Below are 72089 nucleotides of genomic sequence, written 5' to 3'. Positions count from 1 at the left end.
GTACCTTACATACGTCTTATGAGGACAGTGTCTCTCAACGAACTCAACCTAACCTAACCTAACCTAACCTAACCGCACTACGACGACCCTCCGGGAACCGCTTCCGCATAACTTCCAGAGGGTCGTCTCGCGTCTGTACGTAATAACGCACCAGTACTTTGAATTTAACCAACTATACAGGGTGTCCGGTAATGGTCGCCTCAACCGTCGTGTGCAGGTAGAGTAAGTTAAACCGAATAGGAAAGTCCTCTACCGTTTTGCGATTTTCGCAATAATTATTGTGTTATTAAATAAAAAAGATCGGCCAATCTAAGCGCGCGACGAGATGAGACGGCCCCCTGTCACACGATACACGGCGCGCGGCAAAGCGGAGGGAGGAGCGAACGCGATGGCTACGAACGGCGCGTAACGCTAAAGCTCCGCGACAATTATTTTCTCTCTTTCCCTTTTCATCTCACTTTCTTTACTAAAAACGAATCTTTTTATTTTCAAAATGGCATCTTGATTAATTATTGTAAAGTACAGTTTTGAAAAATTAATAATCGCATTGACATCATTTTCGACGATGTATCTCATTAAAATTTAACATGCATACAAAGCAAAATAAGAGTCTGATGCAAATCACACCATACACGGAGAGAATTTTCTCTTATTAGAATTTATCCTGAAAATCATGGTAATCGTGGGATAATATGGTGTAGGAAAAATTTTATAAGAGTTTCTCTGATTAATATTTACTACATTAAAAATTATTAATATGAACATAGTAAAATTAATCGAGTACATTTTTTATTTTATTGTGGTAGATATTAATATTTTTATTGTGGTAAATATTAATCAGAAAAATTCTTATAAAATTCTTCCAGTACCTTACTGTCCCACGATTACCATGATTTTCAGGGTAAATTTTAAGAGAAAATTTTTTATGTGTAGTATTCGGATCCGTTTTATCAAAATTTACGTTTTTAAAATAATCAATAAATGATAATAACGAGAGAGAGAGAGAGAGAGAAAGAGAGAGTGAGGAACGTTATTATCATAAATGATAACGTTCCTCACTCACTCACTCACTCTCTCTTTCTCTCTCTCTCCCTCTCTCATTATTATCATTTATTGATTATTTTAAAAAACGTAAAATTTTGATAGGATGTATTCGAATACTATACAGAGAAAATTTTTTCTTAAAATTTACTCTAAAAATGATGGTAATCGTGGGACAATGGTATTGAAAGAATTTTATAAGAATTTTTCTGATTAATATTTACTATAATAAAAATATTAATATCTATCACAATAAAATAAAAAATATACTCGATAAATTTTACTATGTTTATATTATAATAATTTTTATTTTTATCATAAATGATAATAACGTTTCTCTCTCTTTAGTTCTCTCTCTCTCTCTCTCTCTCTCTCGGCATAGAAAATATTTGTTATCCTTTCCGCACCACCTTGCGGTAGATAACACGGCGCATTTTTTTTAAAGTGGTATCCCCAGTAGGTCTAATCCACTCTCATATTTTAATTTAATAATTGTTCGAAGTGCCTTCCTCGTTCTTGCGAACAGAGTTCAGCCCTTCGAACAATATTACGCGTTGCGCGATACGCCATTTCTGGAGTAATGGTAGCAAAAGCTGCGAGAATTGCTTCCCGTACTTCAGCTTCTGTACCATCACGCCTATGCTCGACTAAATCTTTAATGTGACCCCACACGAAATAATCGAGCACATTAAGATCTGGCGATCGCGCCGGCCAGATGATCGGGCCGCCTCGACCTATCCATCTCTCTGGATAATGCGCGTTTAAAAAATCGCGCACTTGTCGAGAAAAGTGCGCAGGAGCCCCGTCTTGTTGAAAAATGAGTTCCGCTCTATCGCGAAGAGAAACATCTTCGAGAAGAGCAGGTAACTCATTTTGGAGGAAATTAAGATAGATCGCTCTATTTAAACGGGGTGGAAGAAAATATGGCCCGATCTAAAAAAATAAAATATTAAAAAAAAATGATTTGTTAAACTCGCGAAAGAAAATTTTTTTGCTTACTAACAAGTAAATTTACTACTTACTATTTGGTTCGATTTTATTCCTGCCCATACATTTATCGCCCAGCGATATTGATAAGCGCGTTCTCGAACGGCATGCGGGTTTTCTTCTGCCCATTGCAGAAAATTGTGTGAATTAAACACACCGTTCGGTGTGAACGTGGCTTCGTCAGTCCATAAAATTCGATCGGGGAAAAAATTATTTCGTCGATACTGCGCAAGAAATTCTGTGTGTTTTACCGACTATTAATATTTATTAAAAATAACGCGAAAAAATATGAAATAAAGATAATAAAAATACCTTCACAAAAATAGACGCGCTGTTCGTCATCTCTCGGTAAAAGTTGCTGTACTCGCTGATGATGATACGGATGCAATCCATTTTGACGTAGAACATGATGCACCACGTATCGCGAGAGACCGAGCATCCGAGATACACGGCGCACACTGCTCCTGGGGTTTTCTTCGAACGCTCGCAGGATTCTCTCTTCTTCTCGTACGTGATAACGTACTGGTGCCCCCACGTTTCGTCGATTTGGCATCACAACTCCTAGTGTTTCTCTGGCGCGTTGAACACAATTCAAAATTGTTTTATAATATGGATGACGCTCACGTTCGGGAAATCGCTCCGCGTAAAGACGAGCCGCAGCACGAGCTTTTTCTCCGGCTGCTCCGTATACGATAATCATGTCCGTATATTCTGCTGAAGTATAATCTGCCATTATTTAATAACTTTTTACACGCACCTTACGAGACGTACAACTCGAAAGTTGGGCAGCTACTGTGGAACAACAAATTACGAGGAAAAGAGAATCGATGATAATTTAAAGAAAATTATTTCAAACGTTTGCCGCAGTATCATCTGATATCCTTGCGCGCCGCGGCTTTATCGCTCCGCGTAAAGGCGTAAAGAAAAGCCGCGGCGCGCAAGGATATCAGATGATACTGCGGCAAACGTTTGAAATAATTTTCTTTAAATTATCATCGATTCTCTTTTCCTCGTAATTTGTTGCTCCACAGTAGCTGCCCAACTTTCGAGTTGTACGTCTCGTAAGGTGCGTGTAAAAAGTTATTAAATAATGGCAGATTATACTTCAGCAGAGTATACGGACATGATTATCGTATACGGAGCAGCCGGAGAAAATGCTCGTGCTGCGGCTCGTCTTTACGCGGAGCGATTTCCCGAACGTGAGCGTCATCCATATTATAAAACAATTTTGAATTGTGTTCAACGCGCCAGAGAAACACTAGGAGTTGTGATGCCAAATCGACGAAACGTGGGGGCACCAGTACGTTATCACGTACGAGAAGAAGAGAGAATCCTGCGAGCGTTCGAAGAAAACCCCAGGACCAGTGTGCGCCGTGTATCTCGGATGCTCGGTCTCTCGCGATACGTGGTGCATCATGTTCTACGTCAAAATGGATTGCATCCGTATCATCATCAGCGAGTACAGCAACTTTTACCGAGAGATGACGAACAGCGCGTCTATTTTTGTGAAGGTATTTTTATTATCTTTATTTCATATTTTTTCGCGTTATTTTTAATAAATATTAATAGTCGGTAAAACACACAGAATTTCTTGCGCAGTATCGACGAAATAATTTTTTCCCCGATCGAATTTTATGGACTGACGAAGCCACGTTCACACCGAACGGTGTGTTTAATTCACACAATTTTCTGCAATGGGCAGAAGAAAACCCGCATGCCGTTCGAGAACGCGCTTATCAATATCGCTGGGCGATAAATGTATGGGCAGGAATAAAAGCGAACCAAATAGTAAGTAGTAAATTTACTTGTTAGTAAGCAAAAAAATTTTCTTTCGCGAGTTTAACAAATCATTTTTTTTTAATATTTTATTTTTTTAGATCGGGCCATATTTTCTTCCACCCCGTTTAAATGGAGCGATCTATCTTAATTTCCTCCAAAATGAGTTACCTGCTCTTCTCGAAGATGTTCCTCTTCGCGATAGAGCGGAACTCATTTTTCAACAAGACGGGGCTCCTGCGCACTTTTCTCGACAAGTGCGCGATTTTTTAAACGCGCATTATCCAGAGAGATGGATAGGTCGAGGCGGCCCGATCATCTGGCCGGCGCGATCGCCAGATCTTAATGTGCTCGATTATTTCGTGTGGGGTCACATTAAAGATTTAGTCGAGCATAGGCGTGATGGTACAGAAGCTGAAGTACGGGAAGCAATTCTCGCAGCTTTTGCTACCATTACTCCAGAAATGGCGTATCGCGCAACGCGTAATATTGTTCGAAGGGCTGAACTCTGTTCGCAAGAACGAGGAAGGCACTTCGAACAATTATTAAATTAAAATATGAGAGTGGATTAGACCTACTGGGGATACCACTTTAAAAAAAATGCGCCGTGTTATCTACCGCAAGGTGGTGCGGAAAGGATAACAAATATTTTTTATGCCGAGAGAGAGAGAGAGAGAGAGAGAACTAAAGAGAGAGAAACGTTATTATCATTTATGATAAAAATAAAAATTATTATAATATAAACATAGTAAAATTTATCGAGTATATTTTTTATTTTATTGTGATAGATATTAATATTTTTATTATAGTAAATATTAATCAGAAAAATTCTTATAAAATTCTTTCAATACCATTGTCCCACGATTACCATCATTTTTAGAGTAAATTTTAAGAAAAAATTTTCTCTGTATAGTATTCGAATACATCCTATCAAAATTTTACGTTTTTTAAAATAATCAATAAATGATAATAATGAGAGAGGGAGAGAGAGAGAAAGAGAGAGTGAGTGAGTGAGTGAGGAACGTTATCATTTATGATAATAACGTTCCTCACTCTCTCTTTCTCTCTCTCTCTCTCTCGTTATTATCATTTATTGATTATTTTAAAAACGTAAATTTTGATAAAACGTATCCGAATACTACACATAAAAAATTTTCTCTTAAAATTTACCCTGAAAATCATGGTAATCGTGGGACAGTAAGGTACTGGAAGAATTTTATAAGAATTTTTCTGATTAATATTTACCACAATAAAAATATTAATATCTACCACAATAAAATAAAAAATGTACTCGATTAATTTTACTATGTTCATATTAATAATTTTTAATGTAGTAAATATTAATCAGAGAAACTCTTATAAAATTTTTCCTACACCATATTATCCCACGATTACCATGATTTTCAGGATAAATTCTAATAAGAGAAAATTCTCTCCGTGTATGGTGTGATTTGTATCAGACTCTTATTTTGCTTTGTATGCATGTTAAATTTTAATGAGATACATCGTCGAAAATGATGTCAATGCGATTATTAATTTTTCAAAACTGTACTTTACAATAATTAATCAAGATGCCATTTTGAAAATAAAAAGATTCGTTTTTAGTAAAGAAAGTGAGATGAAAAGGGAAAGAGAGAAAATAGTTGTCGCGGAGCTTTAGCGTTACGCGCCGTTCGTAGCCATCGCGTTCGCTCCTCCCTCCGCTTTGCCGCGCGCCGTGTATCGTGTGACAGGGGGCCGTCTCATCTCGTCGCGCGCTTAGATTGGCCGATCTTTTTTATTTAATAACACAATAATTATTGCGAAAATCGCAAAACGGTAGAGGACTTTCCTATTCGGTTTAACTTACTCTACCTGCACACGACGGTTGAGGCGACCATTACCGGACACCCTGTATAATCAGACTGGCAAAAGTCCAATTAACAAAACTGTAATAAAGGGAGGATGGACGGCGTGCCACAGTGCTATGCCATCCAACCCCGCCCACCGTAATCTAGACGTGCAATGAAGGCACTAGCTCCCCGCCAGTGCCCTCTATCCAGATTAGGATGGGGTATCGCTCATTGATTATTAATTATTCAGAGGATGACGATGAAGGTGATGATAAATGAAGGTTTTCTACTCGTCTCTCCTCGGCCTCCTTAATACCCATGACTTCTGAGCAAAATTCCTGAAAGGACAGCCAGAACTGTTTAGAGTTGACGATTTTGGATATTATGATTCCTAACGTCAAGACAACGTCGTGATCCAGCTCTAAATCATTCAATAATTTGAATCTTTGATCAACAAATGCAGGGCATTCCGATAACGTATGTTCAGCCGTGTCGTCATTATGTGAACAATGACCACACGACTGGGAATCCTTCTTTCCAATTCTATACAAGAAATGACCAAATGATCCATGTCCAGTCATAATTTGAGACATGTAGAAATTCATGCGTCCAAATTTCCTGTCCAGCCAATCTCTTATGAACGGCTTAATTGCCGCAATTGTACGTAGACCCCAAGCGTCAGATCTGCTCAAGACCACCTCCCACTGTCTTATCATCAATGTATTTTCCTGTCGTTTGATGTCAGTTACGTCAGTATTAGAGTAGTTCTCAGTGCTCTTTAACTCTACCAAACGATCATATATTCGACGCCTCATTGCAGCCTCGAGTACCCAAGGAGGCATTCGGGCCAACAAAGTAGCCGCGTCGAAAGATACCGTTCTATAAGAGGCAATTATTCTTATAGCAACCGCTCTCTGAACGACTCTCAAAGGTCTAATAATTCTACTAGGAGCGACTGAAAACTCCTCCGCCCAAACCGGGGAGGCGTACAAAACGATCGACGACAAGACTCTCGCGTACAGTTGTCGTTTGTTTTCTCCGGGGCCTCTCAAATTTGGCATAAGCCTATTGAGGGCCCGAGAGACTCTAGTAACCTTGTCGGATACATATTTTACATGGTCATAGAATTTAAGCCTTCTGTCTAGAATCACTCCAAGATATTTTATGGATTCGGTCGACCTGATACAGGAACCCCCAACAACTACAGAGGGCATAATGGATGGTTTCCTTCCTTTGTAGAATAAAGCGACATCGGTTTTGGACTCGGATATAGTGAGACCCAAGTCTCTTACGAAACGAACTACTCGAGCAACCTGGATATTCGCTCTCGAGACAGCATCACCAATACTATCGGACGTGGCTAACACCAAGGTATCATCAGCATAGCAGAATATTTTAACGCCTGGCTCTAAAGGCAATCTAAGGACCGAGTCAAACGCAATGTTCCACAGGAGTGGTCCAAGGACCGACCCCTGCGGAACACCAGCGACAACCCTACGTTCTCGTATCACACCTTTTATATCTTTATAGGATATGTATCTGTCCGATAAATAACTGTCGATCATTCTACGTATATAGGCTGGAAATTCTTCTCTCAGCATAGCCTGTGAAATAACGGACCATGGTAATGAATTGAATGCATTAGCTATGTCCAGACCAACAGCAATAACGAATTCATTCTTCCTAAAGGATGACAAGATGCATTTCTTCACGGCTCTAAGAGCGTCGACAGTCGAACGTTGCCTACGGAATCCATATTGTTCATCCGACAATTGGTGCAGCGGATTCTCAATCATCCACTCGTTCATCCTTCCAGCGATGATCCTTTCGAAAGACTTACCGAGTTCGTCCAACAAACAAATCGGACGAAGCTTAATGTTCGAGGAAATGTCCGCATTACCCTTGGGAATTAACACCAGGGATGAACGCTTCCAGATTTTAGGGAAGACTCCAGTTCTGAGACATTCGTTGAAGCATTCAGTTATATGTAATAAACAACTTTCCGGAACACTCTTCCAAGCCAGGATCTTAAGACCGTCTGGTCCAGGAGCCGTATTCTTAGCAGGACGCCTGACAATATATTTACGGATTTCAAAACGGCTGACATTCCAGTCATCGTTCCACTCTAGATTAGTTAAACGATCCATACAAGAAGGCCTGTTGGAAGCAATATTATTATTAGGAAAAAGTTCATTCAGTTTGTTATTAAGGACAGCCTCGTCTAATTGTTCTGAGATTGTAGGACCAGATTTCCTCAATTTGTTCAAAACAAGTTTATAGGGCAAACCCCAGGGATCCTTGTTAATTGACGATATAAGTTCCTGCCAGGCTCTATTTTTTGCTAACTTAATAGCGTTCCTCAATTTCTTTTTCGCTAATCTAAACAATATACGTCTGCTCTCAATTATTGCAACATTCATGTTTTTAGATTTGCTTCTGATCCATAATCTTCGCGCAGCAACACTGGCTCTTCTCAATGCTGATATTTCGTCCGACCACCAGTAAAGATTCCTCTTGAAGTTTCTACTTCGAATTATAGGCGCGGATGCATCGCAAGCCTCACTAACAACACGAGTTATCCATTTTGCATAATCATCCGGACGATTCTCTGCATCCGTGCTTATATCCGGACCAACCTGTATACAAAAGTCTATGACCTCTGAAAAGAATTCTTTATCTAATTTGGCAAGGTTCCATCTTTTGCCCGACGCCGATTTGTTGCAAGAAGAATTCTGTGTCTCATAAGACATAGCGATGTAGTTATGGTCGGAAAGAGATATTACATCTTCCAAGACCTTCCAGTTCCTCAGATAATTAATTATAGATGAGGAAGCCCACGTTAGATCGACTATGGATTCTCCTTGTGGTCTAACACACGTAGGAAGACTGCCAGTGTTCGCCAGACTCAGGTCATGAGAAGCTGCCCAGCGCATTACCAATTCACCTCGTCTATCGGAATAGCGAGAACCCCAATAAACGGATTTAGAATTAAAATCTCCACATATTAACATCCCAGTTCTTGTACCAGGGATCACTGGATATAAATCCTCCAAAAATTCTTCAAAATGATGAATGCCAATACTAGGAGAGATGTAGCAGCCGACCACAATTATATCGTCAAAAACAACTATCACAGATCTCCTTTTGCGATAAATTGTTTTGTATTTCAGGTTACCAGAAAATTCAGGAAACCAAAGAATGACCGATAGGCCGTTTAAACTTCTAAAGGTTTCCCGATTATCCTTCAACGACATAGGAGGTTCAGAAATGACGCATATACCTATAGAATTTTCCACGACGTATTGCTTTAATAAATTTAAAGCAGGCCAGCTTCTATTCAGGTTAGTTTGGATGATCTTAACCATAGTTATCCGAGGTAGACGGCTCTATTCCCAAGGCAGATTTCCTATTCAAATCTCCGAACCTTCTGGTAGATTGAACACCAGACCTGAAACCCTGATTGTCAATGCAAATCTGGGAACCAAGTCTGTGTTTGGGATCCTTGCCCAACACCTCACATACAACACAGTGAAACGGCTTTGAACACTTACTGGCAAGATGACCGGAGGTTCCACACTTAAAACAAGAGCCTGCCCTGTCAACCTTGGAGGTGCATGCAGTTCTGACATGCCCAAATTTCCAGCAGCGGAAGCACTGTACGGGTCTCTTGTGAAGGAGATCCACCTTGACTCTTGTCCATCCAAGAGTCAGATAACCCTCCTCAGCTATTCTAATCGCCGCGTTTATCGGACAGTTAACCCATACCGAGCCAAGACCATCTCGCATCCAATTAATAGCACTGATCTTGAAGTAATCCTTATGGCAATCAGAGAACTTAGCCAATTCTTCTTGTACTTCCTCGCGTGTGGTTGCATGATCTATTCCGCGAAGACGCAGCTCTCCCATCTCAATCGGATTGGAAACTTTTGCATCGTCCTTCAGAACATCTTCAATTTTGGTACGGAGCAAACCAGCCAGCTCATTACCACGAGGGCCCGGAACCTCAATAACAACGCTACCATTAACCGCTGTACGAATTTTAGTACTCTTAATACCGAGTTGGTCTAGCAATAGGGCCTGTCTGGCCCTGCGTAACAATTGTCCATTAGAAATTTCTTCATTATTACTCTTAATAGTGACAACCGCAGGTCTCATCAATCTCTTTTTCTTATATCTGCTATTTTTATTATTCGATTTAGTAGTTTTAATCGATGCACCTACATCAGACTCGGAAGTTACCCGCGATTGCTGTATAATTTTCCTACGCTGAATATTATAATCTTTATAAGATCTCACAGGCCTACCATTTTTACCTATTGTCTGCCATTTTTCATTCAGATTATCAGAATACTCGTTTCTAAATGAATGTTCTCTAGGCGACTCACGAGAAAGAGGAGGAACAAATTGAATGTCACTAATGACCTTGATGCTTTTTTTATTATCCAATTTAGGCATGTAGTTTGTGAATTGTTTATTAATAATTCTTTTTTCTTTTTCAGAATCCCTTTCCATCAATCCAGGCGCTTCGTTACCAGGTATCTTCCAAGATGTTGGTTCTCTTCTTCCGAGCCAGCTGTCATCATCATGTGTATCCTTCGAGGGACCCGGTAAGGACGGGTAAGTATCATATTTAAGCCTTTTTTCAGGAGAGCCATGTTTGGATCCATAAATTTTATTTTTGTTCCTCTCTTCAGAAAGATCAGGAGAATTCCTCTCCTTCTTGGAAGAATTTTTTTGGGTATCTTTCAAACCCTTTACTTCCCTTTTAAGATCGTTTACCTTCCTGTAGAGATCCTCGATTTCTTTTTTATTCCTATTTTCCCTACGCTCCATTTCTCTAAGGCGATCGTTTAGGTCTATATTCTCCTTTTTTAATTTGATCGGATCACCAGTCGCATCTATTTTCTCCATCATAGCTCTTACAATACCAGAAACCACCTTATTGTAATTTTTCATTCTGGCTTTAACAAATCCAGCTATGTTTGACGAAACCTGCCATTGTTTGTCCAATTCGTGTAAATAATCTAGACTACGAGCACCCAATTCGTTGCCAGAATATTCAAGCCAATCTTCTTTATCGTATTTAAGCTCGTTTTCTAGCTGTACCTCCGTGACTGTTATTATGTTCCTTTTTATTGCCTTAGCTGAAAGCCTTTTCTTTGATTTGATTTTGATAGGTTCGTCTTCCAATGTTTCGTCAGCGCTATATTTTCCACTAGCCAGCAAATCAACGATCCTACCAGCTGACCTAGTAGACACTCGACTAGCAATACTGTCATCGTTGCTATTAACGGGGGAGGTTTCGTCCAACGATTGTACGAAGCCAGTCTCATCCTCCGCTGCACGATCCTTTTTAACCTTTGCTTCGCGGATCTTTTTCAATTTTTCGAATTTACCAGGAGTAACCTTAGCTAGCTTAAGTCTATCACTGGTTCTTCGTATACACATGTCATCCTCTTCGGGAGAGGCACTACTTCTTGCCTTAGCCGGATCAGGTACTGGGTCTTCTTTATTCGCCTCTGTTCGAATATGTTCTATTTCCGAACGAACCCTACCACCAGCAAATCTACTCTTGGCAGGAAAGGCATCTTTTCCTTCCGGTGATCTAACCGCCTTCCTTTTTGAAACCGGAGTAGCAGCAATTCGTGAAACTTCCACAGTCCGATCCTCAGCCTCCACAGTTTCCTGGATAAAAATCGTTTCCCGGACAGTCTCAGGAACCAATCCACCTAAAGGATCCTCATCAATTGACGGATTACACGTCCCTTCAATATCTTCGGTGGTAGCCATTTCCACTCGGATGCCCACCGGAGACATCCGAGTTAGCCCCTCGTCAGATGACGACAAGGCGGTGCCGGGGACGACAACACCGCCAGGCCGATCGCTGGGGGCTCCGAATTCCCCCTGCGACGATAAGTCCATATCAAATTCCATTTTGTCTGCCATTGAGTTGTATAATGTCGGTTTGTTAAGAGGTGACCTTCCCCTGTGCTCATAATCCATAAGAATGCCTTTGTCTTCAACAGTCAATCCGTCCGGCTTATCTATAATAATTGTAGGCACAACTAGCGAACCAATTATACTGCTGAATTCATCATTCAAATTATTCAAGTGTATCCTTTTTTCCTCGATCAGGCGTCCACAGTTGTATATGGTTTCCTGCGTTCGATTAAGATCTTTTGCTGTATCAATGTTTAAAGCTTGTTCTTTTAGGGTGCTATCAATGGTCAATTGCAATCCTAAGACATTTGTTGAGGTATTCTCCAAGATGTTGTTTATATCACTCTCAGCCTGTATATACGAGCTAATGTCTGTAGGAAACGTGTTCAGAGAGGGATTGCCTCTAACGATGCTGAGTTCTATATTTTCCCTAACAAGATCTTCCTGTCTCTTTAGTTGTCCTAACAGATACGATTTGGCACGAAACATTTTATATCCCTGATAGTAGATCAAACGTAAACAAGCTTCAATTAACCTCAATCTAAAGCTAATTTCTAACTTATGAGGTATCAGGGATTGCAACTGATAAATAGCTTCAATCGCTCTACTCAGCAATATAGAAGGAGCAAGCCCATCGCAGTAAGACATAATGTCTTCAACAGATGCCATTTTATATATCTCGACCTGACAAACTAAGAACTAAAGAACTAGATAAATCCTAGATCGCTTGATCGATATCAGATTTTTACTAGATTACTACTAGATTTTTACTAAATTCGTTACTGAATTAGATTACATGTGAAGATAAAGTAAGATGAAATGATAATATAATTAATTATGTCCAGCCGAAAGAGATCCAATCAATATTGCACTATACAGCATGACAGACTCACGCGCTAAGCGCAAAATAACACAAATATATAATATATAATAAGTAATAAGACAACTATACAGGCATTGCAGTGTACCCATACTCAAATTAAATCGAGAAGATCATGCCGCACAGTTACAATTAATGATTCCCATATATATGTATGTATGTGTGCATGTGACTTACCTTATTTTATAATTTAATAAGGTGGACAAATCAGTATTATATAATACTGTTAACAACAGTGAATGAATATGCTATTAATTATAAGTAAGTATAAAATTATCCTAGAGCATCTTTGTGATGCTATTAACAGTTAAGTAACACAATTAGCCTAGTAGTTATACATAATTATACATAATATGTATTACATTAAAATAGAAAGTTTGAGAAAATTTCCTTAATTCTAATAATGATTATATAAGCTGTTTACTATTCGATTACTTATTGTTAGTTTGTTCCCCAGTATTCAATCAACATATCAAATACAGAACAAAAGTAATATTTTGGTTAATTTATGCGAGTTCCTAACAATGTTGCATACGCAACATAGAGGACCGACAAAAATTATAATTAACCAATAGATCAAAACGTTAATAATTATACAATCAAATAGCAAGCAGCGTGTCGCACATGCAACAAGCTTCCAATACCTCAAAAACTTGAGGAGGGGCTGTTGCAGTATTTAACTAATTCACGCCAATGTAATGACTAATGTTTGCATCCACCCCATTTAGGATTTGTTAAAGGGTGCAAATAATACAAAACTATATCATTGTGTATATAATAACTATCTCCAAGGAGAATGGCTTTTTTTTATAGTACTTATAATATAATAATTATGAAAGCAAAAAATAATCTATTATCAGACACAATTGTGCTATAAATAACACTTCCTAAATAAAGTAGGATCCAACATCAATAACTCATGTAATTTATTATCTACATGAGAATAACGTTAATATCGCAGTACAATCTAAATAAAGCATGTGTAACAAGCATAAAGATATTAATACTGACATCTATAGAATAATTAAGTAACATATTGTAGTTGTTACGATTGCAATAATTGATTTTCATCAATTAATATTAAATAACTTATCCACCTATTAATTCCATTAGATTTATCAGTTTCATAAATTATATAAATGCCCATACGCAGCCTAACAAAATTATGCAAATGTATATATGTAAAACCGAAATTATTGATTAGAAGCTAAGTCTACATCCTACAGACTTATAATAAATATTAGAAATCAGTTAAGTTAACAATAGCAAAATTAACAATAATAATAGTAATAATTAACGCATAATTCTTGTTTATCAATTAAAAGGAAAGAAATATAATGAGAAAACCTTATAAAGCCTTATAATATGATTTCGCAGTTTTCCCCTAGATCTAGTAACTTCTAGTTCGCCTTAAGTATTACCCCAATGTACCGAGTTTCCCAACTATACTTATAATCTATGACAAAACTATGTTTCGCTAAGAGGTATTACTGTTCACCAATAGATGGCGCGTCGATGTCCTTTTGCATCGAACGGAAGGTGTTTCAAGAGAGAGAGTTTCCTCCTGAGAGTTTATAACCTAATATGTAAATATTACAACGCTCATACCTTTCAATGTTGTCATGTATGTATGTATCACGGTAAATTGTGTATGTATAACATTATAGCCATACAATACTGCAAAGATTTTGAGCTGTTCTTAGACAGTGCTTTCAATATTAAAATAACCTTTTAATACGGTGACACATACAAGGATAACCTCAAATGTCCAAATACACATAATATTCTTTCAGATTTAATACAACATACAATATAATATCCTGACAAAGGTATGTTACCTAACGCTATAATTTTAATATTTAATAGACAGAGATTATTTATAAATTCAACTCAACAATTATCTTCTCTTTTTACATGCTCTGTCCGTGGATCAAAAACAGAGTATAAATACATCAAATAATTATCGCAGCAAGAGAATTCGAATTCAAACTTCTGATAAAAACCGCCTAATAGAAGATTCTCAGGTAACTCATAAGAGTCACGCAGCCAGCATAGGTTAAGTATTATAATAATGTATTAATATGACAGATTCAACTATACATATTATTAGTCGCATCCTTTTAACAAACATGCAGCACACAATTATGCACACCTCACTTATCTGTGATATTATTATTGTTAGTAAAATAACTATGTTATCATTTGTTTCATATGTTACTTAGGATGAGTGTCGAGGCAGCACTCCAAAAATACACTCAAAGACCTATGACTTTGAGACGGTCGTAAAACATTATTGCATGGCATATCAGCAACAAGATTAAATTACGACAATCCTGAACACAGCCACCAAGATCACTACCATCAGTTCACCGTCATATATATGTAAGCGTCATACCAGAATTCTTCTTCGCATTCAACGCATTCAACGCATAACTTATAATTCATAAACTTATTCTTTCAAGTTTAACACAACATAATTTGACAAGAGAAAGCTTCCATTTAAGCAATTTATAAATTGTTTATGAACTCGACTTAATAATCTCATCCATTTCTAATATGTTCTATCCGGAAATCAAGAAAACAAAGAAATACGGCAGATCAAATTAACCATATTATTAGTCGCATCTTTTCAGCAATAAATGTATCTCATTATTATGCACACCTCACTAATCTACATTATTATGATTGTTAATAAGATATTTATGTTATCATTTGTTTCATATGTCACTTAGTATATGTAGCGAAGCAGCGCACTAAGAATACTCTTAAGGACCTATGGCTTCATCAGGAGAGCAATACCGCATGATCCATGACAAACAGGATTACAAATGATCCTGGACACAGCCATCGAATAAACCTCCATTAACAGATTCACTGTCAAGTACGTAAGTATCAAGACAAATAATCCATCTTGCACACAACGAGTCACTATAGTTCATAGGCTTATTTTTAAATTTATACAGCGTAGAGAGTTCCTATTTAAATAACTATAGATTATTTATGTAAACTTAACAATCTATATCTATTTCATACATACTCTATCGAGAGTCTAAAGTCAGAGTGACACTTCTCATACACTATGCATCACTTATAATTCACAGGCTTATTCTTAAAAATTGACACCATATAATACTCGACAAAAGAGAGCTTCTTATTAAATAGTTATAATTATTTATAAATATATATAAATTTATAAACTCAACTTAATAGCCTCTTTCTATTTCTTACATGCTCAATCCAAGAGACAAGAAACAAAATCAAGATGAGCCAAATAACTGTCTAAGTCAAGGAAGGAATTCATTTCTCATCAAAAACTACTTCAAAAAGATCCCTGGATAACTCATAGGAATCACACGACCAGTGTCAGTTAAGTAGTTATAATATAGTAATAATATAACAAATTATATTATCATTTGTTACTTATGTCACTCCGTATATTAACAAATCACACTTAAAATACACTTAGAGACCTATGGCTACAAGGCGATCGAGAAGTCACTACCGCATAACAAACAGCAGGACTACCTTGCAACAATCTTCAACGCAACCATCGTATAGACCACCGTCTTCAGTTGACTGTCATATATGTAAGTATTAGCACAAAGAATCTCTCCTCGTTTATAACGCAACACTAAAAGTTCATTTAATACAGTATAATATTTGTCAAAAAAGATGACTAAATATAAATTGTTTATGAAACTTAATAATCTATTTCTGTATACATGAAATCAACATGATAATCTATTTCTGTATACATGCTCCACCCAAGGGTCCAAATCAAAGTCAGTAAATGCACCAGACAACTGTCACGACAAAAGGATTTGAACATCTGATCAGGAACCACTTCATCAAGAGATTCACAGACAATTCATCAAAATTATATGTATAATAATAAGTAAGTATTTAAATAATATTGCAAATTCAACTATTATTTAACGTATCCTATTAATAGTGAGATGCAATATACTAATGTACGCACTTCGGTTATCTCTATTAATATTATTGTTAATAGGACAATCACATATCATTTGTGTCATATGTCACTTATCTTATACAGCGTAGCAGCACACCAAAACAAATGCATTCAGAGTCCCATGGCTTCAAGACAATCAAAACAGCATCATCGCATGGCATATTGGCAGCAAGACCTCACTTCAATCCTGGACGCATTTATCGAGAAGTCTGTCTGTCATCAGTTTGCCATCGTAAGTATGTGAGCATTAGTACACGATTCACTTATCATACACTGCGCATCACTTATTTCAGGGGCTCAGTTAATATTCCCACTTAGTTGATTATTTAATTTATGCTAGCGTCTTATATAGAATATAACAAGATATTTCAGTTATTATCCTAAGTAAATTTATATATATTCCATATAATATGCAGTTAAGTTGACTAAGTCAATTGAGCAGGATCAATGAGATCAAACTAATGTTTATATTTTTACAAAACTAAAGCTATTAACAGTCTTATATATTCTTATATATAATATATATTAAGGTTATGGATAATAATTATCAGTCTGTAATTAAAAATTATTATATATTTTTCTTTCATTGTTTCAGAAAATCGTTCAACAACAAAGAGGTATCCAAGCAGAAAAAGGTTATACACATAACATAGACCTCTCTATGATAACCATTTACACATTTCATAATAAATTTGTAATAACCACTTTGAGCAATAATAATAATAAATTGACACAGAACATCACAAGATCGTTCATTATTTGATACCATATATAGCTATTACTACTAATCAATACTTTATATAGAAAGTTTTCCCTTTTACTATATATTAATTATCAGTTATTAGTCACAAAATAATTATCAAAGTCATTTTATTGCATATGTTTATATATGAATAAAATAAATAAGTTGTGAATGAGTCAAATATTCGCTCTGTTATATGGAACAACCAATGACAAATCGCCAGCTTATAGGTAGGCAGGCCGCCAACCCGGTTGAGCACGCGCGCACTGCGTAGAGCATATGCGCAATGGGAACACGCTGCCACGTGCGAATTATTTTAGATCGACTTAAATGATTTAATATTATCAAAAATTACTTATAATGCTAAAAGAGCATTTATAATATTATAGTTTATATTATTATAAGCTAATTAACCCACTTATAATTGTTCATAATGAATCAAAAAGTAATAATTCAAATAATCTCACTATAGAATAACCAGACCAATCAAAATCTGCCAGCAAGAAGATACACAGTGTTACCAAATCACTTTTGCGCACGCGAGCGCATTGATCTAGTGAGAATTTTTAATTAACATATTAGAGTTTTAAATAACAACTGAGGCACTATCCACTGTTCTACACCACTAGTACACATCCTAACGATGTCATAAACATATGAAAAATATCCAGAGTGCTGTGAAAAATCTGTAACAATTTATTTTAATGCACAAAGTTTTCCCACAGGAGTAAACGAGACAGCAATAGTCAATGATGGATAATATTATTTCTAATCAGAATATTAAAGTTAGCAACTCAAAATTTCCATGGTTATTATAAAACACCATCAGAAATATATTAGAATAATCTCCGGTATGAGAAAAGGTTGTTTTATCTCAATAATTTCACTTTGTCAGTATGTTCACCAGTGTGAGAGAGACAGCAATAGTCATATCACATATGCACTAATTATGAAGTAATTAATGCACAGACCTTGTCAAGTCCTTTATAGATGATAGATAGTATGTCCACGATCCATGTAAGAATGTTGCAGATCCACTTTCCATTTATAAAAGTCGAAATAATAAATATCAAATACACCTGTCAAAGTCACTAGACGAGGTATGCAGAAGTTCACATTTCACAGACTATTTATTAATTATCTAAGCACCTTATCAGCAAACCCCCATTTGCCAGTATACTTAGCAATAAATGTTATCGTCTAACAATGTTTATAACATTCACAGACTTAAATTAAGGTTTTAAACCCGCACTAAATACAGAGCGTACCTTACATACGTCTTATGAGGACAGTGTCTCTCAACGAACTCAACCCAACCTAACCTAACCTAACCCAACCCATGCGCCGTCTGGAAGCAAAAAAAAAAAAAAAAAAAAAAAAAAAAAAAACGGCTCCGGGTCCAGACGGCGTTCATGGCCGAGTCTGGGTCGTAGCGCGCAACGCTCTCGGTCACCGGCTCAGGAGGCTCTTCAATGCATGCCTGAGCCGGGGTGAGTTCCCCCCGCAGTGGACAGGCGCTAAGCTAGTGCTCCTCCACAAGGAGGGACGGTCCGCGGACTCGCCTTCGGCGTATCGGCCGATCTGTCTGCTCGACGAAGTGGGCAAGTTGTTCGAAAGAATAATCGTCAATCGCCTCGTCGAGCACTTGTCCCACGTGGGGCCAGACCTGGCGGAGTGCCAGTACGGTTTCCGTGAGGGACGCTCGACCATCGATGCTATTGAGCATGTGAGGTCCCTCACGAAGAGCTGTGCCGCCCGGGGGGGTGTTGCGCTAGCTATATCGTTTGATATAGCGAACACATTTAATACCCTCCCATGAGGTAAGATAAGGGAGGCGTTGCGCGAGCACGCGGTGCTTCCCTATCTCCGCCGGGTGCTGGACGCCTACCTAAGGGACAGATGGGTGGAATACACAGACAGTGAGAGAGCGATACGTCGGAGGGCCGTGTCTGCGGGAGTTCCACAAGGGTCCGTGTTGGGCCCCACCCTGTGGAAAACTTGGGTTAACACGGTTCGCGGACCATCTTGCCCCCGGAGGTCACGGTAGTCCTGCTACGCAGACCGACCACGGCTACTCGTGGCCAAACGGTGGTAGGTCCGTTCAGCCTTTTCCCCCTGTTCCTGGACGGGGGAAATCTCCCCGGCCTCCCGTGGAGGGCGATTACGTCCCTAGCCCCCCCGTTTTTATGGGGGGGCCCCCGTTCTTACCCTGGAAAGTTTACCATTGAAAAATCCCCGGCTGCCTCCGCGTTTTTTTGAGGGGGAAGGCAACCCCGTTTGTTGAGGGTTACCCGGGTGAGTGAGCAACCAAAAATCCCCCCCCTGTTCCCCCCTCCGTTTTTATACGGGGGGGGAAGGGGGCCCCCGTTGTGGCGTTGTCAGCCTTGGGAGGGTCCCCACTGAACCCGGGGCCCCCGGGGCGGCCGTGACTCAAAAATAATTCTTCCATTTCCGAAGGGTGAAAACAACCCCCCCTTTTTCCCCGCTCCCAAAAAATCCCTAGTCGTCCCCGGGTTTTTTTAGGGGGACGGGGCCCCCCCTCTTCGGTGATCGCACCCCCGGTTGTTTGCAAACAAAAACTTCCGTCCCGGTCCCCCCGCGTTTTACGAGGGGGAAAGAAACCCCTGTTGTATGATGCTGATCCTCGGTAATTTCGAGCAACCCCAATCAATCCCTGCCCGGTCCCCCCTCCGGGGTTTTATACGAGGGAAAGGCGGACCCCGTTGCTGGCGATGTCAGCCTCGGGGATATGTCCCGTCACTTGACATCACCCGCCCCGGTGGGCATCCGTGGTCTCGATGTAAATGGCTCGAAAAAAAGTGTTACGGATTCCGGAGGATTAAGCACAATCTCCCGACCACTCTTAAAAACCCCTTTGAGTAAAGTGAGAAGGTTTAGTTCACGCGAGCAAACCAGGGGATCTATGGGACAATGAGTCAGCGGATCAACCGGCACGGCTTTAAAACCCCCGGTACATCACCATGCCCAAGTCCCACGGAGGGCTGCGCCATACCCGCTTATTACCCATCCTGGAGATATGGTCTACTTACCGAGGAGACGGCTCGTTCCCAGGAGGCTCGCCGGTCCCCGGTGCTTAAGCACCGTCTCCCCCCAAGCCACCGCCCCCCCGTCGTGATAGTGCCCCCCACAAATGAGGCACCCGTGCCGGTCTCCATAAGATTTGGGACTTGAGCCAAGCTATGGGTCCCTCCTCTATGGACGGCTAATCCGAAGGGAAAAAGCATCCCTCGGATTCGCGCCTAGTGCGCCGCGAGACACTTTTAGAGTCCTCAGCTCCCCTGGCCACGGCTTAAGGACAATTGTCCCCCGCCCTACAGGCCTATGCGTTCACCCGGCGTTCGAGGCGTGACCGTAACACTCGGGAGAGGAGCCGAAAACCCCGCCAATGCCCAGAGATGTATGTCGGTACACACACTCTGCACGAAACCATTGCCCCGTTAGCCGCCGCAGGGGGTACCTCGACGTTTCCAGCTCTCACCGCCCTTAAAAGGGGGGGATGGCACATAAACCGGCGTCCTTTGAAGAGCCCCGTGCCGGGGCCCCGGTCCGGGTGGGGGGGCTCCGCCGCTTCCGTTTGCGGAGGTTCCCCGGGGGATGTCCCTTTGGCCCGGGTCCTCCAAAAAAAAGGGTGGGAGGCGACGTCGTAGGCGTGGGGCCCAGACGGGCCTCCTCTAAAGATGTTTCTGCTCCTTTGGGGCAATTCTGCCCAGGGGGGGAAGCGGATCCGTCCTCCCGTCAGGCTCCCCTCTAAGTCGGTGGTTCCGTGACGGTTGAGGGGGAGAGGCGGGAGGAAAAACGTACGCATCAGCCCTATCAAGGGCTAGAAGGAGGTGGACCTAGACCAGCCTGGGATTGCTGGCACCGTATTGCGCCGGGTTGTCACGGGAAGCATCCTGGTGTCCATCCCTGGAGGGAACTCCGACTGGTGTTTAAGGCGGATGCCCTGTCGAGGCAAATCCGTAGGTTGTTCCGCCTGATAGTGGTTTGTAAGGGTTGGCCGCCCCCTCTCGTATGGAGGAGATGCGAGTGCGGGGGATACTGCCCTACATGGGTAGGGAGGAAATCCTAGCAGCTGTGGCTGCATCAGGAGGATGCAGTGTTGCGACATGAAGGCGGGGGAGATACGTGTCTCCCCTAAATCCAGAGTTGGATCTCTTTGGGTCCGGTGTCCGGCGGTTGCTGCTCGCAAAGTAGGGACTCAGGGCAGCATTGGGGTGGGGTGGACGAGGGCTGGACGGTTACTCCGTTGGCCCGTCGACCCATTCAGTGTTTCAGATGCCATTGCCTTTGGACATTCGTCCAATAGGTGTGGCTCTGAGGTTGATCGCAGCAATTGCTGTTTAAGTGCGGTAAAATGGCGGCATTTGGCAGCTAGATGCGAAGCGCCACCCCATTGTCTCTCCTGCGGCATCAGCGGGAAGCCGGCGAATCATCGCGCAGGTTCCAGCGCAATGTGCGAAGAGGTACATTGCCCCCTCGCAAATTAGTTGGCTAGGTAGGAAGTCTGCCCCCTCCAAGCGTAGGCAGACTCCAGGGCGCCCTGACAAAGGGACTGAGGAGAGAGTCCCCAGTCCAGTGGCGGGCCCGTCGGGGATATGCGGAGGGGCGACGGAGTGTGCCAAGGAGTGTGTCCGTTTGCATCCTCATGTGCCCCAACGGAGTTAATGTCGGATTAGTATTTTTGTCTAATGTTGTTATGAGGCTGCGGCCTTACTGCTCCCCAGTAAAATGGGGACCTTTGGCCCGGTTACGCCCTCTGTCCTTAGCTCCGTTTCTACGTTTAGTAGGTAGCGGTTGGGTTGCGGGGGTTTTCGGGGAGGTTGTCGTGAGGCAGCTCCGTGTACTCCTCGCTCCCGCCAAGTTAATGTTGTGTTGTGCATTTGTACACATTTAGGGTGGATGTCCATTTTTCCACCCTCTTATTTTGTGGTCGGCCCATAGTGCCCTTATCTGTGGATGGCCTCTTGCGCCATAATATGGGCTCTTTAGGAGCTCTGGGCTGTGGCCCCTAGTTGGTTTTATGTGGTTGTGTATATGTACACGTCGAGTTTGTGATGTCCTGTGACGTCAATCATGTGGGGTTGGTGACTGCGGTCACCTCGCAACCAGGCCGGCAGGAAGAGGCATGGTGGGGGCTCCAATTCCATCTGCACGTTGGCCTCGGGTATGGTCGGGGGTGAGCTGATAGCCCGGCTCACTCCTCTTTACCCTCTCTGGGTGAGGGCATTGGACGGGTCAGCGCATTGCTGCCGGGGAGTGTCCTTTACAGACATCAGGTCATGGTGTCCACCGTGAAGTAATGCTGTTAGTGGTCTCCGCGGTGGACAATACCCGTTAAACGACCAGGGGCTATAGTCAGGTTTTAGGTCGGTACCCCGTCCGATAGTCCTTCGGGATACTACGGGCGGGAATCCACCACGAAGCTTCCTGGCCCTCCTCAAGGGTCAGGACGCCGAAGTTTGGTTTAGACAAATTTCCTGACTTAAAAAAAAAAAAAAAAGAAAGGAGAAAGAAGGAGGAAGACATGAGGATGTAGACGAGGAAGAAGCAATGGAAGCGAGGACGGAGGGGCAGGTTTGGGAGGTCGTTAGGAGGGAAAGGAGGAAAGGGTTAACGGAGGAATGGGCGGAGGGATGAGATAGAAGAGGTAGGCAACAGATATTTTAGGGATCTATTAGGAGGGCAGAGTCGAGAGTAGTAATGGGAGGAAGCAGGGTGGAGAAGGAGAGGGAAGATCAGATAGAAAAGAGAGAAATTAGGAGGGCGATAGACAAGATAAAAGAAAGAAAGGGTGGATGGGATACCGGGAGAAGTGTGGAAATATGGAGGAGAGGGAATAGGGGAGTGGGTTATGGGAGATATGCAATAGGATTTGGAAGGGGGAAGGGTGGATTAGGGAGTGGAGTGAGGGGCTGGTGGTGCCAATTTTGAAGCGAGGGAGAGGAAAGGGAGGTGTCAGAGTACAGGGGGGTAACGTGACACCGTCATTGTATAAAGTGTATGCGACGGTGTTAGCAGAGAGGTTGAAGGGAGAGGTGGAGAAATGTTGCCGCCGAATCAAACTGGATTCAGGAAAGGGATGGGAACGGTGGATAACATCTATGTGCCTGAATTATTTGATAACAAGCAAATAAGCAGGAAAGGAAGACAATTGGTGCTATTGTTTGTAGACCTGAGAGCGCCGTTTGACTCGGTGGACAGGGTAAGTTGATGGCGGCGTTAAGAGGGAGGGGGTGAAGGAAAAGACGGTGAGGAGATGTGAGGAAGTGTTAGCAGAAATAGGATTCAGGGTTAGAATAGAGAGAAGTGGGGGGAGAAGTTCTGAACGGGGAGGGAAGTGAGACAGGGGGTGCCCGCTTAGTCCACTTCTCTTTAATATGTTGATAGCAGACATGGAGGAGGAGTTAATCCCTCCCTTACCCATATACCCAGGCGTTCCCCAATCCACTTCTAGCATCCATCTCAAATAACTTTCTTGTATCCTATCCAATCCCTCCGTGTCATGTAATAGAATTGTCTTAAATGTATTAATTAGGTTTAAGTTATAGGTTTAAGTTATAGGTTAAGGATTGTATATAAATGGAAGCATAAAGGTTTGGGATCGCTCCTTTAAATAAGAAAAAAGCGCCTTGTAATCTCCAATTGGGGCAACAATAAACGTATCTAATCTAATCCTCGTAAGTTAGGGCAATGATTTAACTAAGGGTCCTCCTCTATTCAAGGGAGGGCCTCAGATTGCCAGGCCAATAGCTGTAAATGACTGCCCTTACGGGCCAGAAAAAAACGAGGATCAATTCTTATACGCAGGAAAAAAATTACACGATCTGTTCTTCTACTCACTGAAACCGGAAGCTCATGTATTAATTTAACATTATAATATTTTATTATATTTAAAAAATTTTTTAAATTTTATTCTTACCGTTCCAGTCCTCGCCTTTGAGTTCTCGGAGAATCGAGCCCCAAATGAACGGCTTTGGTAAATCGAACAGTTCCATCAGGTCGAACGTGTTTGCCATGATATCCGGGCAATGGTCTTCTAAATCGCGGAGCCACTGAACGTCGCTCCACAGGTGATCCAATTCCTCCCGCCTTCGCGCCCTCTGCCATCTCACCCACTGTTCCTCAGTGGGCTCCCGCCACTCCCTACCTTTCTGCCACTTCTCCATAGCCAGTATCCTCGTTCAAGAAGAGAATTGGCTTGGATCGTCTGAAATATAATTACTATTAAATATATAAAATATTACATTTATTTGTATTTAAATTACTATACTTACTAAATTGTGGAAGACCCTGTCTACTGTACGTGGTCCCATTTTTGACGCTATATCACTTTCTTCGACGACCGCTCGAAACATGATGCCCATTGCAAAAACAGACCGCTCTCCCACAGGTCCCACTTAAAAAATCTTCACAAAGGACTATATCGCCAGGCGCTATCTATTTCAAAAACAAACCAAGTGCCGAATGTTTACATCTCGCGTTCGAGAGAGCCGGCGCGGCGAAAGACAGGCCCACGTGGAGAGGCGCGCGCTCTCCCATGCATTTGCGAGAGAAAGAAGAGATGCTGATACAGAGAATGATTTTTTATATTTTAATTTTTTTTTTAATTACTTTTTTATATGCTAGCGGGGTGTTGCAAGGGATAGAAAACGACAAGGTTTAATTGTACAATTTTTTTATATATAATATGTAATTTATTATAAAAAATGTGTATTTGTATATTACAAAAATTTGTGTGTGTGTGTGCGCGTGTGTGTGAACGTGTAATTATTATAATATAAATTGATAAAATTGTATAAATTAGAAATTTATATATTATAAAAAATTATAAAAAAATACGTTTTTTAATTTTTTTTTTTTTTTTTTTTTTTTTAACTTTTCCCTAGTTCTCACTTGTGGATTGCGTCGATAGGCAAGGATGAATAGCGGGGACTTGTCTCTCCTTATTCTAATTAAGAACAAGCAATAATTATTTGTCTTTTGAATATAAGTGTTCTCCAGAGGTTTGGAATTCGTGAACGTGTTTACCGGTCGGTTCGTTGTACAAGCCTGTCTCTTCGCGCTACATCGCTCTTCCCGAAAAACGCGGAAACTCACTCCGAATTCGGCGCTTCGCCCGAGCGTACGCAATAACAATCTATCGGTGTACACAACTACACAGAGTTCTCAGTAGCGCATACCGAAGGCGCGCGGGAATCACAGAAATTTAATCTTTCCCAACATACCCCCTTTTTTTTTTTTTTTTTTTTTGTTACTCTGGGGAAACCTCATGGTACCATCTGCCTCGGGTAGAGGCGGGGGTTATGTGGGACTCCCTGCCCCGCCTGGCCGGTCCGCCGTAGCGGGCGGAGAGCCGGGGACAGGACCTACCGCACTAAAAACCCCAGAGGATGTCCTTCACGGGCGTTAATGGGGGACGACCAGGATGCTGGTATCCCATGCCGACTGGCCGCCCCCCCGCCTTATCCTTCCTTGGGAGGGTGCCGCGGAAGGCGACACCCTCCCTCCGTCATCGTACGGGTTCCTCGCGGTTTGCGGCGCAAGGCGACATCGACCTCACGCCGCGCCCTCTCAAAGAGTTTGAGGGCGGAGCCATGGCTCGAGAACTCCCGCTCAAGCCATCGCCCCTCGCCCCCCCCAGTATCGCAACCCCCGGACCCCCAAGAGGGTTGGTCCGGTTCGGCAGTTCACTGAGAGAGCCCTCATCAGGAGGTTCCTCTCAGAAGGAGAGAAACCCCCTTCCGTGGACGGTGTTTGCCCTCCCACCGGTGCCTTATGGCTCCCGGTAAGAGGGCCCCACACGTCACGTCTCCGTCCTTGAGAGAGGCCCAGGCGCCCCGGACGGGAGGGCAATGCCCGCCCGCCAGGGACACGTGGCCCCCCTCATTCTTGGTCCCCCCGGTTGCGACCTCCCTCCGCCCCATTAGGAGTCAGAGTTCACCCGCAACCGGTGGGGCCCCTCCTTCCCACCTAGGCGCTCCCATGCTCCCCCCCACCCTCATCCGGCGTCGATCGTCGACGCCGGTATGTGGCGGGCCCCCCGACCCCCACCGCCGCGACCAGCCGCGCCCGTGGGCGCGACAGCCAGCAACGGAGAGGAACAGGACGGCACGCCCCCTCCTTCGACCCCCGCCGGAGGTGCCGTCAGGCACCCCGGACCCCCGAGTCGGTGCCTGGCCGGCCGTCGGAAGTCCACGCAAAACGGACACCTAAGGCCGGACAGGCACCCCACCTCCTTGTGGCCCAGGGGAGCCGCAGCGGTAGCAGCGGCTACCCCTGTCCACCGCCGAGGTGCACCGACGCCATGTGTGCCCAACACACAGGCACCGATAGCACCTCGGCGCCCCCATCACATTGGCGACTGTCGCCCTATCGCCAACCCTCCTTCTCCCACTGCCTCCGTCTGAGGCAGCCCCTCCTCCATTCTCCTCCCTCATTCTCCCCCCCTCTCTTTCTCCGCACCACCCTTGCCCATTGTCTCCATATTCCCCTTTGTCCCCTTCCCCGTCCTTCCCTTGTCCGTCCCTGTGTCGTCCGTCCCCGTCCCCGTCTCTGTCTCTGTCCCCGTGCCGATCTCCATCCGGCACCCTTCCCCAGAGACCTCTTGAGCCACCCGAGCCTTTCTTCCAGCTCGACCAGCCTTCATCCTCGCGAGACGCCTTTCGACTAGCTCCAGCCGGTCCGAGCTGGCGGCCAGTCCCGAGGATATCTCCTCGAATCTGTTCACCAACTCCCCCGGCAGAGGAGTCACTGTCGCAGGCGTCCCCTTCTCCTTCTCGGTCTGGGTCTACGCTGGTACCCCCCTTTCCTCCTGAGTCTGAGTCCCCATGTCCCTGCAGAGCCTTGCGTTTTCCTCCTCGTCCCGCCCGAGGCGGACGCACTCCCTACGCGTAAGCTCTGCTACGACGCTCACCAGCTGATACGCCATGCGCCATGTGCGCCCGGCAAAGCCCGTCGCCTCTTTCAGCATGGGACTCATTTTTCCCTCCGTCTGGACCTCTTCATAGATGAACTCATTGAGTTCATCAACCTCCTTCCTTACTGTCTTCCAGACGTACATCGACCTCCGGAAGAGCCTCTCCGTGGGGACATCGATATCCTCTTCGCTCCACTACGGAGCCAGGTCCCTTTCCCATTCGAGGCCTGGAAGGAGCATCTTCGGCCTCTCCGCTTTGGGGTTATTACACCCCACCACCGACATGTCTGTCGACGAACCCGTCGACCTCGTGTCATCGTCCTCACACCCGTCGCTTGTTGACGACGGAGTGGGGGCCGGGATGACACCCCCCTCTCCGCCGGGCCCTGGGGCATCCGAAACCCCTGGGCCGGTAACGTTTTTCTTAAAACGTCGTCGTCCCATCATGTTGATTTTTGGTTTTTTTACTTGGTGGCCTTCCAAGGGTGGCGGGCCGAAGCCCTTTTGGCCCCACCAGGCCCATTCATCTACACACACATTCACCCAATGTCGGGAGCCAACCAGATCTCACCCACACCCGTTCGACATGGGAGACCCTGCCGGGGACCGAAGTCCCCGTCGACATGGCCTGTGGGATCATTGATCCAGCGCTCCCGACATAAACACACACACCAGCTCGGGACCTCCGGGTGCGCGAGACCCGTATCCCACAGGAGGGGGCACATGACCCCCCCCCTGCAGAGTCCCTGAGGGTGCCCTCCTATACCGGAGAGCCGGTGTACCTCCCTACAGGAGGTACGGTCCGCTCTTGGCACCCCTCGCAAGAGTATCCTCTTGCAAAGGGTGAGCCCTCTCACCACGACAAGGTGGCGGACAACGAGAGGGCCCAAACATACCCCTCGGGTTGAATCGCCAAGGGATTCAAATGACAGTAAGGGATAAATCTTTACACATTGAACTGCAATCATTGGAGACAACCTATAGAATTTAGATTACGCTGAACCATCCGGACTTACTGGCAATTTACAAAGTTTAACAATAGATCTTACAAAAGTAGAAGACGCGATCTTGACCTGAGCAACTCGCACCAAGCCATCCTTGTCAGGCTTACATTCGATTATTCTCGCAAGCTCCCATCTGCAGGGAAATAAATTAGGATTTTTTATTAGAACAATATCGTTTATGCGAAATTCATCAGATCGATTCTGCCATTTGAAACGCTGCTGCAAAGTGTTCAAGTAGTCAAGACTCCACAATTTCCAAAATTGTTCGTATTTCGCAAGCATTAATTGCCATCGATTGAGTCGTGACTCGGAGATATGTAAGACGCTCGGACTTGAAATTGATTTAATGTCACTACCAATTAAAAAATGCCTTGGTGTAAGCGCATTGCAAGAATTTACATTGTCATGAAGTGGGGCGATCGGGCGCGAATTTAAACATGCTTCGGTGTTACATAAAAGAGTGGTAAACTCTTCGACCGTAGGTGTGCAGGGGTCAAGAATACGTCGCAAATGGTGCTTAACACTTTTAACACCTGCCTCCCACATGCCCCCAAAATGGAAGGCGGAATGAAATGCCATTGAACTGGCTTTGGCGCGAAATTCGCCTGCAGTTCTACGTCGGCTTGAGTCTGTCGGATCGCTGTAACAAGTTCGCGATCCGCGCCTTGATAGGTAGTCGCGTTGTCGGAATATAGATCGGATGAAATGCCACGATGCGCTACGAACCGTTCGAAAGATGCGAGAAACGCAGTCGTGGAATAATCATGAACGAGCTCTAAGTGTATAGCTCGTGTAGCGAGACAAACAAATAGCGAGATGTATGTTTTGTGCGACTTACGTCCGCGGCCGGAAGCGTCTCGAATTGCGAAGGGGCCGGCGTAATCAAGTCCCGTATGGCAAAATGGACGGGACGGAGTTACTCTAAATGTAGGAAGGTTGGCCATAAATTGTACGCCGGTTATGGCGCGATGCCGAGTACATATCACGCAATTGCGGATACAACCTTTTACCATGCTTCGCGCCCCCAGAATCCAATATTGTTCTTGCAACGTGCGAAGCATTAATTGTACACCGCCGTGAAGGGTGTCCTTATGAATTTGATCAATAATGAGCTTAGAAAGTTGATGTTTTGGAAGTAAAATCGGAAATTTACGATCATATGAAAGGTCAGACATTTGAAGTCGACCACCCACGCGTATTATACCGGAGGGATCAAGAAAAGGATCGAAAGAATGAATGGAGAATCGAACTGGTAACCTTGAATTGGCTTTGAAAGCGACGATTTCTTTTGAAAAGTATTCCGTTTGCATCTGTTTAATCCAGAATTTGTGCGCGGTTTTTATTTCATCGACTTGCAAAATAGAAAGAAATTGAGCAACATCCGGGATTCTCGTTCAAAACTTGAATCGAAGGACGTATGCGGTGGCACGTAGTAAGCGCGGCCACGTGGACATATGATTGAGTAATTCAAAAGGTTCCGTTTGATTTGAATGATGCGAATGGACTGAATTTGAAGCTTTCAATTTGGAATCATCTTTGTTGCAATTTATTGTTGGTTGAGCTTGCCAATTATCCTCGTTAAATTTTAGCCATGCCGGGCCGTTCCACCAAGAACTTGAAGGCATTAGCTAAGCTGGATTTATGCCGCGCGATGCGCGATCCGCGGGATTATCTTCTGTTGGCACATGTAGCCATGTCGCCGTAGGAAGCTTTGTTTGAATAGAAGACACTCTGTTAGCTACGAATACTTTTAAGTCTGATGGAGCCTTTTGTAACCATGCTAATACAATAGTCGAGTCACTCCAGCAAAACACAGAAATGTTTTGCAATTTCATTGCGTCAATAGTAAACGAAATACAGCGAGCTAGCAGCTGAGCCGCACAGAGCTCGAGTCGTGGAATCGAAATCGTTTTAATCAAAGCGACCTTGGTTTTTGACATAAGAAGTCGAACATGACTATTGCCAGAGTTTGTGACAATTTTTGAATAGACTACCGCTGCATAGGCTTTAGACGAAGCGTCGCAAAAGCCGTGCAAATGTAAGCACTGAATGTTACGCTCGAAGCCTAACCAACGAGGAATTTGCAGAGTCTTCAAGTGTAACATTCTTTCGCAAAAAGCATTCCATTCGGTTGTTATTTCCGCAGGAAGAATATCATCCCATCCGTAGAAAAATTTCCATAGTTTTTGCAGTAGAATGTTGAGAGATATCGTGATCGAAGACAACCATCCGAGGGGATCAAATATTTTCGCTATCGTAGAAAGGATTTTTTGTTTCGAAATGTCGGTAGATGGAGGACGGAATTTTATTTCAAAGGAGAAGTTATCATCGCAAGGTGTCCATTGAATACCGAGTATTTTTAATTGTTCACCTTCTTGGAAAGGTTTGGAACTTGCTAGACCGTGATTCGCAGGATTTATATCATGTAGAATTTCAAAATCGTTGCTGGCCCATTTTCTGAGATGAATGCCTGCGCTTCGTAAACAGGAGATTAATTAGTCGCGTTTTTCAATCGTGGACGGTTTATCATCGCCGCCGGATAAGACATCATCAACGTATATTTCATTTTGCAAAATTGCTTGAGCTAGTGGAAAACGCAAATTCTCGTCGATTGAAAGTTGGTTGAGCACGCGTTGGGCGAGATAAGGTGCGCAGACAGTACCATAAGTAACGGTATTTAATGAATAAGTATGGGCTGGTTTGTTCGCGGATTCGTACGCCACAATATCAATTGATATTGGCGATCGTCTGAATGAACCTGTATTTGTCGAAACATTTGCTGAATATCAGCTGAAAAAACGTATTTGTATAAACGCCATTGAAGAATAATCGCCGTAAGATCGGCTTGTAACTTTGGACCAATCATAAAATGATCATTTAAAGAAGTGTTATTCGAGGTATTTGCCGAGGCATTAAACACTACACGAAGTTTGGTTGTAGTATTGTCCTCGCGAATAACTATATGATGAGGTAGAAACGTCGGTTGGAAGAAGTTTTGCACGTTTTCGATTTTTTGTATATGTCCGAGCTCTTCATACTCGTTAAGAAAGTCGACGTATTGCCTTGAAACTTCACGAGAATTGGCTAAACATCGCTCTAGTTGCGCAAGGGAACGCGTAGCTACTGATTTTGACTCGCCGATTCTTATCGAAGGACCAGACTTGAATGGTAAACGGACAACATAGCGCCCTGAAGAATCGCGCATATGTCTCTCTTGAAAATGTAAATTGCAACAAAGATTTTCCTCGGAGAGAACATGTGTCGTTGGAATTTCTTCCAGCTCCCAAAAACGTCGGAGTTCGAAATCGAGATTGCCAGAAGTTGCTTGGTGAACGTGAATTCTTTGACTATCCTTTTGTTTTGAAATAGGGCCTGAAATGATCCACCCGAATATAATTTCTTGTGCAAGTGTAGCATTGTTAGAAGCTTTCATTAAATCACCCATCAAAATTGAACCGTATAATTCGGCACCGAGAAGTACTTCGATTGCATCATTTGAGCTTGGATTTGGATCGGCTAGATTCAATTTGGAAAGAAACGGAATCTCTTGTAATTGAAAATAAGGTGGAATGTACGCTGTAATTTTTGGAACGACCAATGCTTTGGTATAAAGAATCGTATCATTTTCATTAGTCACGCTTATAGAAATAGAAACGGCATGTTGAACGTAATTAGATGTAGTGTCACCGATGCCAGATACTTCACGCGTGTTGAAATTAAGCGAGCTCTCAACATTTGAGCGACTCGTGACAAAACAAAGGTGGCATCGGAATTTTGATCGATAAGTGCTCGCGTGTAAACATATCGACCGTTTTCGGATCCTATACAAACGCGTGCGGTAGCCAGGAGCACGGGTTTAACTCCCGCGTTCACGTGTAAATGTACGTTGGACGCGTCATCGCATTTTCCAGAGTCTTTTGTTGTAGTTAAACTTGACCTTGAATCCTCGTGTAATAAAGTATAATGCTGTCTTTTACATTTTAAGCAAGTAAAGGAACTACGGCAATTAGAAACGTAATGACCTTTGGTCAAACAATTTTTGCATATATTATTTTTCTAAACAAACTCTAGTCGATGCGAAATGCTTAATGCTTGAAATTTTTCGCAATGCATTAAACGATGTGTTTCGGAACAAAGAGCGCACGTACTTGTAGTGTTTGTATGGTGAGAACAAACTATATTATTTTTTCGTACCGTATTTGGAATTGAGCGAGCACCGGAACTCTTTTCGGATGAGTTTACGTTTGCGGACTTTGAGTTATCCCCGTCCTTGGATACAGCCTCAAGCGAACGAATTTGTGTATCTAGAAACGCGTATAGTTTTTCCATCGTAGGATATCTCCTCTCTGAACCTAAGTTGACTTCCCAATCTTTTCTCGACAATTTGTCTAGTTTTTGTACAAGAATGTAGACTAAAATCATATTCCATTCATCTACAGAACATTTCAAGGCACGCAGAGCATTTATCGATTCCGATGAATTGGAGCATAATTGTTTTAACCCGAACAGATCGTTAGACGAAACAGTAGGAATGGAAAATAAACGGTTGAAATATGCGTCAAGAATAACGCGTTGATTTTCGTAACGATTCGTAAGGTCCTTCCATGCAACATCGAAATTACTATCGGTTAGAGAAAAATGGGAAATCAACTTAGCAGCGTCGCCAGTAATCGCGGATAACAAATATTGCAATTTCTCGACTTGCGATATGGAGCTGCAATTTTTAACGAGAGCAAGAAACAAATCGCGAAAGGTTAGCCACTCGATTACATTACCGGAGAAAGAAGGCAAGTTGATTTTCGGTAATTGGATCTCGTTGGTGGGCGTCGTTGTGGGCGTCGTTGGTACAGGAATGGAAGTTGAAGCAACGTTGAATGCCTCGATTTTTTCTTGAAAGAAGTTGTAGGCTTGCATGTACAAGACCTCCGCCTTGTCTAGCAGCTTGTTCTTGAAGAAAGGAAGCTGTTCCGCGTCTGCGTCGGTCGCTTCTGCCTAAATGATAGCGGCATTCTCCTGGCATTTATTCCAGTAATTTTGCAAAAGTTGAAATCGTCCTTTAGTGATGGCATAAGTTTGGTTATCAACTCCAACCTTATGGAAATTGAATGCCTTTCCTCCAACCTTATGGATTCGTTATGGAGTTCGTTAAATAACGTAAATTCGTATCGAACGCAAATATAGCCTTTTCCATTTCGATCTATTGTCTTGCAGAGCTCGACCTTGAAAGGTAAACACGGTGTTGGAATGTAGAATGTATATACGGTGAGTCGAAATACTTTCTTCTCGTACGGAAATTTCTTGATGCGCCAATTAGCGGCGAATTGAATCGTCTTGTATTGGACTTTTCTTTCGGAAACTGCGCAACGGCCTTGAAATTCGACCCTCGTAAGATGCGTAGAATGGAGCTGCCACTGAGTAGAATAAAGCTGCGCAATTTTTGAATTGCTCACTTGGAGTAGTTGCACTGATTGCACGTGTATCTTGTTTGAATCCATCCGTTAATTTCTCGACACAGATCCGGCTCAAAGGACCATGTTTTTGAATTTTTTTTTTGAATTTTCCCCTAGTTCTCACTTGTGGACTGCGTCGATATGCAAGGATGAATAGCGGGGACTTGTCTTTCCTTATTCTAATTAAGAACAAGCAATATTTATTTGTCTTTGGAATATGAGTGTTCTCCAGAGATTTGGAATTCGTGAACGTGTTTACCGGTCGGTTCGTCGTACAAGACTGTCTCTCCGTGCTACATCGCTCTTCCCGAAAAACGCGGAAACTCGCTCAGAATTCGGCGCTTTGCCCGAGCGTACGCGATAACAATCTATCGGTGTACACAACTACACAGAGCTCAGTAGCGTATACCAAAGGCGCGCGGAAATCACGGAAATTTAATCTTTCCCAAACAATACAAATATATAAAAAGATATATGAAATAAAAATTATATAAAATAAACATATAAACAATATATAAAATTATACAAGATATATAAAAATATATAAAAAAAAGGCCGTCGGAGGCGAGAAAGTTACGGCGGTTCGAGATCCACGCCTGGATTCAGCGGCGAGAAAGAGCCAGTGGCTCGAGGTAGCAGCGAGAGAGATTCGGTGGCTCGGGATCCACGCCTGGATTCAACGGGCCCGATAGAGAGGGCCGCATCAATCATTGTTGTCCGCACCTGCACACAGAAATATAATAATTTAATATTTTTTTATTATATTTTATTTTGGTATTTTAATATATATATACTTACATCATTGGCATACTAGACACATATTGCCCAGGAATATTGTAAACAACCTTTCCAGGTAGTCGATGCAATGGTGATGCGGCACATCCCTGTACCACATCGTCTCGTGCCTCTGGATGACAGTAATGGTCGCGAACCGATCCCTGTTTCCCATGACACAGAGAATGTGTTACGTCTCGTGGGGTCGCGGCTGCGAAAATTTGAATGCAGAGCTCGGCTTTTTCCACGAGACACGATCGCTATTACGGGTACGCGAATCTATGCGATTCTCCCCGGGGATACCCGCGATCTGAGGTTATTCGCGCTGGAACTGAGGTGATCGGATTATTGCGTGGGACCTACCTGTGACTCTACTGTAATAAAGATAGCTTCGTCGATTGCTCTATGCGAAACGTCGTTGGGGTTGCGTAAGTAATTTTCGTACGTAGACTGGCAAAGCTCGCACAAATCACCAATTCGCGTGAGGGTAAGTCGGAAGTTGCAGACCCCGCAATTTATTCCAATGGGTGTTCCGCCTATGATTAAAGTATGCTTCCAAATCCTTGTCCATAGTAGTTTCGAGACTCTAGGTAAGGTGGAGTAGCATGAAATGCAGAGAGCTGCCTTAATCTCAAAATGGATGTACCCGACACCAACTTGGCAATAGAATAAGGGTTCAAACGGTACAAAGAGATTAACTTCTGGAGGAGGGGTTATACCTCTAAGGGTGAGTGGGCACATTTGTGCTTGTTGCGTAATCGAATTGATAATGCGTCATTAGCTCGTAGATCTTTGGTGAACCCGGCAGCAATCGAGAAGTCAGTAGTCGTCGGTAAAACCGTCGGTAATTGCTCAGTAAAACACTGGTAAGGTGCCAGTAAGGTGTCGATAACCAATTGGTAAAAGAACGTACGTCGGTATATTGTTGGTAATGTCGGTATAAGAACGTATGTTGGTATATTGTCGGTAACGTCGGTAAAAGAACGTATGTCGGTATATCGTCGGTAATGTTGGTAAAAGAACGTATGTCGGTATATTGTCGATAACGTCGGTAAAAGAACGTATGTCGGTATATTGTCGGTAATGTCGGTATATTGTTGGTAATGTCGGTATAAGAACGTATGTCGGTAAATCGAAAGTGTTCTCAATTGATTATTGTTTAAATGACTACTTTGTTGTACGGATTTACGAAGTTGTTTGTTGAGACACAAAGATTTTTAAGAGATTGAACTATTTGCGTTTTTCCGTGTTCGAATTCCGAGGGTGGCACCGCATGTGGTGGTCGACCCTAGTTTTATAGCCCGACCTTTTTTTATAGCTTCCGCAGTGACGATGGAAAAGAGGAAAATGCGTCGGAGATTTTTCTAGAATGTTCTCTTCCACGTGGTAGAAGCGTCTCTGAATTTGCTAACACGCGCGATTCCTTAGGTTAACGTGAATTTCACTTACCTTTAGTAGCACTTTCTTGATCGTGTCGGCTCGTACTTGGAGGTAGTGCGTGCGGCGAGGGTCGTTCACTGGGATGTTGGGCGGCGGCAGGCGTCGTGGTCGGAAAGTTATTGGTATGCACCTCCACGGTAGGAGTTCGTCGTTGTTATTATTTTTAATGTTGAAAATGTTCTCGTATTCAGGATCGGCCTGATATTCCACTTCGAGGAATTGAGAATATTCCTCGGTCGCTGATTCGCGATAAAGTCGGTTTAGTTTTCGTAATTGATTCTTTCTTCCTGCGCGACGGGTCTTAGGCATATTGAATTTGATGCATCCTCTGAATAATTACTCAAATAAGGAGGGTTGATATGCGGCGGACCTCACTATCAGTTCCTTATTTTGGCAATTGCTGAGAATGTTAATTCTAACTGTGATGAGCGGTGGTCCGCTCCAGACACAGTTTTGAATTGTTCTGAATTCAAACGCCGTATGACAGATTTAAGCGCTGTCGTGTTTTATCACGGGAGTGGAAGTTTTGAAGAGTACTAAACACTGGTTTTCACACATGAATACACTGGTTTATTCGTATAGTAGTACAGAATTCGAAACTAGAACTTAGAATTAGAATTTAGACTTAGACTTAGAATTTAGATTTTAGAGTTAGGATATTATACTTAGAGTTAGAATTTTTGAATTAGAGTTAGGATTTAGAATTTGGACTTAGAGTTAGAATTTAGAAGTGCGACTGTACTGTTCGGTGTCGCGCAGAGAACTGCCGAAATTCGGGACTGCACTGAGGTCCTTCGTTTCGGCGGCTCGGGCCTGCGGCGGCCTGGAGAGGGGGAGTTCCCACTCTCCGGAGTAAGGGCTCTCACCGTGGTGGGAGATCCTTAGGCGCTACGAAGCGCCACGCTTAGTTTTTAGGTGGAGTTAAGCGTCATGGCCGGCTTTGGCGCGCTTTTTTAATAGCGTTTAAGGAACTTGGAGTAAACGAAAAAATTTATACGGCCGGACGTGACAGGACGCGAATTAAGACCGTCAGAACTGATAACGGCACTGAATTTTGCAACAAAGAAATGTGTAGCTATTTCGGCCTTTATGGAATTACCCTCGAGACATCAATACCATATACTCACGAACAAAACGGTCGCGCGCAGAGGGAGATGAAAACGATTGTAGAGTGCGCCCGCACCATGTTGCTCGCTAAAAACCTATCGACGCGTCTTTGGGCCGAGTCTGTAAACACAGCCGTGTATGTATTGAATCGTTGCATTTCGACGCAATCACGAGACATTACCCCGTTCGAACTATGGCATAATAAAAAGCCTGAGTTGTCACACGTACGAAAATTCGATAGTGACGCGTTCGCGCACGTGCCTAAAGAGCACCGGAAGAAATAGGATTCCAAATCGCGAAAGTTAATTCTAGTAATTCTAGTAAGCTATCAAGGCGAATCTGCTAACTATCGGCTCTTCGATATATCGGCAAATAAAATTATAGTGGCAAAAGATGTCATAATTAACGAAATTTCCGATGATAAGTTAGACACCTGATCCGAGAAAACGTCCATTTGAATCGGTAATCCAATTGAAAATGTTTCCGCATCTGTCGAAAATGTACAAAACGATCCTTCAGAGCCAACAGACGAAACGGAAGAACCGAGACAAACTGATCGCGCTAACACGTATAATCTTAGAGACCGTCGGTCAGTAAAAGCACCAGAACGTTTCGAGGCGAGCGTCGCGATTTTTAATGAATCAACGACATTTATCGAGGCGACCACAGAGGAAAACGCGGATCAGTGGAAATCGGCAATTGCGGATGAGCTCGAAGCTCATGAAAAGAATGACACGTGGACCTTGGTCCCTTTGCCCAAAAATCATAACACAATCGGATGTAAATGGGTCTTTAAAATAAAAGAAAACCCCGCAGAAAACAATATCCGCTTTAAAGCCCGCTTTTGCGCGAAAGGTTTTTCGCAAAAGGCCGGATTAGATTATACCGAAACCTTCTCCCCCGTGGTCCGCTACGACTCGATTCGTGTACTCTTAGCAATCGCCGCATGCGAAAATTTAGAAATAGGTCAATTTGATATTAAAACTGTCTTTATAAATGGAGTTTTAAGCGAGGAAATTTATATGCGACTACCGGAAGGAATCGAAACAAGCGACAAAGATATGGTCTGTAAATTAAACAAGGCCTTATATGGTCTCAAGCAGGCAGCGAAATGCTGGAATGAACAATTCCACGATTTTCTGCAACAGTTCAATTTCAAACAAAGCAACGCCGACCATTGTATATACATTGGTGAATTTGAAAAAGAGAAAGTGTATCTTGCGCTTTACGTGGACGATGGGCTTATACTAACCTTATTACGAAACATTTTAAACAAAATTCTAGAAGCCCTAAAAACCGCGTTCGAGATGACTGAGGGCAGTGAAAACATGTTCGTCGGAATGGAGATCGAACGCGACCGCCCAAACAACGTCATTTTTGTTCACCAGAAACATTATATTGATCGTTTGCTGCTCCGTTTCAAAATGTCCGACGCAAATCCCGTGTCAATTCCCGCTGATCCTCACGTGAATCTGCGATCAGCTGATGTCGAAGACGCGAAATGTCAAAATAAACCATATCGCGAGGCTGTGGGTGCTCTATTGTTCTTAGCATCTGTCTCGAGGCCTGATATTTCCTACGCGGTCGGAGTCGTTAGTCGGTGCTTAAATAATTATAACGAATCCCATTGGAGCGCAGTGAAACGGATTTTTAAATATCTGCTGGACACTCCAGATTTTGGAATAATCTATAGTGGTAATAAGTTTGACCTTCAATTAACTGGTTTTTGTGATTCCGACTACGCTGCGGATATTGATACACGTCGCTCAACTAGCGGATATATTTTTAAAATTGCGAACGGCCCAGTTACGTGGAACTCAAAGCGACAGGCAACCGTGAGCCTCAGTACAACCGAAGCTAAATATATCGCCGCAAGCATAGCCACGAAAGAAGCGATTTGATTAAGAAAACATCTGTCTGATACCGGGCGTCGATGTGTAGATGCGATCGCAATTATGATAGACAACCAAAGCGCAATAAAGCTTATTAAAAATCCCGAGTTTCCTAGTCGCACAAAGTACATCGACGTGCGCTATCACTTCATTCGAGAGAAATTTGCTGAACATGAAATTGATGTAAAGTATATTCCAAGCCAAAATCAACTGGCGGACATTCTTACAAAAGGTTTACCACGAGATCGGTTCAAATATTTACGACATGAAATAGGCATTGTAGACCGAAAAAACGCTTTAAACGTCTAAATTGCAATTCAAAATTTTCTCTCCGTCTACCTTGCGAAAATGTTCAAGCGGTGAGGGTGTTAAAATAAATCAAAGCTCTCACATTTTTTTTTCTAATATATATAGTATATAGTCTATAATATCCCGCGATAACACGCTCGTATAAGCAGCGCGCTTGACTTTGGCTATATTCCCCCTCTCCGGCACCTGTTCCCTTTGCTGCCGAAAGACGAACGAGATTAGTATAGTATTGCCTTGTCTTGTGTTACGTTCGGCAAGTACGGCGCACGAGAGATAAAGTTTCATTAAAGAGTGAAAACCTTTATAATTACGACTGTAGAAATCGTTTATTTGACCTACCCACATAACTTTCAACACATTATTCGAGATTTTTCCGATTCTTTGTAACATTGTGTGGGGGACGACCGGCGTGATCAATCTCGAGGGAAGTCGCGCGGGACCTATTATAATTTACGGGAGATTTTGTATTGCCTAAAATCATTAGAATTAATTACGTCGCACGGACCTTATTAAGTCTCGTGCGCTAATAATTATTCGACATGTAGATGTGCGAATTTACTTCCGGGTCCCGCGTGTCACCCGATATCTCCGCGTCAGGTCTTCTCAAAGGCGCGGAATAATAACAACGCGCCGCGTCTCGGCCGTAAATAAGCCGTACTGTATCGTCCGAATAAAAATTACGGCTTCGCTTTCTTCGTATTTCGGCGTTACTAAAATTCTCTGTCCTCCACGAACGATCAGTGAGCGGATTTCCATCCGTAATTTATCGAAAGAATATTAATTTTTCTTTTGGGTACAACCTCTTACTCAACACTTTTATACAATTATTTTTTGTCTGTTCTCCGTTCACCATTGTTCAAATATATTTGATGATTGTTACATTTGAGCGATTTTTAAATAGCCACTCTCGAATTCTGTTCTCTCTCCCGTCCGAACTTTCCCCTCTACCCCCTGACGATCTGAGCGAGTCGATTATCGCCGTCGCGGAAATTTTCGGGATGATTTACGGTTTATGAAGATTATCTGTTGATTTGTAAATTTTCAGAGTAGCGCGAATCCCGCGCCTGGCGCCCAAGAAAACATAATTTTTGGTGTCTTCGCGAATTTCCCGCTTTCCGCGCCGAAGGTGTGCCGTCGGCCACTTACATCGGCCCTATTTCTCGGATCCTTATCGATCCGACGGAATAAAATAAATCAACGGTTACAATATATATATATATATGTATATATTATATAAAGAGAGAGAGAGAGAGTGTATATATATATAGATATATTTTTGTTTTATATACTCCTTATCATTTATATTAAATTACTTTTGTGCAACCGGCGCGCGAAAAGTCGCTCTTTCTACACATGATGGGATTTTAGAAAGGGCTCCCTTTCCACGCGGTCACACAAAATATTATAGCCAACATGTGCGGGTCATAAGTCGGCCGATCGTGCGGATTGTCACACTCGGCTTTGCCTCTTGCGCCAAACATCCGCACTCTTGGCCGATTTACGATCCCCCGCACTTGTTAGGTAATATACTGTTCAAAACGCATCAGAAAATATTAGCCGTGGAATAAAATAAAATATTCTGTTCGAATAATATTTTAGAAGATTCTAGAATAATCGATATTTACAGCAAATCGTTTTTTGTATGTTTTTCGCGGAGAAACACAGCGACATAAATCAATCTGTCTCAAAAAAACATTCCTCAAAATATCAACAATTAACGGTATCACAACTGTTCCGCCGAATAATTAGTTTCAGTGAGCATGCGCGGCTTACCACGGGCGCCTCTTTTTACCAATAATTATCGCGATCACCCGCGCGCGCATGCTTTCTGCCAGCCGTCTTCCGTTAATTTTGACAGCGGCCAATAATGAGCTGTGCCCTCGTGTCACCTCGAGCACACTTAAAATTGCTCGCAATAATTGGCGCTTCCCGAAAAGGTGGGTTTTCTTCGGAAACCCATAAAAGAGAGCTCGCACCCGAAATCCGGGCCTTATCGCTTTTCCGCCGTGAACCGCATAACGCAACCGCAGATTTGTAAAACCGCAAAAATTCGTTGACGACCGCCGCTTATTCCGCACTTTGATTTTGAGTTCGATTTTCTCTGTAAATTAATTAAGATTGTAAAAGTTTGTTAAAGTGTTCGTTCTTAATTGTTTTATAATATTAAAGTCAGTTTAATACAAAAGGTGACTCATCCTTTCGTGCAGCGCGATCCTTTCTCTCGCAGCGCGTTCGTGAACATATACTATTATTTGAAAATGCGTAATTATAAAATTTAAAATATGTAATAGTACGCATAAAGAAGTACTATTAATTATATTTTCTATACTTATATTATATACCTATATTTATTTACTTATATTATATTTAACTAATTAATAATTTTATACATATATTCACTAATAACTCATAAAAGAAAACTTGAAAAATAAAGAGCCATATTCTTTTCTTATTTTTATATCCTTTTTGTTCTTTTACAATGCATGATTACCTGCTCGCAAGTTACAGTAAAATGCCAATTTATAAGCGCCTCTTATAGACTCCTGAAATAAAAAAAGAAGAATACCATGGACCGATCGATGGAGTGAAACCAAGTGATTACCTCGAAGCGTACATTATGGAACTTTGATGTGTAATAACGATAGAAAATAAGGTCTACCAAAACATTACAACTAGTCACAAAGTTTGTACTATATATTTTAATAATACACCAGACGAATGCAAACATATATACTATTATATACGTATTCGTGCCACCACACAACTTGATGAACACAGACTCAGTCGAACATCAAACTCATTGCATCTATTGCCATAAGGAAATAATATAAATAAAACCTGCCTACGAGTGCAGGGGCTGTATCGAGAAATATCTACATACTCCTAGGAACTACCTAGACAAAAAATGAGGATCACACGTGGTTCAACGATGGCAAGAGGAGTAATAAGACAAGAACAAAACCTTTCTCTGAAAGTGATCTATATCTGGAAATCATAAATTACGAGGCGATGATAATACGGCCACGACTATTCCCAGTTTATAAAACCGGAAAAAAAAATCGGACTTTAAAAAAAAATATATATATATATATATATATTGTGACGTGACATTTTCTTTGTCTGTCACAAGGGCCAAAGGCCCGGCCGGGAAGGCAGGAAATTCGAGAACCTTTGCTCTTTCGCCAACCTTTAAGAGAGAGAGCACCCGAAACATAATTTTTGCGTTTTCTTTCGCGTAGGAGAATGCGCCCCGCGCATCTGTCCCGCGAATTACTTTTATTTATAATTTTTGTTTAAGCGATTTTTGCGTTTTCGGCGAGCGATTTTGCATAGAGTACGTGTCTCAACCGGAGAAGCCAAAAGAGAGAGAGAGTAAGAGGACGGAAAGGACGAAAAGGACAATTTCGGACCGAGCAGAGGCCACCACGTCCGGATCACGCCCGATAAATATTGTTCACACACCGATTTTCTGGATTGCTCCTCCCGTTAAGAACCTAGATACCGCCATCAAATGTTCCTCCTTTCGCAGAGATTCCGGCAAAAGACGGGGATGGCCACTCTCTCGCGAGAGGCGAGAGGGCCCCGGAAACGAAAGACGCGAAAGATACACTACCTCGAGCCTCAGCCTATCCGGATATACAAAAGTTCGCAATTGATCTGGCGGATTTTTGGAGGAACAGCAAAGGAGCGCGCTCGTAGGATTCTTCCCGAGGAAATATAAAGAGGAACAGCGGAACTCGAGGCGGAAGAACAGAGAAACAGCAAGAGAAATTTTCATCAAGCGAATTCGCAGGGCCCCGCGGGGCGCCCGGCGGTCCTGCCAGGATAAGGAGCGCCACGGGTGGTAAAAGCCCAATTTATTATCGGCGTGATCCCGGCAAGTAGGAATAATAAAGAGGTTTTAACCCGGAAGCAATGAGGAAGATGCGTGGCGAGGGGGTTTTCGGGGGCGAGGGGGTATGACGTCACGCGGGCGGGGAGTCTTATCAGCAGATAAGCTTATCTTATCAGCTCAGGTTACCTGATAAGGAGATCATGTTACCTTATATGTTTATAAACAAAAGATAAACATTCCAGCAATATCTATTACAAAAGGGTTGCCGCTGCCGACAATCAGGGGGGAGGGGTTGCGTTTCTTCTCCTCATACGTTATCTGTATATTTCTAAGAAATATAACCAAATTTTAAGAAGAGCCACCGCTTGGCATGCGCCGACAATCAAGGGGGTTGCGTTTCTTCCCCCATACGTTATCTGTATATTTCTAAGAAATATAATTAAATTCTAAAAAGGGCTGCCGCTTGGATCCGAGCGCCGACAATCAGTTCTCCGAAAATCTAAGATAATCAAATTCTAAGAAGGGCTGCCGCTAAATCCAGGCTGAGTGCCGACAATCAAGGGGGTTGATACATGATCTATACGTTATCTGTATATTTCTAAGAAATATCAGCGGGTAAAGTTTCAGGGTGAACGTGTCGCCGCTTGCGACCTCGCTGCCTGCAACCTCGCCGCTTGCGACCTCGCTGCCTGCAACCTCGCCGCTTGCGGCCTCGCTGCCTGCGACATGTTTTTGCATGAGATTGTATATCACCCTCGCGGTACCTCCCCAATAAGCGGCGGATCTTTATTGTTTATCTTAGGAAGAAATACCAGCGCCGATAACCAGCGGCTGCAGGAATTTATAAACAAAACAAGCGCCAAAAATTTACGTTATCTAAATTTTTCTAGTTCGTACGTTGACGAACAAAGGGTTGATCGGGATATATAATGAGGACCGATGCCGCTGCCGGGCCATAGTACCACTGGCGAGCGCATGCTTTCCTCAAGGAAAAATAGCTGTGAGAAAAAAGTTTAGTGTGCAATTAAAGTAGTTATTTCTGTGCAGTACAAGTGAATTTTTTACAAAAATGGAGAACGCGGAGAATGTTGAACGCGACCTGTTGGAGCGTTCCCGCCAAGTCGCCACCTTGGGCGAATATTTCGTAGAGCATTTGTGGGACAAGCTTTCGGAGCATATCAAGACGGATCCGGAGGTTCAGACATATCGTCGCTGCCTCGAACACTACAATCGGCCGTGGATGCGAACGCATATTGACGGTCCAGCACCGATGATTAGGGATTGCAGCGAATGTCAGCGAAAATAGGCTGAGGTTAAAAGTGTGAAAAAGTGTGAAAAAGTGCCGAACATTAAAAATGGAGAACGCGGTAAAAGATCATTCGAGGTGTTTTGAGAATGTTGAGAGATGGTATAGACATCTCGAGGAATGCTATGATGAAAAAAAAGATAACCCGTTTCATTTTAAATGTGAAGCGGTGACATCAGTTGTACAATTCGTAAGAAATCGCGAACTTGGTGTACAAAAACCGCATACAATAGATCTTGCATATTTCCTAGAAATGCACGAAGACATTTTAAGAGTGACTGGTGGGTTATCCAAATGCACCAGATCGTCTAAACGACACAAGCGAGTCGCATGTTATCAGCGTCGCTACAAAAATTGTGCAGAATATCTCACTGTGAACAACCCTTATTTTGCCGACATGGATATACCTTCACCATCGGTGTCATGCAAAACACAATCATCTGATTATGATTTGGACCAAGAAATAGAGGAGCCAGATATTAGAGAACCGTCACCACCACCATCGTCGTCATCGTCATCATCATCAGATTACTACTCGCAGCCTATTTATTTTGCTTGATTAAATAGGTGTACAATATATGCGAAGAGTATAGCAATATTTATGAGATAAGTTTTATCACGCGTGAAAAAGAGGATTGTAGTGAATGTGTCGAGACATATTTTCGCGAGGTGTAAACAGAACAATAATCAACTGCTGCAGCGGCTGCTCTTTTATGACCGATCATCTTTCTTTCTGAGATAAGTTCGATCGCATGTGAAGCACAAAGGGTTGAACGAGATATATATTGAGAACCTATGCGCTCTCAAATCATCCAGTCCAGGATTTGACAGCACCCTGACCAGTCCGTGAAATAAGTTTAGTGGCTATACTTATTTACGGAAGTGCGGAAAAAATTCATTGACTTGTATCATAATTGTGCAAACGTGTGTTGAAAAAAAATGGAAAAAGACATTGTGATCGACGTTTCTGATGACGAGATGGAGGTCATCACGATCTCCGACAGCGACAGCGACAGCGACGCCGAGATGTACGACCCTGTGTACGACAGGGAGGTGAATATCATCTTAGATGATATAGAAGAAATGGAGGGTGATGTCGTACCCATTGTTGAAGAAGACGATGGCGGTGATGAAGAAGAATTGGAAGAACCACTCCACGATGATGGATACGAAAGTGATCTTGATCGCGTGGTCGAGTCGTCTCGCGAGATTATATTGGAGAATCGAGCTATCGTATCCCTCGATGAGAACACGAGGGTGTGCGTAATTTATTCGTACGCGTTAACAGACAGATCAATGAAAATCTGCATTTCCTGTTTTATGAGGATCAGGGAAAGATTCGCGATCATCAATATCATCCAGAGGCACGAGACAATGCGGTACAGGGATGTGCCGCATCAGTACTGCAGCGACTGCCTGGAAAGATTGTTTACAATCTTTCTGGGCAACAATTGTCCAATATGCCAATAATGAGTGTATATATATAATTAAAATACCAAAAAATCTATAAAATAATACAATAATATATTATATTTCTGTGTGCAGGTGCCGAGGTACAGTCCGCCGCATGAGCTCTCTCTCGCAGTCGCAGCAGGCCCGCTGGCTCTCTCTCTCTCTCGCCATCGTGTCTGTCGCATGGATGCAACCCGCCGGCTCTCTCGTCGCTGAATCCAGGCGTGAATCCCAAGCCGTCGTACCTCTCTCGCCTCCGACGGCCTTTTTTATATATATTTTTATATATTTTTATATATTTTTATATATCTTGCATAATTTTATATATCATTTATATGTTTATTTTATATAAGTTTTATTTCATATATCTTTTTTATATTTGTATCTTTTTATAATTTTATAAATTTTATATTATAATAATTACACGTTCACACACACGCACATACACATACACATGAGGTGTAAATCCGACCGGCAACCTCCACGTAATACACCTTGGGTAACGCCAATGCCGGCGGTAATGTAAAAATTATGAATAAAATATATTTATTATACAAAAATATTTATTATTTTAAAAAAATGTTTCCCTCCTTCGATATCCTTATAGAAAAATAAGCGGTAATGTATAAAAAAAAAAAATAAGTGTATAAAAAAATAAGTATAAAAATTAATGAATAAAATATATATTTATTCAAAAAAATATTTAATAATTTAAAAAAAAAATGTTTCCCTCCTTCGCATCTCTCTCTCTCGCGTCTTAATTCGCCGTCTCTCTCTTGCCGCAGGCCCGAGCCGAATCTCTCTCGCCGCAGGCCCCAGCCGAATCTCTCTCTCTCGCCGCCAGCCGCCACATCCGATCTCTCTCTCGCGTGCGCCTCTCGCTGTAGCCCGTCTTCTTTCTCTCTCTCACTCTCACGCTGCGTCTTATTTCACCGTCTCTCTCACGCGCTGTCTCTCTCTTTTGCATATTCTCTCACTGTCTCTCTCGCGCTGCCGCCGCTGCGACTCGTTTTCTCTCTCGCAAATGCATGGAAGAGCGCGCGCCTCTTCACGTGTCTCTCGCATGGATGCGACCCGCCGGCTCTCTCGAACGCGAGATGTAAACATTTGACACTTGGAATGTTTTTTGAAATAGATATAGTTCTTTGTGAAGATTTTTTAAGTGGGGTACAGCCTGTGGAGAGCGGAGCTGTCTCTGCAATCATAAAGTTTCGAACGGTCATCAACGAAGTGTCGGGACATTGCACCAAAAATGGTAGTGCTTTTTAAGTGCAAAAATATTAATTAATAGTGGAGGAAAAAATATATTAATATTAATATTTTTTTGTAGTTTGCCCTATGTATTATTTGTTGTTGTTGGGTGATCAAGGACCTGGTGTACGATACATTAAGGGATGCAGAATGGGAGAATTATTCGGATGATGACTTCGAAGAATGGATAGGGGATGACGAATGGGACGGTAAGAATAAAATTTATAATATTGTATTATATTTTTAAATGAATAATTGTTATGTTTACGTTCCAATAATGGTTCCAGATATGTGTGATTGTGATTGGGACCCATATTTAAGAGACGATAACGGCATCTAATGAGCGGTTGGCTCAGAAACGTCTATCAAACAGTTGTGAAACGTCTAGAAGGGATTCTCGAGTGGTTGCAAACAGTTGTTGAACAGCTACGAAGGATTATCAGCGTGCTACCAAACAACAATGAGTGGCATCAGTGGCCGACCCGGAAGCAGCAGTGAACGACCTGGAAACGGTGGTGAACGCAACCGCTACGATCGAGGTTACGAACATGTCAAGCAGGGCTGCGAACGAGGCTACGAACAAGTCCTTAAAGGTTACATACAAGGCTATCAACAACTCAGTAAGGGTTGCGAACAGGTCAGGGACGGCTGCGAACGGGGCCAAGGCGGGCTACGAACGGATCAGAAACGACTTGGGACGAGGCTGTGATCGAGTCAGGAACGATTTTCGAATGGGCTAAGGACGTGAGTGAACGAACGCGAAAGAACGAACCCGAAATAACAAGGCACGAACCCGAAACAACGAGACACGAATGTGAACGAACCCGAAAGCACCCGAAACAACGAGAATTTAATCCAAAAGAACGAGGCACGAACCCGAAAAAACGAGAATTTAACCCGAAAGAACCCGAAAGAACGAGGCACGAACGCAAAAGAACCCGAAAGAACCCAAAACAACGAGAATTTAATCCAAAAGAACGAGGCACGAACCCGAAACAACGAGGCACGAACCCGAAAGAACGAGAATTTAACCCGAAAGCACGCAAAAGAACTTGAAAGAACGAGGCACGAACGCAAAAGAACCCGAAAGAACCCAAAACAACGAGAATTTAATCCAAAAGAACGAGGCACGAACCCGAAACAACGAGGCACGAACCCGAAAGAACGAGAATTTAACCCGAAAGCACGCAAAAGAACTTGAAACAACGAGGCACGAACGCAAAAGAACCCGAAACAACGAGGCACGAACGCAAAAGAACCCGAAAGAACCCGAAACAACGCGAAAGAACCCGAAACAACAAGGCACGAATGCAAAAGAACCCGAAAAAACGAGGCACGAACGCAAAAGAACCCGAAACAAATAGAATTTAACCCGAAAAAACCCGAAACAACGAGGCACGAACGCAAAAGAACCCGAAACAACGAGAATTTAATCCAAAAGAACAAGGCACAAATCCGAAACAACGAGGCACGAACCCGAAAGAACGAGAATTTAACCCGAAAGAACCCGAAAGAACGAGAATGAATAGTGAAAATAACAACGAGCAACATAATTTGGAGAGACGGCAGTTGGTAAACGAGTTGCACGCGTCAGCGAGAAAAAATTTCCCTCGAAGACATGTCATAATGCGAGGATACGATGATCTATGGCAAGCCGACATTGTCGAGATGCGTCCGTACTCCCGTTTCAACAGAGGTTACCACTACATACTCACCATCATCGATGTGTTGAGCAAGTATGCGTGGGCTGTACCACTCAAGAGTAAAGGAGGAAGCGAGACAGCTGACGCAATCGCCAAGATAATTCGGGATAGCAAGAGATGCCCGAAAAACATGCAAACCGATAACGGAAAGGAATTTTACAACGCCGATGTGCAACGACTTATGCGAAGACATGACATTAATCACTTCTACATATTCGATATTGAAGGCGTTGGTCGTCGAGCGATTCAATCGCACGCTAAAGAACGACATGTGGAAGATGTTTACGCTGAATGGTACTTACAAGTGGTTCGACATGCTGCCACGCCTCGTATCAGATTACAACGGACGCAAGCATCGAACAATTGGTATGCAACCCGCTGACGTTACCCCCGCGATCGCCGAAAGATTCTTGGCTACCGTGTACAATCGTGTAAAAATCGCGGGCCCGGCAAAGTTCAAAGTAGGCGATCAGGTACGCGTCAGCAAGTACAAACAACTTTTCGAGAAGGGATACACGCCAAATTGGACAACCGAGGTGTTTGAGATTGTTAAAGTGCAGCATACTAATCCCGTAACATATCTACTCGAAGATTATCGCAAGACATCTATCGCTGGAGCGTTTTACGAGCATGAGCTGCATCGCGCAAATTATCCGGATGTGTACCTCGTGGAGAAAATACTGCGCAGGAGGGGTGACGAGGTTTATGTGAAATGGCTGGGATTCGACAGTTCGCACAACTCTTGGATACATAAAAACAATGTTATTTAATGTATTTTATTCAATCATTGTATAACATAATATATATATTGTATAACATATATGAAATATATGAAATATATAACAAAATATATATATATAATTCCCATTAATACGTCCTTACAATATAATTTATTTACAACGGTATTCGATAATGTCCCCACGGCAAGGTGTCGGTCGAATCAGGTACGACATACCGCTGTCGTCGTAGGGACTTAGAGCAATTTTCGTCTCGCTGATGGTATACACTTTATGCAATTTCGATTTTATACATGATTGCTGACGCGTCATTTCAATCTCGTCATTAAGACAGCGCGTATAATCATCGAATGTTATACTACGCGCTACGACGTTACTTTTGACACCTTTTGCTTTTTTAGTGTCTTTTTTATCATCCACCCGCAAAGCATACATTTTTGCTCTAAGCCCGACGAATTCGGTCATTATAGCGCCGTTATTCTTATTTTTCATCAGACCCGGCACCTTTTTATTTGCGAGCGAGATACCGTACACATTATTCGCGGCGTAATCGCTGGTATCGAATCGAGCGATGTCGCGTTTCAAATTTTCATAGACATCCTGACATTTAATTTGATATATTAAACTATCCGTGTCGGTGTACATTACTCTACAATTGTCACGATAGAGCGGTGACATGTATTCGTGGTGAAATTCATAAAGACATACTTTTGATACGTCGAGTATGCACATGTCGACGTAGATTGGTTTGTAGAATTTAACTTCGAGTTTGCGTAATTCTATGGCAACTAATTTTTCCGAAAATATGCTTGTACTATGAAAATTTGGTTTCGCGATCATTGCCTCCGCACCGTACCGTCCGTCCCATTTTTGTTAATAATTTTACATCCATATGATTGCGCACATTTTCCATCGTTTTTGCCGAATACCGCGTTATTCATCAATTTATATAAATTTTTTTCAAAATCGTTTTTCGCTCGTGTTCTAAACTGTGTGTTAAGTTCGAATATAAAAATATAAAAATATAAAAATAAGGATATAAATGAAAATGTCACGTACCGACAAATTTTTATTGCTCTCGGTTAGATTTATCTTAACTCAAACTAACATCCGATACGCTGGATCGCTAGAATTTGCTTATCGCCACGTATTGGCAAATTTTCATCGCTCTCAGCTGGACCTATCCTAAACTAACATCCGATATGCAGGATCGCCAGGGTTGTTTATAAACCTTATAAACAAACCTTATAAACAAATCTTATAAACAAAATCTTATAAACAAATCGAGATAAGGGCCTCCCTCCTTCAAAATTCATAGATGGAGGTGGTAAAATTTCGAGTATAAATAGGGCTAGAAAAACGCTGTGCATCGCAGTTAAAATCTTAACGAAACCTTTGTCGTAACTATAGTTCTCCGCGAACTTCGACTGTCATCCTTCGTTTCCTTATTCTTACGACTAATCCAGTACTTTAGACTTATAATTTTGTAACCACTCATAGAATAAAAGGTAATTGATAATACCACAATAAGCTCAGTTATTTGGCATCTGATCCGAGTAAAATTTACATATAACGTAGGACATCTCCGAGAGCGGGGAACGGCCTTTTCGCTGACAAAGAGTGTAGCGAATTGGTAACCGGGGCGCTGCCGAAGAGTGTAGCGCCTACGAACACTGCTCTTGGTGTATGAAATTATTTACCATTACTCTCAAATCGAGTTTACCCCTTTCGCTGCCGAAGAGCCTAGCGAATCGGACTGGTCGCTGCCTTGCGTAGCGACCTTAAGTTCATTTTGGGAGCTTCCGTCGTATTTAACATTCTCATGAAGAAAAGGGCAGGTAAACGAGTACAACTCAAACGGCTCAGATACCAGATAAAACAAGCGATTGATTTGCGACAAGATTTCTTTCACCTCTCGCAAAAACTCCAACATTTAGAAGCAAACACCCAAATCGACAAACCTCCTACTATTCCTTACCAACTAACTCCTATTAACGTCGAGCCTGACTATCCCGACTATCGCCGCATTAACAAAACTGATCCGCGTTATAAAGTTTATAAACTAAGATTCCTGTTCGGGACTGAAAACTAAATACACACAACCCGTCCAACTCCCGGGTAAAGTATTTAAATATATTGACCCAAAAACGGACGAACGAAAACGTAACATTTTGGTGACAGCGGTGGGATATCTAAAAGTTGTGTGATAAAAAAAAAGGGGAAGCATGTCATTGAGTCGTACGCCGCCTCCCGAAAGGGACTCCGAAACAATGGATCGAAACAGAGGAGCAGAAGATCCAGAAATTCAAGAATTACGAAGAATGATGGTACAACAACAACAAGCCATTCAACAATTGCAATACACACAAAATCAGCGACCACACAACCCCGGTACGGCAGTTTTAACAGAGGGAACTATCGGTAACTATTTACATTTTTCAATTAGAGATGCACTAGAGGCAGTACCGAGTTACGACGGAGGAAATATTCCATTCGTATATTTTGTCGAGGGTTGCGAGGAAGCGCTCAGCATGATAACGCCATCACAAGAACTAAATTTGGTTCGCGCAGTACGTAATAAATTAAAACATGACGCACATAGATCAATTCTTGGACAAACTTTTAATAGTATGCAACAATTAATAGAATTTCTAAGATCGAAGTACGGTTCTAGAGAAACGGTTTATGAAGCTCAAGGACGATTAGCCTATTTATGCCTGTTGACGCATGTCATAAATTTGTATAATCAATAAGACTCTTATATTAATCGCTCGTACATCAACGGAAAGGTTCGATCGTTCGAATCGACACACGACAACATTATCGACCTTGTTCACCATCCCATGTGATAGGAGTTACATTGTCACGTGTACATTTTATTTACTCCTATTCTTTCGTCGCTCCGATTCGCCGAAACAAAGATCCGATCCCGAGAAAGAGGGGATTCCGTGACGAAAACTCGGAACGCTCCCGAAAACCGAGAATCAGATCTCTGCGAACCGTGCTATCGATCAGCTGCAAATACAAGCAAACATATATTCATTGCTTCAATCACTTTCCTCTTGGAGCGAGCCTTCACGAGGCTGTACAAGCCACCAGTCGATCAACAATAAGTTGAATTAGAACGACAACGTCGCGCCTACTGATATCGACAACATTTTTTGGTCTTTCGAGCCGGATCGCTAACGAGAGAAGACGACAAGTCGTGAAGTACATCATCCAACTACATTTTGGCTGACTTTGATCACGACCTACGTTGTTTAACGCAGCAGCCGCCATTCCAATAATGGCTACCACCGCAGAGCTTCTGGAGCAACAGCTCGACCTTGTTAGATCGGTTGCAAATGCCGTATCTAATTTCAAAAAACTCGGCCACGCCAAGATGACGTCCACCGTGGCTGCAAACCGGATGGAACGCGTCAAGGAACAGTTCCGGGAGATTCGCGTCAACAACGCCAAGCTGTTAGTCCTCGCCGAGGCCGCTACGAAGACCACGCATCGGTACTTCACCGAGGAGCTGTATCAACAAGCCGAGGTCCAGATGGATGCTGCCCTTGACTACCTGGCCGAATTTGCCATACCTACCATTGCCGCCCCGCACATCAACATCATGGACGCTTCGAACGCAAGTACCGATTATCACCATGGTCCGCGCCCGGTCTCGCGTTTACCGCGAATCGAATTACCGAAATTTGACGGCTCTTTCGAGCAATGGAAAACGTTCCGCGATAGATTTAAAGCGATGGTAATTGACGATCCGATTTTAACAAATGTAGAACGCCTGCATTACTTATGTTCAATCGTTACCGAAACGGCCAGCACTTCGCTGAGTCACCGATGCGAATTTCGAAGTCGCGTGGCAAATCTTATCGTCGCGCTTTGAAAATCAACGTCGAATCGTCAACTCCCATCTTCAAACTTTATTCTCGTTACCGTCGGCAACGCATGAAACCGCGAAAGAGTTGCAGACTCTGCGTGACACCACCAATACCACCGTACAGGCGCTGAAAAATCTAAAACGTCCCGTCGATACGTGGGACGATGTTCTCGTGTTCCTCGTTTCGCAAAAACTCGACAAAGCTTCGAGAAAAGCGTGGGAATTAAAAATGAGCGAATCGCAAAATTTACCGTCCTATTCTCAACTCGACAAATTTCTAGAGTCTCGCATTCGCGCGTTCGAAGTTATCGCCCCGACGAAAAACACCGAGTCAGCCGAGTCTACCGCGTCAAAAATTAAATCGGCCAAATCCGTAGCATCACATACAACGGCCGTGAAGTTCGAATGCCCGGTCTGTAAGGGCCATCATCGTTTATTTCAATGTACACAATTTGCCGCTTATACGCCGGAGCGCCGTTTCGAATTTATTAAATCGAACCGCCGTTATTATAATTGTTTCGCGGCAAACCATTTGTTAAAGGATTGCACCAACGAGCATCGTTGTCGAGAATGTAAGCAAAAGCATCACACTCTCCTTCACCTTGGAAACCACGCAAAATTACCGTACGCTGAATCGTCACATTCAAAAGAAGAGACGAAAAAAGACCAAGACAAAAACGTTGTCGCTCTTACCCTAACACGTTCAATGCCAGCTATTCCCGCCGTTCTACTCGCTACAGCGCGCGTCCGCGTACATTCCGCGCACGATCGCTTTGTTCCCGCTCGCGCGCTTATCGATCCAGGATCGGCTGTGACACTCATTACGGAGAATCTTGCGCAATTACTCCGTCTTCCTCGAGTAAAGCAAAATTTAAGCGTTACTGGCGTTGGTCAAACAAAAACTTCCGCGCGCTACGCAGCAAATATCAAAATTAGTCCCGCAAAAAGCAACAATCCCGCGTATTCGACGACGGCTTTAATATTGTGTTCGCTCGCGGAATACGTGCCACCTTCCGTTGCGTCTCACACTAAGTGGACGCACCTCGACGCCCTCGAATTAGCCGATCCTGATTTCCTGAGTCCTACGCCAATCGATATAATAATTGGAGCCGATATGTATGGAAATATTCATCGCGACGGAGCATTCACAAGGGAACACCACACGAACCGTTCGCGCAGAATACCGCGTTCGGCTGGATTCTCTCGGGTCCTACCGTCGAAACCTGCCCCCGCAATTCCGTACCCGCATATCATACTAACATTTCACCTAATCTTGAGCATACCTTAAAACAGTTCTAGAAACTCGAAGATATCCCAGCCCGCGTTCATCCGAGTCCGGAAGACACCCAATGTGAGGAGCATTTTATGACGACTCACTACCGCACCATGGAAGGACGCTACGTCGTGCGTCTTCCCTTTAGAAATGGCCCGCCTCGCGACCTTGGAGACTCTCGATTCGCCGCGTTGAAGAGTCTCGAACGGCTCGAACGTCGTTTTCGAACCGACCCATCGTTAGCAACGGAATACACCGCATTCCTTACCGAGTACGCAAACCTAGGTCATATGACTAAGATAAAACCTACCGAATTTCCCGCCCAAGCTCCCGCGTACTACATTCCACACCGTGCCGTGATCCGTGAACATAGCAATACAACCCGACTTCGTGTTGTGTTCAACGCGTCGTGCAACACCGCCACCGGCAAATCATTAAATAGCGCTCTTCATGTAGGAGCAAAATTGCAAACCGATCTAGTAGCGGTCGTCCTCCAATGGCGACAACCTCGATTTGCACTATCAGCGGACATCGCCAAAATGTATAGGCAGATTTTAGTACACCCCCTGGATACGAAGTATCAATGCTTCTTATGGCGATCGTCTCCGACGGCTCAGGTCGACGAATACCGACTTCTTACCGTCACTTACGGCACCGCCGCTGCCCCATTCTTGGCCTTGCGAGTCTTACGGCAATTAGCTGAAGACAAAGGCTCACAGTTTCCGCTCGCGGTACCGGTTCTATTACAGCAAACGTACGTCGACGACTGTACTTTCGGCGCCGACGACCTTGAAACTGCCAAACAAACACGAGATCAGTTAATTTCGTTGCTATCTCGGGGCTATTTTCGTTTGCGTAAGTGGGCGAGCAATTGCCCTACGCTCCTTGAAGATCTCGATCCTTCCGACCATGGACTCGCAACCAACAAAGATTTGCACGACCACGATTCCATTAAAATTCTCGGAGTTACCTGGAAACCGGAACACGATATCTTCACCTTTCAAGTTTCCTTGCAACATCTCTGGTTGACGAAGTCTGATTGGGATGACGAGCTTTCCGCCGAGATGTTGCGCGAATGGGAATAAATCTGCGATAGTAACCAGCTAATCCAAGAAACTGTTTTACATGTTTTGCATTTTTCGGTATCGGAAAATCTTGTACTGCTTCTACCTTTTTTAAATCTGGGCGGACTCCATTTTCTCCTATTATGTGTCCTAAATAAGTAACTTCTTTTCTTAAAAATTCACACTTGTCCGGTTGTAGTCTTAGATTCGCTTGACGTAATCTCTTAGCTATCTTTTCAAATTTGATTGCGTGTTCGGTTAGGGAGCTCGAGTATATCACTATGTCATCTAAATATACGAAGATTTCGTTTCCTTGTATTCCTGTAAGCACCAAATCCATTAATCTTTGGAAGGTCGCTGGTGCGTTTTTAAGACCGAAAGGCATACGGTCAAATTCGTAATGCCCATGCAGTGTCGAAAATGCCGTTTTATGGCTGTCGTCTGGGTGCATCCGTATCTGGTGGAAGCCCGAAGCCAGGTCAAGAACCGAAAAATACTTAGCACCTCCTAATTGGTCTAGTATTTCTGTTATGTTAGGAAGCGGATATGCATCGCCTATCGTTTTTTCATTTAGTTCTCGAAAATCCAATACCATCCGCCACCTTTTATTGCCCTTTGAGTCTGCCTTTTTTAGAACTATCCATACAGGTGTGTTGTATGGAGATTTCAAAGGTTTAATAATTTCTTGCTTCAGTAATTCGTTCACTTGCTTGTTTATTTCGTCTTTATGAATTACAGGGAACCTGTATTGTCGCATGTGTATCGGAATTTCGTTTGTAGTAGAAAGTCGATGTTCCAAAACATTCGTATGGTTAAGTTTTTCGTCCGGCAAGTGAAAACAGTCGGAATTCTTTTCAATTAATTCTTGAACATGTGATAGCTCTTCGGCATTTAAATGTCCCAATCTTAGCATGTCCATTATTTTATCTTTTCTTTTCTTTTCTTTTATAGGAAAACACGATTTATAATTTAAGTTTGATTTGGTAGAAATAGAATTAGAATTTGGAATTAGTTTTGAGTTTGAGATCGACTTATATTTTTCACATAAGTTTGAATTAGAATTAGAATTAGTAATTGTGCTATTTAAACAGCACGAATTTGAACTTGATTCTAGATTTAAGTAGTCCGACTTTGAATTCGAATTTGTAGTCGAGTCTAAAATTTGACTTTCATTTGTCTCAAACTCATATATTTTAATTGTAGGGATATATACCCTTTCTTCTTCTTCGGTAGTATTTACTACCTGTAGATATGCCTTGGCGTCTCTTACTGTAACTAAGGCATCTTCTAAGTAAACACCTTTTGTTACATTTAAACGTGGAACATATCCTTCTTCTATCTCTGGATTAGCAACCCTAACAAACATTTGTGAAATCGTTCTAGGAGGAATAGTGAAAATTTCTTTTCCTTCAAAAGGTATACAGATATCGTCCCACTCTAATTGATTTCGTTCATAATCGAGTTTCGCATGAAATCTTTTAAAGAAATCTGAACCCAGAATCCCGTTCTGTGGAATCGGAAAATCGTTTTCGACTAGATGGAAAGCGATTGGACATCCTAAGATATCTATCAGTGCCAGCCCTAAGGTGGTCACGTGGTGCGTCGTAATTCCGCTCAGTCTTAAGATTTCGTTCCTATCCACGATGGTATCCGTTGTTACAGAATTTTCTTTGATAATGTTGGGCCCTGATCCACTGTCTACCAAAAATTCTATCTCTCTCGTAAAATTTGAGCCTTTTAATTTTACTGATGGAACGTCTTCTGTTCGAGTTATGTTTACTGTTCGGTGATTAAATCTGATTCTTCCGAAATTGCTTTCGCGGGGCGGGTCTTGATGTTTCCCGGGGTCGCCCCTGTCCTCGCGGGAATTTGTTCGTTTCCCTGCATCTGGGGGTTCTGACGAAGATTATTGTTATACATCCGTTTACGACATTCTTCTAATGCATGACCGGGTTTTTTGCAGTATCTACATGTCGCGGTCGCGTTATACGTGGAATTCTGTATGCTCGTATTAGGATTTTGCATCGCATGCAGTGGTTGCTTGTAATTATTACTATTATTACTACGGTTGATTTGTGAAAAACCGGTTTCGCTTCTGTTCCCCTGCGGTTTATTTAATTGCCAACACTTGTCCGCTGTGTGTCCCTTTTTATGACAGTACTGACAGATTACGGTCTTGGCTTCTATGCGCCGCACCGGTGTCCCTTTCTCGGTTGTTATGTTTTCGGCGAGAACGACCCGTCTTATCATGTTTACGGTTTCCAGTTCCTTTTCGGCCTCGATCGCGCGGCTCTCAATCTCATTGAACGATCCGTCTTTAGATATTATAATTTTTTTATCCAATCCGCGTAGAAAGCTACTTTTTAAATGTTTATCAATTGAATTTCGAAATTCGGCGCTTATTTGTCCCGTTTCTCGTTTTTGGGCATCAAGTATCCGTTTTCCTAATTCCCGTACGCGATTTGCATATGTAACGACTTTTTCGCCTTTCTTTTGGCATAAATAGGCTAATCGTCCTTGAGCTTCATAAACCGTTTCTCTAGAACCGTACTTCGATCTTAGAAATTCTATTAATTGTTGCATACTATTAAAAGTTTGTCCAAGAATTGATCTATGTGCGTCATGTTTTAATTTATTACGTACTGCGCGAACCAAATTTAGTTCTTGTGATGGCGTTATCATGCTGAGCGCTTCCTCGCAACCCTCGACAAAATATACGAATGGAATATTTCCTCCGTCGTAACTCGGTACTGCCTCTAGTGCATCTCTAATTGAAAAATATAAATAGTTACCGATAGTTCCCTCTGTTAAAACTGCCGTACCGGGGTTGTGTGGTCGCTGATTTTGTGTGTATTGCAATTGTTGAATGGCTTGTTGTTGTTGTACCATCATTCTTCGTAATTCTTGAATTTCTGGATCTTCTGCTCCTCTGTTTCGATCCATTGTTTCGGAGTCCCTTTCGGGAGGCGGCGTACGATTCAATGACATGCTTCCCCTTTTTTTTATCACACAACTTTTAGATATCCCACCGCTGTCACCAAAATGTTACGTTTTCGTTCGTCCGTTTTTGGGTCAATATATTTAAATACTTTACCCGGGAGTTGGACGGGTTGTGTGTATTTAGTTTTCAGTCCCGAACAGGAATCTTAGTTTATAAACTTTATAACGCGGATCAGTTTTGTTAATGCGGCGATAGTCGGGATAGTCAGGCTCGACGTTAATAGGAGTTAGTTGGTAAGGAATAGTAGGAGGTTTGTCGATTTGGGTGTTTGCTTCTAAATGTTGGAGTTTTTGCGAGAGGTGAAAGAAATCTTGTCGCAAATCAATCGCTTGTTTTATCTGGTATCTGAGCCGTTTGAGTTGTACTCGTTTACCTGCCCTTTTCTTCATGAGAATGTTAAATACGACGGAAGCTCCCAAAATGAACTTAAGGTCGCTACGCAAGGCAGCGACCAGTCCGATTCGCTACGCTCTTCGGCAGCGAAAGGGGTAAACTCGATTTGAGAGTAATGGTAAATAATTTCATACACCAAGAGCAGTGTTCGTAGGCGCTACACTCTTCGGCAGCGCCCCGGTTACCAATTCGCTACACTCTTTGTCAGCGAAAAGGCCGTTCCCCGCTCTCGGAGATGTCCTACGTTATATGTAAATTTTACTCGGATCAGATGCCAAATAACTGAGCTTATTGTGATATTATCAATTACCTTTTATTCTATGAGTGGTTACAAAATTATAAGTCTAAAGTACTGGATTAGTCGTAAGAATAAGGAAACGAAGGATGACAGTCGAAGTTCGCGGAGAACTATAGTTACGACAAAGGTTTCGTTAAGATTTCAACTGCGATGCACAGCGTTTTTCTAGCTCTATTTATACTCGAAATTTTACCACCTCCATCTATGAATTTTGAAGGAGGGAGGCCCTTATCTCGGTTTGTTTATAAGATTTTGTTTATAAGGTTTGTTTATAAGGTTTGTTTATAAGGTTTATAAACAACCCTGGCGATCCTGCATATCGGATGTTAGTTTAGGATAGGTCCAGCTGAGAGCGATGAAAATTTGTCAATACGTGGCGATAAGCAAATTCTAGCGATCCCGCGTATCGGATGTTAGTTTGAGTTAAGATAAATCTAACCGAGAGCGATGAAAATTTGTCAGTACGTGACAGGTAGAGTGAAAAGCTGCACCAGACCCCAATCGAGCAGGTCGGCCTCGTCGTCGCCTCTTAAAAATGCGTCCCAATCGAACATCTCTGGAACCATTATTGGAACGTATGGTTCATCTGTAAACATAACAATTATTAATTTAAAAATATAACAATTATTAATTTAAATATATAATACAATATTATAAATTTTATTCTTACCGTCCCAATTTTTATACACAGGTACAGGATCCGGCTCGAACAGCCACACCAGACCCCAATCATATAAATCGCCGTTATCGTCTCTTAAATATGGGTCCCAATCCCAATCACACATATCTGGAACCATTATTGGAACGTAAACATAACAATTATTTATTTAAAAATATAATACAATATTATAAATTATATTCTTACCGTCCCATTCGTCATCCCCTATCCATTCTTCGAAGTCATCATCCGAATAATTCTCCCATTCTGCATCCCTTAATGTATCGTACACCAGGTCCTTGATCACCCAACAACAACAAATAATACATAGGGCAAACTACAAAAAAATATTAATATTAATATATTTTTTCCTCCACTATTAATTAATATTTTTGCACTTAAAAAGCACTACCATTTTTGGTGCAATGTCCCGACACTTCGTTGATGACCGTTCGAAACTTTATGATTGCAGAGACAGCTCCGCTCTCCACAGGCTGTACCCCACTTAAAAAATCTTCACAAAGAACTATATCTATTTTAAAAAACATTCCAAGTGTCGAATGTTTACATCTCGCGTTCGAGAGAGCCGGCGGGTCGCATCCATGCGAGAGACACGTGGAGAGGCGCGCGCTCTTCCATGCATTTGCGAGAGAGAAAACGAGCCGCAGCGGCGGCAGCGCGAGAGAGACAGTGCGAGAAGATGCAAAAGAGAGAGACAGCGCGTGAGAGAGACGGTGAAATAAGACGCAGCGTGAGAGTGAGAGAGAGAAAGAAGACGGGCTACAGCGAGAGGCGCACGCGAGAGAGAGATCGGATGTGGCGGCTGGCGGCGAGAGAGAGAGAGATTCGGCGGCCGGGCCTGCGGCGAGAGAGATTCGGCTCGGGCCTGCGGCAAGAGAGAGACGGCGAATTAAGAGAGAGAGAGATGCGAAGGAGGGAAACATTTTTTTTTTTAAATTATTAAATATTTTTTTGAATAAATATATAATTTATTATAGGCGTCTGATGGGCGTGAGAGAGAGAAATAGAATGTTTCTCTCACCGTTTCGATTAGGATATCGTGTTTCAATGGATAGGCCAAAGGTTTAATTTATTCCAACGCAAAATGATAGTATGTATATGTATGTATAATGTGCAATTGTGAATATTACACGTCTTCACGTCGACAGTTCTTCAGAGCCGTATCTTGCCGTTTTCGCCGTCGTTCGATGTTTCGAAGAAGAGAGATATGATCTGTTCTGTTCGGTTCTCTATTGTCTGTCGATTCCCAAAAAGTCGGCATATTTATACCCGGTGTTAAAACCTTCCCTACCCGAAACATCGGACCAATCAGAATTACCTTCGTTCATCGCGCAGAGATGTGTTTTCGGTTTTCTCGACAAACAAAGGATCGCTCAGAACGCTTTCAATAATAAATATTACAAATAAATAAGTACCCGGCACGAGGTTGACAAACAAAACACGTAAATCAGCTAATCTCATCGTCGGTTAACGTCTTTATAAAATATGCCTACAGCTCGGCCATCCTGACTTTTTGACCGTCCCGGTCAACGTTATTACCAAAATTACAATACGCAATAAATAAAATTCCTTTACCAAATAATATATAATCATGCTCGAATATACGGGTGCATTTGATCCGTCGCAAATTATATCACATCTCGTTTTTTTCTTTTGCGCTTCGTCAATATTAGTCTGAGGTTTATCTCGCGTCGAGGTCGCGCTACGGATAATCGCTCACCTTAATTGGATCGCGTAATAGATCGCTCGCATTACCTCGCTGCTCAATTTTTTCACCATCGGAATTATCATTCTATCATATTTTCCATCTGTCCGTTTGCCCTCGGCGTGCCCACAGCAATTGATACGTGCTCTATAGCACCGGATCCCAAATATCTCTCAAATATGTCAGATTTGACACAAGTTCCTCTGTTCGAAATTGAACGTCTCGATTTACCATACGCGCAGAAATATTTAAAGAGATACTCTACCGATTCCTCCGATGCTGTTGACTTACGCGGGTAGAGCCGGATAAATTTAGCGAACGCGTCGATGACGACAAACAGGTGACGCCCAAACTTGAAAACAGAGTTTTTTCGAATAAAATCGTACAATGATTTTGCCATCAATAAAAATCTCGGCATAGATCGATGAAAATGACTCGCGAGTCCGACGAACCTATGTACGTCCCTGATGTTACATGGCACCGGATCATTCAACGCAGACTCTATACTCTCATCGCTCGGTCGTTCGTGTTTTAATGCGATAACCCTCTCGAGATCCGGCACGCACTTCTCCGCTCGAAGACTACTCAAACCATGAGATTCGTAGACCTCGCAGATCTTTTCGGTGGTATCTTCATCAACCGCCGGATTAATTTTCACTTTTTCGCTCGAACATACCACATTGTCGTCGCATTCAATATGCATCATTTGACTAACGCGCGCTTCTTCCGCGTTTGTAATTTCAAAATCTCGCCCTAATGTTACACGCAGCGACGGACAATTCAGGAAATCCCGACCGAGTAATACGCTATACGCCATCGTACTATGGGGCACCGTGTAAAATTTCATTTCCAAACGCACGCCTCTCACCTCTAAGTCAGCGTGAGCGATGCCGTCGATATTTAACCGCGAGCCGTTGATTCCGCAAAATTGATCGATGCTCTCGTTCTCGAGCAGACGTGAATCGCCCTGAATTATCTCGCTTTTAACTAAACTGATCGGAGAACCCGAATCTATGATTGCGTCCACCACGTAATTGTCAAAACCTTTATTCTCGTTTTCAGTTATAATTTTTACAGTGATTGTATATGGCTTTAATAATGCAACCGGTTGCACGACGTTCATCGACGTAGTTTGCGCAACGCTGTTCGGCGTTTCCGACGCCGCGGACCGATTTCGCTTTGGACATTCTCTGGCGAAATGATTCGGAGATTCGCACACATAACACACCCGCTTCGCTTGCGGTCGCACACACTGAGCCGCGGTATGTCCCGTTTCGCGACACTCATAGCACCCCGTCGAGTCTCCCCGCGTCGCCGTCTCTGCTCTTCCTCCGCTGGTCGTCCTCGCTCCGTCTCTCCCTGGCCGGACGTCTGGTCTCTTTGGATTCCCTCGAACCACCTTCTCGAACGCCTTCAATAGCTCTCTTCCAGATTGGAAGTTCATCAGGCGCGCCTGACTCTGCAGCCGAGGATCCGTCACTCCTTCGATGATGTAATCGAGGAGTTCGTCTTCCGCGATTGGTACGCGATTTGCGAGAATCACCTTTTCGTGGTAATAATCGCAAAACTGCTCGTCTCCTTTCCACACACGAGCCTCGAATTCTCTCCTCAGTGTCAGCTTTCCTGGCCGCAGGTCGAACATCGACTCCATCTCTCGCAGAAGGTCCTCCAGGTCCAGCGTCACATACTCGGCCTTTGAGTAAAACCAGGTCAACGCACGGCCTTTCAACCGAGAGCTAATCAACACTCTCGTCGAATTCTCGTCCAGCTGATACGTGCGTCTCAGCAGCTCCAACTGCTGCCTCCATCTCCAAAAGGTGCTGTCCGTCGCGTCAAACTCAGGCAGCAGCTCCTTAATTCCTCTCACACCGCCGAACGCAGAAATAACGCTGCCGTTCGTCATCGTCGGTGTCGAGGCTGCACTCCTCATCATTTCTATTTCTCTTTGGAGCAACTGTCGCTCTTTCTCGAAAATTTCTCGCTCTCGACGCAGTAATAAGAGTTCTGCCTGCGTCGCGTCGTCATGCTCTCTCCGTTCCGGCGTCGTCATCCTCACTCGGTCTCCTCGTCTCGGCGTATCGTCCACGGTCTCCATCTCCATGGCGTCACCCTGTTCACTGGGTGAACGCACACCTCCTGAAGCCGGGATGCCATCCGAATATCTCTCCTGCCTCCGTTGCTCGCTCAATCTCGCCCATACGCCTGAATCGTTGGCATTCAGGCGCTGGATGAGCTCGGCTTTCGACCCTCCCAAGGTCAGTCCCCTCTCGCGAAGAGCCTCCTTCATCTCAGCGATGGTGAAATCACTCGGCAGCATCGACTCCGCCACCGTCCCTCAGATCTGCTCGATCGGTTCCTCGGGCACTCCGCGATGTCCCGACACTCGCGCAACCCAAAGATCACTATGCGTTGATCGTCTCCACCCGCGCGTCCCACACTCGACGCGTATCGCGAACTCCCGAATCGCCTCTCCCAGGCCGAATTCGCGAAACCGGGTGCAACGCCGCGATCCCACTTCTGATTTACTGTAGGCGTCTGATGGGCGTGAGAGAGAGAAATAGAATGTTTCTCTCACCGTTTCGATTAGGATATCGTGTTTCAATGGATAGGCCAAAGGTTTAATTTATTCCAACGCAAAATGATAGTATGTATATGTATGTATAATGTGCAATTGTGAATATTACACGTCTTCACGTCGACAGTTCTTCAGAGCCGTATCTTGCCGTTTTCGCCGTCGTTCGATGTTTCGAAGAAGAGAGATATGATCTGTTCTGTTCGGTTCTCTATTGTCTGTCGATTCCCAAAAAGTCGGCATATTTATACCCGGTGTTAAAACCTTCCCTACCCGAAACATCGGACCAATCAGAATTACCTTCGTTCATCGCGCAGAGATGTGTTTTCGGTTTTCTCGACAAACAAAGGATCGCTCAGAACGCTTTCAATAATAAATATTACAAATAAATAAGTACCCGGCACGAGGTCGACAAACAAAACACGTAAATCAGCTAATCTCATCGTCGGTTAACGTCTTTATAAAAAAATGCCTACATTATTCATTAATTTTTATACTTATTTTTTTATACACTTTTTTTTTATACATTACCGCTTATTTTTCTACAAGGATATCGAAGGAGGAAAACATTTTTTTTAAATAATAAATATTTTTGTATAATATTTATATTTTATTCATAATTTTTACATTACCGCCGGCTTTGGCGTTACCCAAGGTGTAATACGTGGAGGGAAACATTTTTTTTAAATAATAAATATTTTTGTATAATAAATATATTTTATTCATAATTTTTACATTACCGCCGGCATTGGCGTTACCCAAGGTGTATTACGTGGAGGTTGCCGGTCGGATTTACACCTCATGTGTATGTGTATGTGCGTGTGTGTAAACGTGTAATTATTATAATATAAAATTTATAAAATTATAAAAAGATACAAATATAAAAAAGATATATGAGATAAAACTTATATAAAATAAACATATAAATGATATATAAAATTATGCAAGATATATAAAAATATATAAAAATATATATAAAAAAGGCCGTCGGAGGCGAGAGAGGTACGGCGGCTTGGGATTCACGCCTGGATTCAGCGACGAGAGAGCCGGCGGGTTGCATCCATGCGACAGACACGATGGCGAGAGAGAGAGAGCCAGCGGGCCTGCTGCGACTGCGAGAGAGAGCTCATGCGGCGGTCTGTACCTCGGCACCTGCACACAGAAATATAATATATTATTGTACTATTTTATAGATTTTTTTGGTATTTTAATTATATATATACACTCATTATTGGCATATTGGACAATTGTTGCCCAGGAAGATTGTAAACAATCTTTTCAGGCAGTCGCTGCAGTACTGATGCGGCACATCCCTGTACCGCATTGTCTCGTGCCTCTGGATGATATTGATGATCGCGAATCTTTCCCTGATCCTCATAAAACAGGAAATGCAGATTTTCATTGATCTGTCTGTTAACGCGTACGAATAAATTACGCACACCCTCGTGTTCTCATCGAGGGATACGATAGCTCGATTCTCCAATATAATCTCGCGAGACGACTCGACCACGCGATCAAGATCACTTTCGTATCCATCATCGTGGAGTGGTTCTTCCAATTCTTCTTCTTCATCACCGCCATCGTCTTCTTCAACAATGGGTACGACATCACCCTCCATTTCTTCTATATCATCTAAGATGATATTCACCTCCCTGTCGTACACAGGGTCGTACATCTCGGCGTCGCTGTCGCTGTCGCTGATGGAGATCGTGATGACTTCCATCTCGTCATCAGAAACGTCGATCACAATGTCTTTTTCCATTTTTTTTCAACACACGTTTGCACAATTATGATACAAGTCAATGAATTTTTTCCGCACTTCCGTAAATAAGTATAGCCACTAAACTTTTTTCACGGACTGGTCAGGGTGCTGTCAAATCCTGGACTGGATGATTTGAGAGCTCATAGGTCCTCAATATATATCTCGTTCAGCCCTATGTGCTTCACATGCGATCGAACTTATCTCAGAAAGAAAGATGATCGGTCATAAAAGAGCAGCCGCTGCAACAGTTGATTATTGTTCTGTTTACACCTCGTGAAAATATGTCTCGACACATTTACTACAATCCTCTTTTTCACGCGTGATAAAACTTATCTCATAAACACTGCTATACTCTTCGCATATATTGTACACCTATTTAATCAAGCAATATAAATAGGCTGCGAGTAGTAATCTGATGATGATGACGATGACGACGATGGTGGTGGTGACGGTTCTCTCATATCTGTCTCCTCTATTTCTTGGTCCAAATTATAATCAGATGATTGTGTTTTGCATGACACCGATGGTGAAGGCATATCCATGTCGGCAAAATAAGGGTTGTTCACAGTGAAATATTCTGCACAATTTTTGTAGCGACGCTGATAACATGCGACCCGCTTGTGTCGTTTAGACGATCTGGTGCATTTGGATAACCCACCAGTCACTCTTAAAATGTCTTCGTGCATTTCCAGGAAATATGCAACATCTATTGTATGCGGGTTTTGTACACCAAGTTCGCGATTTCTTACGAATTGTACAACTGATGTCACCGCTTCACGTTTAAAATAAAACGGGTTATCTTTTTTTTCATCATAGCATTCCTCGAGATGTCTATACCATCTCTCAACATTCTCAAAACACCTTGAATGATCTTTTACCGCGTTCTCCATTTTTAATGTTCGGCACTTTTTCACACTTTTTCACACTTTTAACCTCAGCCTATTTTCGCTGACATTCGCTGCAATCCCTAATCATCGGTGCTGGACCGTCAATATGCGTTCGCATCCACGGCCAATTGTAGTGTTCGAGGCAGCGACGATATGTCTGAACCTCCGGATCCGTCTTGATATGCTCCGAAAGCTTGTCCCACAAATGCTCTACGAAATATTCGCCCAAGGTGGCGACTTGGCGGGAACGCTCCAACAGGTCGCGTTCAACATTCTCCGCGTTCTCCATTTTTGTAAAAAATTCACTTGTACTGCACAGAAATAACTACTTTAATTGCACACTAAACTTTTTTCTCACAGCTATTTTTCCTTGAGGAAAGCATGCGCTCGCCAGTGGTACTATGGCCCGGCAGCGGCATCGGTCCTCATTATATATTCCGATCAACCCTTTGTTTGTCAACGTACGAACTAGAAAAATTTAGATAACGTAAATTTTCGGCGCTTGTTTTGTTTATAAATTCCTGCAGCCGCTGGTTATCGGCGCTGGTATTTCTTCCTAAGATAAACAATAGAGAACCGCCGCTTATTGGGGAGGTATCGCGAGGGTGATATACAATCCCATGCAAAAACATGTCGCAGGCAGCGAGGCCGCAAGCGGCGAAGTTGCAGGCAGCGAGGTCGCAAGCGGCGAGGTTGCAGGCAGCGAGGTCGCAAACGGCGACACGTTCGCCCTGAAACTTTACCCGCTGATATTTCTTAGAAATATACAGATAACGTATGAGGAGAAGAAACGCAATCCCTTCCCCCATGATTGTCGGCAGCGGCAGCCCTTTTGTAATAGATATCGCTGTAATAAATATCTAATTGTCGGCGCCAGCGGCAGCCATTAATAATTCTTAGAATTTGATTACCCAGAATTTTTTATCTTATCTTATTTTGTTTATGAAAACTTAGATATCGCTGGAATGTTTATCTTATCTTGTAATAAATATCGCTGGAATGTTTATCTTTTGTTTATAAACATATAAGGTAACATGAGCCCCTTATCAGGTAACCTGAGCTGATAAGATAAGCTTATCTGCTGATAAGACCCCCCGCCCGCGTGACGTCATACCCCCTTGCCCCCGAAAACCCCCCCCGCTCCGCACCCCCCTCAGAGAACCTGTGTTAGAACCCCCATAGTATAACTACTTCCGAGGTCAGGCCAAGGAGGCCCGTCGCCTAATAGATAGTCCGGCCCATCGTCGGGATCTTCGCTTGCTCGAGCGTAAGGCAGGTAATCCTCCGCCCCATCGGCCGGCGGGCTGGCCGGTGACCGGCGTTGTCTTACTACTGTGTCATCTTTGTGGGAAGGCGAGGTGTGAGGATATGAGGTAAGTTTTCCTTGTTCATATTTATTGTTCATTCGTCTATTACTGTAAATAAATTTGGATACATTTGTGTTATTTCAGATATGGCGGAAATCGGGGTTAGGCGAAACATTGGCTCCAAGAGGCGGCAACGCGCGTTCCACATGGAGTGGCGGGATTGGAGGCCGACACCATAAAACCGTCTCCGAAGGAAGCTCTCCTTAAAAGATGGGAAGAGAGAGAAAAAAGGAAAAAGAAAAAAGAAAGAGGAGGAGAGGGATAAAAAGATTGTATTTTGAATAAAGAGATAATATTACATCGTTTACCTTCAATGAGTACCTTTTCATCCTAAATTCTTTTCTTTATATTATTTTAATTAGAGTTTTCCCTCTCCCTTTTTTATTGCCTATAAGTAAAAAGGTTAAAAAAAATCAATTGATACAAAGTTTCGCCCGTATATTCACAAAAAAAGAATCCTTGATTCAATCATACTTTTATTCTTGAACGCTATTTGATCAAAAATTTTCGTTTGCTTTAATAATAAATAAGTTTGTGTGAAGTATATTTCATCCTTAAGATATATTCTTGTTTTAAAAGTCGCATATTTTAAAAACAAGCTCAGTCACATTTGAACTAAGAATTATTAAGTATACTTGAAAGCATTGCTTATAACCAAGAAAATTTTGCACTTTGTTTTAGGGATAAATTATCTCTCATCCAAGATTATTTATATTTGGCGCTATTATAAGAACAAAATATATCTGAATTGAGGCATATTTGCATTCTTTCAAGGATACTGTTTTTTCTGTGTTGTAAATACAAAAGTGATAAATAAAAAGGTCAAGTTGTCGGGCAATTAAACATTCAATACTGAAACTTAGGTAAAAATTACGATCATTATAAACCAGTAAACGTTTCAACCACGCGCGGTCTTCCTCAATATAATTATTAAAAATTACAAAATCATTTATCGTTAATATGCGAGAAATTAAAACGTTCCGTGGGTGCTACGATTAATAAAAAGAAATCAAAAAGAGACGATATTGTAAATCGAAAATAAAATTGCAATTCGAAAATAATTGAGCGGATTAGAAATGTCGATGTTTTTAGAATATTTTAATGAAATCTATATAATGAATTTATTGTACAACAGAAATGTTAGCCAAAGCGTAGCGGTTCGTATATTATAGAAAAATTCAATAATTAGTGTATGTCAAAATTAAAATATATATATTTATCCAATAATTAGCAATATGCTTAATTGGCATCGTCCTTCCTGACAATTTTAATCACATTTTTTTGAAAAAAGGTTATTGAAGATGAGACAAGGCGGGGTCAACAATATAAGAAGATGCAGAAGATTTAAACAACATCTATGACGAAATTATAAAGGTAGTATAAAATTTTATATACTCAATTTTCCAACGATCTATTATAACAATAAGATGCAGTTACTTTCTTTCAAAAGTTCTTTAAAAATTTTTTTGAACGTTTTTTTTTTTTTTATATATATAAAGAAAAGGTCCGATAATTATTTTGTTTAATAATCTGACAACAGTGTCAACTAACTGCATTTTTATCGAGAAAATATGTATAAAAAAATTAATTCTTGCGTTTAACGTCAAAATGTTTATTGATTTTAATTAATGGTACTATTATAGTTTTTCATTTGACAAGGACCAAAGCAGATGGTCAAAACGTTGTGGAAATGAAAATGGAAATTTTCTTAGCTGGTTTAAGTCGAATTAAATATATCGTTCCTATTTTCTCTTTGGTTATTTCTTAAATATAATTATATTCTAATAATATAACCTTGGTTTTCACACCTTAACTAAACATAGGGTAAGCTAAGTCATCTGATAATTTATACAACGTAGGGGGAATGTTTTATCTATATGTTTATATGGTTGATAGTACTTTAAACGCTAAAGAAGGCACTGACAACCTAGGGTTATTTGTAATTAGTGTCGTAGAGAGGTGAGGAGTTAGGAAGAAGAAGGTCGCAGTCGGAAGGGGGTAAAAGGTTTAGGCAATGGGGGTAGTTTTTTATATACAGAAGGGGATCTTGTGCATACGTGACTCGGGCTATTGTCTGAGCCTATGCAGAGTTTTACGTTGGAATTCCGATGTCACTTGACTCTTTCTCCTTTCTCCTTTCTCCCTTCGAACCTTACGTCGCGCACGTGTGTACGTTACGATGTTCTTTCGGTTAGTAGTATTTCGTAGTATTGGGAGTAAAGAAAAGACATATTTTAGTTTTACGATGACAGTTTTTAGAGTAAAGCGTGCCAAAAAAATCTTATCCACAGAGTTTTAATGATAATGATATATAATTGTATATATATTTAATGAAAATCTCTCCTCCAATTTTAAAGTCGACCAGACTGGCAATAATTTATTTAAAAAATTAGTTAAATTACAACGTTTCGGCTGTCATTGCAGCCCTTTTCAAGTAATCAGATTAATACAATAAATCAAATTTACAGCAAACCCCCGACAAAATTAACCATTGTTTTGATGAACAATGTATAACTGACAGAAGTGAGCACGAAAAAATAGATGTTGACTGTTAGCAGGAAACTTAGTCACTGTGATGTAGTTTCCTAGTCCAGTGACTAAGTTTCCTGCTAACAGTCAACATCTATTTTTTCGTGCTCACTTCTGTCAGTTATACATTGTTCATCAAAACAATGGTTAATTTTGTCGGGGGTTTGCTGTAAATTTGATTTATTGTATTAATCTGATTACTTGAAAAGGGCTGCAATGACAGCCGAAACGTTGTAATTTAACTAATTTTTTAAATAAATTATTGCCAGTCTGGTCGATTTTAAAATTGGAGGAGAGATTTTCATTATTTATTACTGGCGACTCTTAAGGATTATCATTTATTATATATTTAATATTTTCGAAAGCATTGTTTGGAGGATAGTTAATTGTTAGTAATATTACAATTAACGGTGGAATTTTAAGGGAAAAATAGAAACAAGACATGAAAACTTGAGGCTTCCCGTGGTTTAGGAGCTCGTAATTAATATTTAATCGTAACCGAAATGCTTCTGGGTGTCGGGGGAGGTCTACGATTTACACGTGGGAAGAGTTTTCTTTCCCTCTCTTTATTACTTCTTTTTTTGCATGTTCAGTATAGTTTCGTTTTTTTATTATTCATTACCATTAACTTATCCGAATTTTATCTGTATGAGTAGCATATTAACAATTGCAAAAAAAAGTATGATATATGAGAGAGAGCGCGAGAAGGGAGAAGAAAGGCATATTTAGGTGGGATGAATGGGATCGGAAGCGGCATTAAGTGGAAATGGTCATCACCTTTCGTCATAATAAAATTCGGTCCTTTCCCTCGTAAATTTCTAAAACATATGTATGTATAGATATGTACGTGGGAATCCACGGTTGATTATATCTATAAATATGTATTCTACGATCTAGGTTGTCGAGTTTGATTTGTTTATTAGTATATTAAAAATTAGTTATATTAATCATTAATAATTATCGATTACAAGAGGATTGTTATGAGGAATAATGTTAAGAGAAAGATTGTACTTATATTTTATGGTTATTGTTAATTTAGCTAGCGAAGCAATATATGTACCCTGACTAATAGTAATAATAAAAATACATCAATAGTAAAAATATCCTTAGTTGCAAAACAATTTGTTTTTATCTTAAGTAACTATATAATATGTATATAAGAAATTCATCAGAACTTATAACATAAGCGTTGCATAGATGTTAAATTTCTAAATCAGAGTGTATGCTTCACAACTTGATTATCTAATTCAAAAATGAATTGACACGTAAAATACTGAATATTTTATAGAGTAGTTAGATCAATTTTAACAAAAA

General features: G+C 42.3%; 4 protein-coding genes and 2 pseudogenes across 4 annotated transcripts; 3 read left to right on the top strand and 3 right to left on the bottom strand.

Annotated features, from left to right (window-relative positions):
- Positions 1-1678: 1678 nt before the first annotated feature.
- LOC146725155 (uncharacterized) lies at positions 1679-2761 on the bottom strand (annotated as a pseudogene).
- A 357-nt stretch (positions 2762-3118) lies between these two features.
- LOC146725154 (uncharacterized) lies at positions 3119-4201 on the top strand (annotated as a pseudogene).
- Positions 4202-16108: 11907 nt separating this feature from the next.
- On the top strand, positions 16109-17192 carry LOC114938062 (uncharacterized). The gene is made up of 3 exons (XM_029311803.2): positions 16109-16351; positions 16514-16661; positions 17025-17192. Exons 1-3 carry the CDS (start codon positions 16338-16340, stop codon positions 17190-17192), a joined length of 330 nt encoding a protein of 109 aa, XP_029167636.2. The 5' UTR covers positions 16109-16337.
- Positions 17193-30607: 13415 nt separating this feature from the next.
- LOC146725153 (uncharacterized) lies at positions 30608-34511 on the bottom strand. Its single transcript, XM_085484182.1, has 5 exons — positions 34408-34511; positions 33687-33741; positions 32888-33104; positions 30927-31712; positions 30608-30870 (listed from the first exon to the last, which is right to left on the bottom strand). The coding sequence occupies exons 1-5, from the start codon at positions 34509-34511 to the stop codon at positions 30608-30610; spliced, it is 1425 nt and encodes a 474-aa protein (XP_085340308.1).
- Positions 34512-54631: 20120 nt separating this feature from the next.
- LOC146725152 (uncharacterized) lies at positions 54632-55603 on the top strand. Its single transcript, XM_085484177.1, has one exon. It carries the CDS (start codon positions 54632-54634, stop codon positions 55601-55603), a length of 972 nt encoding a protein of 323 aa, XP_085340303.1.
- Positions 55604-62130: 6527 nt separating this feature from the next.
- Positions 62131-63981, bottom strand: LOC146725151 (uncharacterized). Its single transcript, XM_085484103.1, is given in 2 exon segments — positions 62131-62234; positions 62236-63981. Coding segments are annotated over 2 exon segments (1785 nt in total). The 5' UTR covers positions 63976-63981; the 3' UTR covers positions 62131-62189.
- Positions 63982-72089: the final 8108 nt, after the last annotated feature.

This window comes from Nylanderia fulva, unplaced genomic scaffold (genome assembly GCF_048542155.1).
Source record: "Nylanderia fulva isolate GAGA-0341 unplaced genomic scaffold, ASM4854215v1 Scaffold102, whole genome shotgun sequence".
Classification (NCBI taxonomy): Eukaryota; Metazoa; Arthropoda; class Insecta; order Hymenoptera; family Formicidae; genus Nylanderia; species Nylanderia fulva.
The sequence above is the reverse complement of the archived record's forward strand: the minus strand, read 5'-3'. Positions and strand labels throughout refer to the sequence as shown.

What these genes read in the sequence shown, in the direction of transcription:
- LOC146725153 (XM_085484182.1), bottom strand. Translation starts at nt 34,511, where the DNA reads ATGGGAAACAGGGATCGGTTCGCGACCATTACTGTCATCCAGAGGCAC. An exon ending in CAACTTGCCTTCTTTCTCCG is followed by an intron (nt 31,713 to 32,887) that starts GTAATGTAATCG and finishes TTTATACCAAAG; the next exon opens with CATTGGTCGTTCCAAAAATT. An exon ending in GGCGATTATTCTTCAATGGC is followed by an intron (nt 30,871 to 30,926) that starts GTTTATACAAAT and finishes CGACAAATACAG; the next exon opens with GTTCATTCAGACGATCGCCA.
- LOC146725152 (XM_085484177.1), top strand. Translation starts at nt 54,632, where the DNA reads ATGGAAGGACGCTACGTCGTGCGTCTTCCCTTTAGAAATGGCCCGCCT.
- LOC114938062 (XM_029311803.2), top strand. An exon ending in TCTGTCATCAGTTTGCCATC is followed by an intron (nt 16,662 to 17,024) that starts GTAAGTATGTGA and finishes TCATTGTTTCAG; the next exon opens with AAAATCGTTCAACAACAAAG.